This window comes from Dipodomys merriami, unplaced genomic scaffold, assembly GCF_024711535.1.
Source record: "Dipodomys merriami isolate MVZ:Mamm:240054 unplaced genomic scaffold, mDipMer1.0.p SCAF_6, whole genome shotgun sequence".
Classification (NCBI taxonomy): Eukaryota; Metazoa; Chordata; class Mammalia; order Rodentia; family Heteromyidae; genus Dipodomys; species Dipodomys merriami.
Genome location: NW_027206179.1, coordinates 4,948,266 through 5,020,354, shown reverse-complemented (window position 1 = coordinate 5,020,354; position 72,089 = coordinate 4,948,266). Strand labels below are relative to the sequence as shown.

The 72,089-nt window shown below is 37.1% G+C and overlaps 1 protein-coding gene and 1 pseudogene across 1 annotated transcript; both read right to left on the bottom strand.

The window, feature by feature from the left end:
• Nucleotides 1–21,356: 21,356 nt before the first annotated feature.
• Nucleotides 21,357–53,701, bottom strand: LOC138813693 (vomeronasal type-2 receptor 116-like). The gene is made up of 7 exons (XM_070002078.1): nt 53,697–53,701; nt 52,328–52,474; nt 27,882–28,170; nt 25,944–26,741; nt 24,448–24,675; nt 23,369–23,492; nt 21,357–22,279 (listed from the first exon to the last, which is right to left on the bottom strand). Exons 1-7 carry the CDS (start codon nt 53,699–53,701, stop codon nt 21,357–21,359), a joined length of 2,514 nt encoding a protein of 837 aa, XP_069858179.1.
• A 263-nt stretch (nt 53,702–53,964) lies between these two features.
• On the bottom strand, nt 53,965–54,740 carry LOC138813692 (EEF1A lysine methyltransferase 2-like; annotated as a pseudogene).
• Between the last annotated feature and the right edge of the window lie 17,349 nt (nt 54,741–72,089).

Genomic DNA, 72,089 nt, shown 5'->3' with positions numbered 1-72,089 from the left:
GATAAGTTGATGTTAGGCGAAATTAACCCCAACATAAGGACTCAAGTGTCTTTTCTTTCTTGCTATTGTTTGGAACATATTTATAAGATGATTTTTTGTTGCTTTGCATGTCCCTCCGCTACAATATAACCCCTGTTTTCACTGTATTTGATGCTGGTATGATTTGGGGAGAGGAAGGGAAAAAACAAATTGTTTAAATAGGGATACAGGTGGACCCATTGCAACAATGAAATGTTCAAGATGTTACGTCGAAAAACGAACTTTGCAACTTTGGCAGAGCGGGGTTTTACATGTTTACATTACCACCAGCACTGTAGTAGAGTTCCCCTTTGGCCACATCCCCTCCAGAATCAGTTGTTATTAGACTTCTTGATGATAGCCATGCTAAATGGGATGAGGTGAAGTCTCAATGTTGTTTGTATTTGTATTTCTTTTATGACCAGAAAAGTTGAGCATTTCTCCATATGTCTATTGGTCATTCTTATTTCCTATTCATAGAAGTCTTTCTTTAAGTCTTACCCATGTGTTAATGGGGCAATTGTTTCTTTGAGGATTTGTTTTTAGGGATTTAATTTTTTGCATTCTAAGTATATTTTAGATATGGGGCCCTTGTCTGTTCTATGGCAAGTTAAGTTCTTCTCCCAATCTGTGGGATTTCTATTGATCTAGCTAGCTATGTCCTTTTCCATGCAGAAGCTCTGCAGTTTAAGGTAATCCCATATTTCCAAACTTTCTTTCATTTGTTTCAACAGGTCAGCGAGTTTCAGCATCTACATTCACCCTCTCCCCTCCATCTGTACTTCCTAATGAGACTCTCTCAGTTACACACATATTATTCATTTGAAATATCTAATAACTGTTCAAAGGGCTCTTACTGTGATATCATTCATGGATATGTTATACTTATACTGGATTCATATATTACTCTTTCCTCATCTTTTTTACCCTCCAGCTTTCATTAAATTATCAAATATTCATACATATATATGATATAGTTTGATATTATTAACCCTTTACAATTTTATTAATCCTCTTTTCCCCCTCCTCTTCAAATAGTACTATGATTACAAGCAAGTTCTGCGTGTGCAAAGTATGTACTTACATGTATGTTTAGGTTTAACTATACAATATTACAAAAAAACTCTGCCAGTTGTCCTACTGAGTTTGCCCCTCCCTGGAAATGAGGCTTTGCAGATCCAATCATTTCGCTTCATATGACCAATTTTTATTTTTCCTGGAGGCTAAGTGATCAGGGGTGCCCTGATCAGGACATACATGAATAGACATATGTAACTGAACTGCCCTTCGAGAGTTATTTATGCATTTATTTTATTGTAAAGATGTATACAAATGGGTTATAGTTTCATGTGTAGGGTAATGAGTATATTTCTTGTCAAACACTGTTACCCATTTCTGTTTTTTTCTTCCATTATCCTTTATCTCTCTCATTCCTTCGACCTTCCCCACCACAAAAAAAACGTTGTAAAGTTCATTTTCAAATAGTTTCTTGTATCATTGTTGCATTGGTTCACCCTTTATCCTTGTTTCATCATTTGTTATTCCCCATCCCTTCCCCAAAGTAGATAAATGTGTATAGAACAGACAGGTTACCAGAGTCATCAGAGTGATTGAGTACTTGTCTGTTCTTTCTGTATAATATCTAGAATATCTTCACTCCCAGAGATTCGATCTTCTGCATGGTCTAGCCTACTTTCAAGACTTTCTATTTGGTTTTTCCTTTCCCTTCCTTCTAATGGGTCAGTTTTGATGTCTTGAATTATTTATTTATTTAATTTTCTTTTTTTTATTATTAATAAGTTTTTTATTGTGAAAATACCATAGAGAGGGGTTACAATTACATGAGCAAAGTAATCAGTTCAATTCTTATCAAGCATTGTTGCCTCCTTCTTTGTTTCCCCTTACCATCCCTACCATCCCATCATCCCTCTCCACCAAAGTTGTAAAGTTCATTTTTTGACACAGCATCTTGTACATTTCATTGTTTCAATGGGACTACTTGTATCCCTATTTAAACATTTGTTTTTATAGCTTCCCATCCCTAAATTATAGCAACATCAAATACAGTGAAACAGGGGTTATACTGTGGGGAGGGACATACAAAGCAAAAAAATCACCTAATAAATCTATTAGAAACAATAGCAAGAAACAAAAATCACTTGAATACTTACCTTGGGTTCACATTGCCTAACATCAACTTATCTGAAGTTTTCTGCTTGTCTCAGACATATACTAGTTACTGCAAATAAGGGAAAACATGGGACCTATGTTTCTTTGGGCCTGGCTTACTTCACTTAATATAATTTTTCTAAGTATTTCCATTTCCTAACAAATGGGGCAATGTCATTCTTTCTGATGGAGCCAAAGAATTCCATTGTGTATATATACAAAATTTTCTTGGTCCATTCATCTACTGAGGGAAATCTGGGTTGCTTCCATATCTTAGCGATGGTAAGTAGTGCTTCAATAAAAATAGTTGTGTTGGTAGCTTTAGTATTATCTTGTTTGTGATCATTCGGGTAAATACCCAAAAGTGGGATTGCTGGGTCATAGGGGAGCTCTATGTGGAGTCTTTTGAGGAACCTCCATACTACGTTCCAAAGTGGTTGAACAAGTTTACACTCCCACCAACAATGCAGTAGGGTTCTCTTCTGTCCACATGCCCTCTAGCATCTGTTGTTGTTAAGAGTTCTTAATTATAGCCATTCTAACAGGGGTGAGGTGGTATCTCAGTGTTGTTTTGATTTGCATTTCTTTTATGGCTAGACAAGATGAACATTTCTTCATGTATCTCTTGGCCATTCTTCTTTTCTCTTCAGAGAAGTTTCTCTGTAAATCTTTAGCCCACTTAATTATTGGCAGTTATTTCTTTCCGGATTTTTTTGTTGGGGGATTTAATTTTTTTAGTTCCAGGTAATTTTAGATATGAGACCCTTGTCTATTCTATGGCTCATGAAGATCTTCTCCCAATCTGTTAGCTTTCTATTGATCTTGCTAGATATGTACTTTGCCCTGCAGAAGCTCTGCAATTTCATGCAATCCCATTTGTCCAACCTTCCTTTGATTTGTTGTTTCTGGGTCTCTATTAAGAAAATTTCAGCCTGTGCCAAAGAGACCTACGGTTTCTCCTATTCAGTCCTACTATGTTTTCATGGTGTCTGCTTTGACTCTGAGGTCTTTGATCAATTTGGAGTTGTTTCTGGTGCAGGGTGATATATAAGGATGTAGCTTTAGTTTCCTACAAGTGATTAACCAATTTTGCTAGCACCATTTACTGAAGAGGCTGTCTTTCTTCCATTCTATTTTTAAGCTCCTTATTGAAGATTAGATGGCTATAGGTCTGTGGGTTTATTCCTGGCTTTTCACTTCTATTCCACTGATTCTGAGGTCTGTACTTGTGCCAGTATCAAGCTGTTTTTATTACTATGGATTTGTAGTAGAGGTTGAAATTTGTTATTGATATTCCTCCAGCACTGTTCTTTCTGTTAAGGATCGTTTTTGCTATTCTGGATCTTTTATTGTTCCATATGAATTTTTAGATTTCCTCTTCTATTTCCTTGAAAAATAAGGTTGGAATATTGATAGATATCATTTTGAATCTGTAGATAGCCTTGGGAAGTATTGCCATTTTCACGACGTTGATCCTCCCAATCCTGGAGTAGGGGAGGTTTTTCTTCTGTCTAAGTTCTGTTTTGATTTCTTTTTCAGGTTTTTAAAGTGTTCATCATAGAGGTCCTTCACTTCTTATGTTAAGTTAATTCCTACATATTTTATTTTTGTGGGGCTATTATGAATGTATTTGCTTTCCTGAATTCAGACAAGCTCATCTCATTGTTGGCATACAGAAAAACTATAGATATTTTAGGGTTAATTTTATACCCAGCTACTTTGCCAAGGTTTTGCATCAGTTCAAGTAATTTGGGAGTGGAGTCCATTGGATACTTTAAATACAAAATCATATCATCTGCAAACAGGAGAAGTTTTACTTGATCTTTCCCTATTTGGATCCCTTTTATGTTTGCATCTTGTCTTATTGCTGTAGCTAGGCATTCTAATACTACATTGAAGAGAAGTGGAGAGAGTGGACATCCTTGTCTTATTCCTGAGTTAAGAGGAAATGGCTTTAGTTTTTCATCATTAAGTATAATGTTGTCTGTAGATTTGTCATATACAGCCTTTATTGTGTTGAAGAGTGTTCCATGGATTCCTAGTTTTTCCAGAGCCATCATAATAAAGGGGTGTTGCATCTTGTCAAATGCTTTTTCTGCCTCTATTGGGATAACCATGTGGTTCTTATTCTTGCTCTTGTTGATGTGATGATTTATATCATTTGATTTGTGTATATTGAACCAGCTTTGCATCCTGAAGTGAATCCTGTTTGATTGTGGTGTGTGATTTTTTTGGATGAATTGATTAAGTTGATTGGCCAAGATTTTGTTGAGAAGTTTTGCATCGATGTTCATCAAAGAAATGGGTCTATAGTTCTATTTATTTGATGAGTCCCTGCCTGGTTTTGCAATGAGGGTTACGGTGGCTTAATAGAAATGTTTCACTAGTAAAATTTCTATTTCAATTTAATTGAAGTATTGAAGAAGTATTGTTGAGTTTTGCTTTGAAAGGCTTGTACAATTCCACTGTAAATCCAACCGGTCATGCTATTCGTAAATGGGAGGTGTCTTATTTCTGTTTCTACTGCAATGCTTGATATGGGTTTATTAAGTTGGTTTAACTCATCATGGTTTAGTTTGGGCATGTCGGTATTTGCTAGGAAAAGGTCCATTTCAGGTTCTCGAACTTATTAGAATAAAGGTTTGAGAATTATTCCTTTATAATATTCTGAATCTTCGTTGTTTCTGTGGTGATGTTCTGAATCTTCGTTGTTTCTGTGGTGATGTTTCCATTCTCATCTCTGAGTATGTTTATTTGGGTGTGTTCTTTTCTTTTTCGGGAAAGCTTTGCTAAGGGTCTATCAAGTTTTTTAATTTTTGTGAAGAATCAACTCATTGTTGATACTTTCTATTTTTTGTGTTTTTTATTCTAACTCATTTAATTCAGATTCAATTTTAATTATTTCTTTCATTCTACTGTATTCGGGTTTATCTGACTGCTCTTTTTCAAGTAGGTTCATATGTCTCATTAAATTGTTGGTTTCAGATCTCTCCAATTTGTTGATGTAGGAACTCAAGGTTATACATTTGCCTCTGAGGACTGCCTTTGCTGTGTCCCAGAAGAGCTGGTAATTTGTGTGCTCATTTTTGTTAAATACCATGAACCTTTGATTTTCCTTTCTAATTTCTTCCATGTCCCACTGGTGGTTCAACATTGTGTTGTGCAACCTCCATTTGTTACAGGACTTTCTTTGGTGACTTTTGTTGTTGAGTTCTAATTTTATTCCCTTGTGGTGTGAGAGAATGCAAGGTATAACTTTAATATTTCTGAATTAGGACAAATTTGTTTTGTGACCTAAAATATGGTCTATTTTAGAAAATGTTCCATGTGCTGCTGAGAAAAACATTTAGTCAAATTCTGCTGGGTGAAATATATGATAGATGTCTGTTACATCTATTTGATCTCTGCAGTTGTTTAGATCTGTAGTTTTCTTGTTGAACTTTTGCCAAGTTGAACTGTCTAGTGGAGATAGTGGTTTGTTAATGTCCCCAACAATTAATATATTTGGATATATGTGCGATTTGAGGAAAAGTAGTGTTTCTTGCATAAATTTGGGTACTCCATTGTTTGGCAAATAGATATTTAGAATTTTAAAGTCCTCCTGAAGGAGGTATCCGTTAATTAGAATGTAGTGACCTTCTTTATCTCTTCTCACAAATTTTAATTTGAAGTCTATTTTATCTGATATTAGGATTGCAACTCCTGGCTCTTTATTGGAACCATTTGCTTGGTAGATTTTGTTCCAGGCTTTCACTTTCAAAATATATTTGTTTTTATGGGGAAGGTTTGATTCATGAAGGCAGCAGATAGAAGGATCTTGCTTTTTAATCCAACTAGACAGTCTATTTCGCTTAATTGGAGAGTTAAGTCCGTTAAAGTTGAGAGATAGGACTGAGAGGTGTTTGGTAGTTCCTGCCATCTTTTCCACCTTCTTGTGGGGTGTGGCAACTGGGTTCCTTCCTATGGTTCTTGAACTCACAGTTTAGGTGTGGTTTCTTGGCCTTTATTGTAGTCTTGTTGGTTTTCTATGTGTATGACATCTTTAAGAATCTTTTGTAGGGCTGGTTTGTTGGAGAATATATTGTTTCTATTTTCCTTTGCTATGGAAGGCTTTTATTTGACCTTTGGTTATTAAGGAGAGTTTATTTGGGTACAGTATTCTTGGTTGATAGTTGTTTGTCTTTAGGGCATGGCTTACATCATTCCAGGCTACTCTCGCTTTAATTGTGTCTGCTGAGAAATCTGAGATTATTCTAATTAGTTTCCCTTTAAAGGTGATTGATCTTTTCTCCTTGACAGTTTTAAGTATCCTTTCCTTGGTCTGAATTGATCCTGTGCAGATTTTAATGTGACAGTGGGATGTCCTGTTCTGCTGTGGTCTATTTGTGGTTCTGAAAGCTTCTTGTATCTGAATAGACCTATCTTTTTGCATGTTTGTGAAGTTCTTTGCTCGGATCCTGTTAAATTAATTTCCTAGACCATTAACTTCTGTCTCCAGGTGCTCCTCTACATCCATTATCCTCAGATTTGGCCTTCTGATGGTTTCTTCCAAATGTTGAATATACCTATATTGCTTGGATTTGTCTTGGATAGTTTTATGTTCTTTATCTGTGCTATCTAGGCTGTCTTCAATCCCCGAGATTCGATCTTCTGCTTGGCCTAGCTTACTGTCAAGACTTTCTACTTTTTGTCCTTCTTTTCCTTCTAATTGTTCAGATTTAATAGTTTCAAATTCTTTTTGGACCCTTTGTTATAGATCTTGTATGAACTTCTTTACTTCCTTAAATCGGTGTTGTGTTTATTCTCAAATCACTTATTTAATTGGTTATGGTTTCTTTGGACTCCCATTCCTTCTGTCGGGCTCCGTTCAGCATTACCTTTGTGGTCTCCCTGAGTTCTTTCAGCTGTCTGGTTATAGATTCCATGAATGCCTCTACTGATCTTTTTTTTTTTTTTTTGGTCGGTCATGGGGCCTGAACTCTGGGCCTGGGCGCTGTCCCTCAGCTCTTCAGCTCAAGGCTAGTGCTCTACCACTTGAGCCACAGCGCCACTTCTGCTTTTTTCTTTTTACTTATGTGGTGCTGAGGAATCGAACCCAGGGCCTCAGATATGCAAGGCAAGCACTCTACCACTGAGCCACCTTCCCAGCCCATCCTCTACTGATCTTTGTCTATTCTCATCCCACTCTCACAATTGCTGTATTACTCTTTGATTAGTTTCCTCATGTTCACTCAATTCCTATAATTCTCTTTGACTGTTCTCAGCCTGCTCATGCAATTCCTCCTTTTTTCTTTGGGTGTTCTCAGACTGCTAATGCAATTCTGTATTAATCTTTGAGTAGCTACTTCATGCTCACAAGATTCTTGTACTTATCAGGTTTTCATTCTTTTCATTCACCATGTTTACCAGAAGTGTTTACAGAAATTTTTGGGATCTCTCCTCTGAATTAGTCATTAACTGTTCTGTCACCTGATTATCCTGAATGGGAGCTGAGATACTAATCTAAAAGAGGGAAATGGACTGGACAGAATGATAGGAGAGAGATAAAAAAAAATGGAACAACAAAAATGTAAATTTAAATACACTTTAAAATCATGTAAGTTTAAAGAAATTATATTGAGAGAAGAAAAGGAGAGGATGAAAGGAGAGGAAGAACAGAAAGAAAACATGAAAAAATAAAAAATAAAAATTCTCAAAATTGTAATACTTGGAAATTATATAGTTATGAAGAGATAATTTTGCTATTAAAGAAGTTAAGTCTAAGTGGTTGTGAATTGAGTAATAAATTTCTGGATTAAGTATATACATAATGGGGGATAATGTTTAATAATTAACAATGGGTATATATCTGGGCATGAGCAGAACAGCAATTAACTCATGCAAAAGAGAAAGAGAAGGAAAAAGAGAAGACAAAAATATTATCAAAATGTCAAAAGGGTTTTTTTTAAAAAAAAAAAAGCACACACGCACACTCATACACTTAAAATAAAAATTATGAGGAAAAAATAATAGGAAATTTTTTTAAAAAATTGAAATAAAAAATAAGGTAGAAAAAAAGTTCTTTGATTGTTTTGGGGGGGTGGAGAGGGGAAGACAGTGTTTTTCCCCTGTGTCCATAATCAGTCTCTTAGTCGAGTTTCTGGTCTGCTTGTGGTGTTTAGCTTTCCTGTGACTTGATTGGTTTCTTAAGTCAGTTTGTTAGAATAGGCAGAAAAGTGCTCTGTGTTACCAAGGATTTTGTGATACTCCTTCCAGGCTAGTTGAGTGTGAGGGAGATCTTCTTTGAGTATCACAGAAGAGGGAGATGGCTGTTTCCTCTAATTTGGAGGTACTGTGATGAGGCTAGGTTCTGGGTAGGTTTGAGGCCTTTCAGCAAACAATAGCTTTCTGAAGGCCTGGCTTCTGAGACATTCACAGAGCCCAGCCTGCAGCCAATCTCAGGGTTTATGTTTACTGAGTTTTAATTGTTTCTCCAGGCTACTATAGTGAGGGGCAGCCTATGGGTCTGTTTACCAAGTGAAGAAAGGCACTCCTAAGGAGGCAATGCTAACTCTGCCTGGAAAAGGTGACATTCCCCAGAGTGGACTTGAGCCTGGAAGGTCAGGTCAGGTTCCTGTGACCTAATAATTGACTATGTTGTTTTCTTCCAAGGTCTGAGTTGGAGATAGCTGCTCAGCTGGGCCTTTGTCAGTATCAAAGTTGGAGATCTCTGGTTGTGGGGGATGAGAGGCCTTCCCTCCTCTGCCCCCTAAGAAAGAGTGAGGATGTCAGGGTTCTACTCATGCCAGAGTCTTTGTTCTTGGGTCATCTCTGGTTTGTGATCTGTAGAATGAAAATATTTTCCCATTGTCGGTTTTTGCTGGTGATGAGTAGAATCCCTTTGCCCACCACGTCTGGTTCCTTTGTCCTGGACTCTCTCTGTTGGTATGGCAGCTATGGCCTCTGTCACTGCCATTGCTGCCTCTGCAGCCACAGCTACCAGAAAGTACTCATATCTGTATCCTTGCCTGGATTTTCCCATTCTGGCCAAACTGTACTGTGATGGCACACTTGGTGTGATTCTCTAGCCTAGGACTGTTCACTGGAACACTAAAACTGCTTTCTATGCATGAGCTTGTTTAGCCTCCAGCTTCTCCTCTGCCATCTTCCTCCAAATCCAGGGCTGGAGTTTGTTTTGCTACTACAGCCATGATTACCACAGCCCCAAACTGAGATGTTGCTTCCTCAGACCAGGAGAGAGAGGCACAGGCAAGGGGAGGCTAGTGTCTTTTGCCACTGCTGCTATTACTGCCCTGCCTCAGCTGCTGTGCCACTTCACTCTGGGCTGGGCCCCTTATACAGGCCAGTGCAGGGAGGTGCTGTGCCCTGCAGAGAATCTGGGGTTGCCACAGGCTGGGCCCATGGGGGCCAGTGCGGAAAGGTGATGTGTGGCACTGACAACCTGTGCTTGTTTGCTGCCGCTACTGCTGTTGCCTCTGCCCTGGTCTGGTCTGGGCTATTCAGGCATGCCAATGAGGAGAGACTGTGAACTACATGTCTGGGGTGTTTCATCACCACAGTTACCACCACCTCCACCACTGCTGCTGCTATTGCTGGCTGCCACTCAGGGCTAGGCTGGGCTGTTAATGTCTGCCTTGGCCGAGCACTGTGCCATGGGGGTGGGGTCTTCATGCAGAATATGCATTCCAATTTTTTTGTTTGAATTATCCAGTTTGACACTGGCTCTGGGAGTCTTCCCAGAGCCTTGGGATGCTCGCAGCTCTGTGGTTCCTCTTGTGGAACCCTGCCACTCGGCATGGAACCTTTCTGACTGCAAGGGGTGGGGGAAAGTTCTTCCTACTTTACTGTATTTTGTAAGTCTTGGAATTTTTTCTTTTTCTTTTTCTCATTTCCTGTATCTCTCTGAGTAATCGCCTTTTTATTGTTGTTGGTCTTTTGGGAAAATTGAGCATTAAAACCTGAACTCTGTCTTTGGTTGGAGAGAGCTGCGGTGTTTACCTACTGTTGCATCACCATTTTGGACCCCTCTCTATTTATTACACATATTTATTGTTATTGTAAAAGTGATAGACAAATGGATTACAATTATGTATGACAGATACTGAAATACTTATTTTAACTGCAGGTGATATGCCAGGCATTCTTTGTTAGGCATCAACATTTGATCATAAAATTAACCATTTTTTAAAAAAGAGGTTCTGTGAGTTTCGGGAAGATGGCAGAGGAGAAGCTGGAGGCTAAACAAGCTCTCACATAGAAAGCAGGTTTAGTGTTCCAGTGAACATTCCTAAGCCAGAGAATCACACCAAGTGTGTCATCACAGTACACAGTACACAGAGTTAGGCCAGGGAGGGAAAATCTAGGCAAGAAGACAGAACTGAGCACTTGCCAGCAGCCGTGGCTGGGGCTGCAGCAGTGGCTGCCATAGCTGCCATACCTGCAACACAGAGAGTCCAGGACAAAGGAGACAGACCTGGCGGGCGAGCAGATTATACTCAACACCAGCAAGAACTGACAAGGAGCAGACATCTTCATCCTGCCGTTCATAGACCAGAGACAACCCAGGAACCAAGACTCAGTGTGAGTAGAAGCCTGATGACCTCATTCCTTCTCAGGGAGCAGAGGAGGGAAGGCCACCCCTCCCCCCCACTACCAGAGATCTCCATCTTTGATACTGACACCTACCAAATATTTCACTCAGAAGCATCAGAATACAGGTTTTTCTCAGCAGCACATGGAACAGTTTCTAAAATGGACCACATTTTACGCCACAAAGCAAACTTGTCCAAATTCAGAAACATTGAAGTTACACCTTGCATTCTCCCAGACCACAAGGGAATAAAATTAGTACTCAACACCAAAAGCCACCAAAGAAAGACCTGTAACACATGGAGGCTGAACAACACACTGCTGAATCATGATTGGGTCATGGAAGAGACTAGAAATGAAATTCAAATGTTCATGATATTCAAAAAAAATGAGCATACAAATTACCAGCTCCTCTGGGACACAGCAAAGGCAGTACTAAGGAACAAGTTTATAGCTCTGAGTTCTTACATCAACAAATTGGAGATATCTGAAACCAACAATTTAATGAGACATCTCAATCTTCTTGTAAAAGAGTAGCAAGATAATCCCCAATCCTGTAGACAAAAAGAAATAATTAGAATTAAATCAGAATTAAATGAATTAGAGTCCAAAAATCTATAGAAAGAATCCACAAAACAAAGAGTTTGTTCTTTGAAAAAATCTGCTAAATTGACAGACCCTTAGCAAATCTTATCAGAAGAAGAAGACAACACACCCTAATAAATAAACTCAGAGATGAGCATGGAAACATTAGCACAGAAACAACCAAGATTCAGAACATTATAAGGGAATACTTCTCAAAATAGATGGTAATAAGTTTGAGAACTTGGCAGAAATGGACCTTTTCCTAGAAAATAGTGACATGACAAAACTAAACTATGATGAGTTAAAACAGTTTAACAGGCCAATATCAAGCATTGAAATAGAAACAACAATAAGAGCCCTCCCAGCTAAGAAGAGGTCCAGGACCAGATGGTTTTACAGAAGAATTCTAAGGCCTTCAAAGCAGCGCTCACACCAATACCCCACCAAATCTTCAATGAAACTGAAAGAGAAAGTTCACTACCAAACACATTCTAGGAAGCCATCATAATCCTCATCCCAAAACCAGGCTGGGACTCATCAAAGAAAGAGAACTATATACCCATTTATTTGATGAACATATGCAAAACATCTCAAGAAAATTTTGGCCAATCAACTTCCACAATTCATCCAAAAAATCATACACCACAATCAAACAGGATTCATTTCAGGGATACAAAGCTGGTTGGATATACGCAAATCAATTAATATAATTTATCACCTCAACAGAAGCAAGGATAAGGAACATATGGTTACCTCAATAGATGCAGAAAAAGCATTTGACAAGATCCATCACCCCTTTATAATAAAGGTTCTGGAAAAATTAGGAATCCATGAAACATTCCTCAATACAATAAAGGCTGTATATGACAAACCTACAGCCAGCTTTATACTTAATGGTGAAAAACTAAAGCCATTTCTTCTTAACTCAGGAACAAGACAAGGATGTCCACTATCTCCACTTCTCTTCAACCCAGTATTAGAATGCCTAGCTACCTCAATAAGAAGATGCAAACATAAAAGTGATCCAACATAAAAGGGATCCATATAGGGAGAAAAGAAGTTAAACTCTCCCTCTTTGCAGATGACATGATTTTGTATTCAAAGAATCCCATAGAATCCACTCCCAAATTACTCGAACTGATGCAAAACTTTGGCAAAGTAGCAGGGTATAAAATTAACCCTCAAAAATCAATGGTTTTTCTGTATGCCAACAATGAGAAAAGTGTGGCTGAAATTAGGGAAGCATCTCCATTCATAATAGCCCCACAAAAAATAAAATATCTAGGAATTAACTTAACCACAGAAGTGAAGGACCTCTATGATGAAAACTTTAAAACTTGAAAAAGGAAATCAAAACAGAACTTAGAAAGTGGCAAAAACTCCCATGCTCTTGGATTGGAAATATCAACATTGTGAAAATAGCAATACTTCTCAAGGCTATCTACAAATTCAATGCAATACCTATCAAAATTCCAACCTCAGTCTTCCAAGAATAGACGAGGCAATCCAAAAATTCATACGGAACAATAAAAGACCCCGAATAACAAAAATAATCCTCATCAGAAAGAACACTGCTGGAGGAATATCAATGCCAAATTTCAAACTCTACTATAAAGCCAAAGTAATCAAATCAGCTTGGTACTGGCACAAGGACAGACCTCAGGACCAATGGAATAGAATTGAAAACCCAGAAATGAACCTACAGACCAATAGCCATATAATCTTCGACAAGGGAGCTAAAAAATAGAATGGAAGAAAGACAGCCTCTTCAGTAAATGGTGCTGGCAAAATTGTTAACTACTTGTAGAAAACTAAAGCTAGATTCTTTTTTTTTTTTCAAAGAAAGCACGGGTAATACTGTTGGGGAGGGACATACAAAGCAACAAATAAATAATCTTATAAATGTGTTAGAAACAATCGCATGAAAGAAAAAAATGAAAAGAAATGTAAATCAAAACAACATTAAGATACCACTTCACCCCAGTTAGAATGGCAAAAATGAAGAACTCTAATAACAACAGATGGTGGAAGGGATGTGGACAGAAGGGAACTTTACTGCATTGTTGGTGGGAGTGTAAACTTGTTCAACCACTTTGGAAAGCAGTATGGAAGTTCCTCAAAAGACTCCACATAGAGCTCCCCTATGACCCAGCAATCCCACTTTTGGGCATTTACCCAAATGTTTACAACCAAGACCACACTAAAGCTACCAGCACAACTATGTTTATTGCAGCATACTTTACTATAGCTAAGATATGGACCCAACCCAGATGCCCCTCAGTAGATGAATGTATCAAGAAAATGTGTAAATATACACAATGAAAATCTATGCATCCATCAGAAAGAATGACATTGCCCCATTTGTTAGGAAATGGAAAGGCTTGGAAAAATTATATTAAGTGAAGTAAGCCAGGCCCAAAGAAATATAGGTCCCATGGTTTCCCTTATTTTCAATATCTAGTATACATCTGAGTCAAGCAGAAAGGCTCAGATAAGTTGATGTTAGGGAAATGAACCATAAGATATGTATTCAAATGTTTTTTCTTCTTTAATGCAGTTGTTTCTAACACATTTATAAAATTATTTCTTTGTTACTTTGTACGTCCCTCCCCCACAGTATAACCCCTGCTTTCACTGTATTTGATGTTGGTATAATTTGTGGAGGGGGAGGGGAAAAACAAATCATTTAAATAGGGATACACGTTGACCAATTGCAACAATGTGATGTACAAGTCGTTATGTCAAACACGAACTTTACAACTTTGGTGGTGGGGGGTAGGGGGGTGGTTGAGTGTGGGGGGCGGGGGTGAAGATGGGAAGGGACGTGAAGGGGAAATAAAGGAGGAGGCTACAATGCTTGATAAGAAATATACTCATTATCTTGCCCATGTAATTGTAACCCCTATGTACAGTATTTTCACAATATAAATAGAAAAATTAAAAAAAAGAAAAAAGAGGTTCTGCGGATGAAGGGAAAGGTTGGTAAGGGAAAATCAAAGTAGGAGGCATAAATGCTTGATAAGAAATGTACTCATTACCTTGGTCAGGTAACTGTAAACCCTCTCTAAAGTATTTTTACAATAAAAAACTTATTTTAAAAAAAGAATGCAAATACATTTAACAATTTAGAATAACTAAAACCAAGCAAATAATTCCTGTTGCCAAGTGTTTCATTAATTGTTATGCTATTTTCTAAATGGAATTACCAAATTAAAATAACCCATTTATTTCCATCTGGTGAATTTTGCACAAATTGAAGTTCAGTGTATGATGGATGGCTTTTCCAACGTTGGCCGAAATGATTTCTTTGACTCAATGTCATGGAAGCAGTGTGCCCTTATGAAACTGTTTTTACTCCTTAGAAAGACAGTCAGGGTTTCAGACCTTTTTGAATAAATCGTGAATACTGTTCTTTTGTATTATGAGAACAATGTGACATCTGAAAAATCAATGTTAATTACGCATGATAGATTTTGATGCATGGATGGGATATCTTGAAGTTCTTCCTTGAAGCTTTCTTTTAGAACTTGTATGGACTTCTTCACCTCCTAGATTTAGTTTTCAGTGTTCATTCTCAAATGTATATATATAAAAAATATATATATACATATATGTATATGTACATATACATATATGTATAAATATATATGTATATAAATTATAAAAGTGAAGAAAAATACTATTTATTTGGGGGAATCTTGTGTCTCACCTGAGTCCTCTTTTCAGTCTCTTGATGGTGTATTTGGTTTGCTTGCAATAGTCAGTTTTTCTTGTAGCTTGGTTGGTTCCCCAAATCAGATTGAATGGGAAGAAATAAATTCTATTTACAGGCTTAGGATCTTTGTGAACTTCTTTCCAGACTAATTTAGTGGCTACAAAATCTACTTTTCATGTAATACAGAGAGGAGGTGGCTGGTTTCTGTAGTTTGTTGCTGAGAGTGACTTTAAGTGTTTGCTTATTAGGGCTGGTTGGAATCAATGGCTTTATCTCATGGGAGTAGCACATTTTTGGCTTGCCCATTTTGGATAGTCCATTGTTTGGCCCATGGTAGAAACACTAGGGGCTTTTATAGCCTGTTCCACCTTTCTTAAATGATTTTTAGTGAGATTTTACAGATTTTTGGCTTTGTAATTCCTGTAGCTGGTTAAGTTGTACGTTTAGCTGTTCCCTGCAGAGGAGGAGAGCTGCCTCTCTGGGCTCATCAGAGTTGTTCAGCCCTGGCCCTGTGAAAAGGTTTTTCCTCCTGGCCGGGGAAGCCTTCCTCAGAGTGGAGCTGAATCTCATAGGTCCAATTTCTTTGCCCTGATGAAAAATGGTGCCACAGTAGCTATTCCTCAGCCTTGGTTATCTGCTAGCTATTATGGCAGGATCTATGCCAGTATCAAATATGGCATTCTTCTCTGGTGGCAGTAGGGAGAGGGCTACCTTCCCAAGCTCTTTCTGTGGTAAGGAGTGGATGTCATTTGTGGGATGCTCATGGTTTCCCTTGGCTTGTGAGACTGTCCTGATCTGCAATCATCAGTGGCCAGCAGAATGTTGATTTCCACTCCTATTTATCCAGTTCCCACTAAGAGAAGGGGAGAGGTCAGCACTCTCAGCCTTTGTTGCCTTTGTACCAGCTTTGTCTGGCCACTGCTGCATCTGCCACTGGCAACAGCTTGTACTCAAATTTGTCTTCTCATGCAGATTGCTTGAATTTTTCCTCACTGGGAAGAATCTCTGTACTATGACGGCCCAATTGATGTGATTTTCCAGTAATGCATTTTTCCCTGAAGTGTAAAAACTGGTTTCTTGGAGAGAGCTCAATTAGTCCCCACCCACACCACTGCCATCTTCCTGCCGGTTCTTGCAGTTTTTTAATATAACAAAAATCAAGCAAGTGTAGTAAACTCTTTGCTCCGCTTTGAAGTTACATTAATTGAAGCTGAAAGAAAAACTGACCTATTTTTAATCTTCGACATGTACAGATGCAGTTTTTGGACTTTTCTGCAATGATACAACTCTTGAATGTATGTGTGTGTACATGCATACATGTGCATGCACGCGCCCCCAGGCAGCCACGCATCCACGTATGTGTGCACAGTAGGCACCTGTGTCAAACTCATTTTGTGGTCTTCTGATCTGTTCTGTTGGCCTTCTTGTTCTTCTTTGTTTGGGCAAGTACAATGCTGGCTTTGTACTATGGCTCTGTAGTATAATTTGAAGTATGGTGTCATAAAAACTACTGCATTATTCTTTATGCTCAAGATTTCTTTGGTTTAGGGGAGTCTGTTTTTCTGTTCCAGTGTTATGAATGAATTTTCTGTTTTTATGATAAGTGACTTTGGGATGTTTATAAGGAGTTCTTTGAATATATATATTATAATACATAAATATATACATATATAATTTTGAGTGATGCAGATATTTTCACAATAGTCCTTTTCCCAATCAATGTCCAATGGAGATATTTTTCCTTCTATGTCTTCTGATTTTTCATTAAATTATGGTTTTCTTTGTAGATCTCTTTCACTTCCTTGGTTGCATTTATTCCTAGGTATTTAAGATACTTTCTTAGGTACTGTTTGGAATTTGATGGTTTCTCTGACTTCTTTCTCAGTCTGGCGATTGCTGGAGTATTGACTACTTTGCTGAATGGGTATAACTTAAACTTGTGGTTATTTGTCATGGTTCTCATTTCATTTCTTCTGAGTTGACAATTTTAACCTAGTAAGTGGCTTTTGAGAGATGTCACTGTAGAATTGAATCTATTAAGCACCCATTTTCCAGCACAGAAGCTAAATGCAATCTTCAATGAAACTATTAGGGCTCTGAGCCCTTAGTCTGGGAGCCTCACACAATTCTTACCAAGATTATGATTTTACCTTCTCCCAAATCAACCATCAATTCACAATTTAATCTTCTCTTGTCTATTATTTTCCTCCTTGGAAGCTGCTGAGCTGTGGTTCTACCCAAAGCTAAAAGGAAAGCTTAGAGATGTAGCTGGCTCCAATGTCCTGCCCTCCTGAAGCCTCTCACCTTAGATTTTCTTTATTATTTTTTTCTTGTGAAAATACTGTACAGAGGGGTTACAACAATGCTTGATAAGAAATGTACTCACCTTAGTTTTACTAATAAATTTTATGTACGTGTGTTCATTGTTTCTCTCCTAAGGCAAAGTCTTTTCATGAATTTGTGCTGAATTTTGTTCATATCTGGGATTTCAGAGGATGCTATTGATTGAATCCAAGCTACTTTGCTTCCTGCCCTCATTTTCTTAGCCCTTCTGCGTTAAGTCATGTGTGAGACAGGCTATTTTAGTAGAGGATTCCCACAATGAAGACTGGAAGGTAATGTTACTCCATCCCAAGCCCACTATTTCTCTTTCACTCTGTGAATTTGGAGGTTTTGGTTTTTGTTTTCCTTTGTTTTGTCTTTATTCTACTTTGTTGCTGTTCCTGGACAATCAGGTCCTCCACACTGTTCTTGAGGTTTTTGGTCAATGTTACTTATCCGCCACTTTGTGCCAAAGTGCTATATCCAGCTTTTTTTGGTAGGTAATTGTAGATAAGTTGCTCAATATCTTTCCTGTCCAGGCTGGCTTTGAACTGAATTGCTCAGATCTCAGAATGGTGAATACCAAGTATTGCAGACATAAGTCACCAACACCCAGCTTGCTCTGTGTATTTTTGAGATAAGTTTTCACTTCATAGCAATGCAAATAAATGGATACATTTCCATCACAGCTGTGATTATAAGCATGCACCATTGTTGTGACTAATATCCAAGTAGGACTGCCCAGAAACTCTCATTTCCTCAATTTCCACCTCTTACAGAGCTGGCATCACAGATATCTGCCACCTCACCCAGGCAAGACATGCCAGAACCATTTTTTCCCATGCTGTATTCAGAGAAGAATCTTCTTATTCTCAACTAGGGTTATCAGAGTTTCCCATTGGTTTTGGATTAGTATTAATTTTTATACTCATAAAAATGCACTGATATTTTCAGTGGAAAACAATTGAATGTATAGTAGCTCTCAGTAAAATAGCCACTTTTGTAAATTTAATTCTGCCAAACTGTAAGTGAAGGATGTTTTTCCACCTTCTTATCTGGTGGCTTACATGATAGCTTTCTTGTTCATTGTAGATGTCTTTAGAGATCTTTAATTTGGTTTTGAGTCCTAGGTATTAGTTTTTTTGAAGTCACTATTTTAAGGGATATATGAAATCAATTTTGGATTCATGTTTATTTTAATTTATTACAAAATGCAAATTGGTCCAAATACACAAAAGAGATGTTAATTTTCAAACTCTAAGTAGATTGAAATTTAAATTTTATTTTTGTATTTATTTTAAATTTTAACTAGTGTATATATTTAAAACAGGTTTCATTATGATAGGTTTATGGACACATAAAGTCTTTTTTTCTAAACGCCTTTGGATCCATTATGCTTTATTTCCTCTAAAAATTTAACTGATTCTAATGGCTTCCATTATTTTATTTTCATTCATGAATATGATATGCCCAATGTTTGATAGAATATATGCAAACCATTTTAAAGCAAAAAAAGCAGCTAAAAACATATGGCAGTGGATTCCTATAACCACACACACACACACACACACACACACACACACACACTCACAAACACACATAAACACACATGCGTGTACACACGCACACACACAGAAGATAGGTAAACCATGACTTAAATGCCAAATCCAGCCTACTTCTTATGACTAATGTATTATTGTAACAAAAAAAACAAAAATCTTTCATATGGCTGCATTTTCCTTGTTCCTTTCTTATCTCTGTTCTTCTACTTATTTTTCCATGAACTTTTACTTTATATTCCATTTACTTTCTCCTTGGCTTCCATCCATCCAATCTTACTTCAACAAATCAATACATCCTATGTGTACATTCTTTTCATTTCTTCATTTAAGGGAAAAAGTGTTGAGTAAGATCACTGAAACCCTAACTCAGAAAAAATAGCAAATACTACAAAATGCTCTGCAAAATCACTGAACGCACATACTCTCCCAATATTTTCACATGACCCAAAGAGGATTTTGCATTTTACTCAATAACATAAAATAAACTCTATTAATGAAATTCCTGAAAAACGAAAGAATGTAGTTGAAAACACAGTAGAAACTGATGAGTATTTTGGTTATATCTTGATTGCCATGATGAGGAAGCTGAATATTAATTACATTTTCATTTTTTAAACATCATGCTCTCAACAAGAGAACAAGCACACAATATTCTTTTGCCAAAATATTCTTATATTTTCAACTAGAAATTTAATTTATAGAAAGGTATAGTAAGTTACATAGACATGTATTTATTCTAAATGTAAATAAGAGAAGAGATTTGAAGTCAACCAGGGAGCAAAGTGTACAAGAGTCATTTCCAGTAAGAGGACAAACAGAAATGCAACTGCAGTTTAAGTGGTAAAGAAGCACTGAGGGAAGAAATGTAGGACAGTATAGGGCCTGCTACAAGTATGCATAAATGAATTGAATAATTATCAGAAGAAACAAGAACTCTTGAACAGACAAGAAATGAGTGCAATTGTGTCTATATCTCTTAAAAATATAATTATGTAAACAATATAGGGCCCACTAAATCAACCTGTTTGAAACAATAAGTAAAGCTTGCCTTATCAATATTTTGAAATATGGCAAATAAAAATTTTCTTTTTTAACAAATTGTAAGAAGTGATGATATTGCAAAAATAACCTTATATGTTTACTATTCAAAATTCTTTGTGTCAAATTAAGGAAGAGATATTATCACCCATAAAATGAAGAGTATATCCAGCAAAGAAAGGGCTTACCATTATCGATTATGGATTTTAATATTAGGAGAAAATTCCAAAAAATTTTTTACATTGTAAATTTAAAAGAGCATTTTGCAACATATGCAAGTCATTCCCAAGTTATATGAGGGAAGCAGTGTGAGAGGGAAGAGAAAGACAAAGAAGGAGATGGAAAGAGACAAGGAGAAAGAGAGCTCAGGACAGAGAGAAAGGTCCAACAAAAGAGACTCAGGATAATTTCAAAAGGTCAACATGTGAATAGAAATATACAAATATTGAACAAAACAAAATCTAAACACAACATTAAAAATGTAAGTTTGTGAAGAGGAAAATAATAATGAACTGTATTTGAGGCCTCTGCAACATGTTGGTGGAAAGACAGTAAGTTAATAAACATAATGATGTAGAGGAGTTATTGAGAAATACAAAGATAATCTTACCAGACTAGCAGAAAAGCTATGTACATGTGACCATATAAGGAGATGCTAAGTGAAATAATCCCCAGGTAGGGACACAATAGTATTTTTAAAGCTGTCATTTTTAATGTATTCCGTGATTTTTTTGTTTCTTTTGTATGATCTTTCTCCAAGGTATAACCCCTGTTTTCAGTGTAATTGATTGGGGTGCATTACATCTTGCATACACATTTTTCTAATTTGGGGAGGGGAAGGGAAATAATAAAATGCTGAAACAAGGACACAGGTTTACCCATTGTAACAATGAGAGGTACAAGGCACTATGTTGAAAACGAACTTTACAACTTGGAGGGGGGGGCAGGAAAGAGGTAGGGATATGGGGCTGAAGGGATGGTAGGGGAAAACAAAAGAGGGGTTAAAGATGCTCAATAGGAAATGTACTCATTATCTTACTCATGTAACTATAAACACTCTGTACAGTACCTTTACAATTAAAAATACATATATAAAAGACAATAGAGAAAAGACTTTAGGAAGAGGGGATAATATGAAAAAGTGGGGATTAAATAGGAAGACCAAGATATAGAAGCAAAACTTCAGTATAAATTGTGATTACCATCATTTGTGACTGCCATTGCTAGGAAATATACAGTACAACCTTACTCTTGATGTAAAAATTCTATAGTATAAACTGTGAGAAGAAGAGATAATTACTATAACTAGAGATTTAGATCACACCTTCTGTGTATTAATCAAACCTAGGTACTTAATATTAAGTATGCTTATTTCTCCTACTATGTATTTTATCCCTTAAGCCAAACAGAGAATTTCTATTTGGCATTAAAAATAGGGTATAACACTTTGGGGCAAAAATGCAGCCTAGGAGCCCTGCACCAGAGGCCAAGATGGAGAAGACCTCCACAGCCACCATGACCTTCCCCTTGGCACTGTGGTAGACAGGCAGGAAGGTGAGCCACACACTGCAGAACACGAGCATGCTGAAGGTCAGGAACTTGGCCTCATTGAAGGTGTCAGGCAATTTCCTGGCAAGAAAAGCCACTGTGAAACTGCACAGGGCCAGAAAGCCAAGGTATCCCAGGACACAATAGAAGGCAGTTAGGGAGCCCTTGTTGCACAGTATGATGACGTGGCCATGTTCAGAGTGTGCATCTGTGTCCACAAAGGGAGGAGAGGTTCCCAGCCAGAGTCCACAAAGGGTCACCTGGATGAGGGTGCAGATGGGGATGATGAAGTTAGGAGCTCCTGATACCAGAAGCCACCTCATCCTTCTTCCTGGGGAAGTGGCCTTGAAGGCCAGAACCACAGTCACTGTTTTGGCCAACACTGTGGAAACAGCCACAGTGAATACAACCCCAAATGTGATCTGCTGCAGGATGCAGTTGGCTGTTTTGGGTTGACCAAGAAAGAGCAAAGAACAGAGGAAACAGAAGATGAGGGAGATGAGCAAGATGTAACTGAGAGCCCGGTTATTGGCCTTAACAATGGCAGTGTCTTGATGTTTCACAAACATCCCAAGAACAACAGCAGTTAGCATAGAGAAGCAAAGAGCCATGCAGGCCAGAACCAAGCCCAAGGGATCTCCAAAAGCCAGGAAACTTGCAACTCTCATGAGACACTGTGTCCTGTGTGTGTTGGCATACTGATGATCTGGACATTTCACACATTGCTCCATATCTGGTGAGAAATGCACACAACCATTACTTTTCTTAATTAACCATGTTTGCTTCAAATAATTTAGGAAATTTTTCTTTTAGGTGAAATTCTCAGATGTCAGCATTTACTATCATAAAAGTGTATTTGTAATTTTTTGCAAGCTGTAACTGCTTCCCATTTTTTCTTCCTTATTCAGGCATTTTTATTCAATATTTTTATATTGACAAAGTAATAGGTGGGTTATTGCAATATCTTATTAAATTTTTATGCTTTTGTGATGATAATTAAGAGTCATGCAATCATATTAAAATTTTTAATATACAACTTACAGTGCAATAGATGTTGCTGTAAGACATTAATTTTTACCCTGTGTTATATTATCCTTGATTTCCTCTAATTATGCTTGTCTTGACTATTTACCTGTGAAGCTTTAGGAACAAACTCATCACTCTTTGACCATCTATAGTCATTCCTATTTCTTAAACTGATTCTAGCTTATTGAGGCCTTGCCTTCAATAAGAGTTCTGGACACTGAGAAATAAAGAAAAGCAAGATGCAAGTTTTCTGTGTGAGTAAAATGTAAGTTTTCAGAGGAATACTCTCCTTATAGCACTTATGTTAAAAAATTTTTTGGATCCAGTCATGGTCCTGACCTCTGGGCCTGGGCGCTGTCCCTCAGCTCTTCAGCTCGAGACCAGCACTCTACTACTTGAGCCACAGCACCAATTCCGGCTTCTTTTCTCCTTATGTGGTGCTGAGGAATCGAACCCAGGTCCTCATGCATACAAGGCAAGCGTTCTACCACTGTGCCACCTTCCCAGCCCACTTATGTTAAATTTTATGGTAGAGTTTAGACTTGTCATAATGATTAGTGATAAGAAGGATTCCGGGAATATCTTTCCCTGCAATATACTGGAATATCATTCTAAATATGTAATGGAAGGCCATGTTCTATCACATTGCCATTAGCAATATTACCACTTATCAGAATTTAGTAACAGAGAGAATGAGAATGAGCCCTGTGATTCTAGTACCCAGTTTTTGCATTGATTTGTTTCGATTTAGGATAACTAAGGAGAGATAAACAATTTTTTTATAAGCATGACTCACCTGTCCCATTAGCAATCTCATTTTCTGAGCAAGGTGTACAATCAAAGCAGCAGGCAGCCTTTCCCTCCTGAGGAGATTTCTGGAATCCAGGTCTGCAACTCTGACTGCAGACAGAATGAGGAGTCTGAGGAAAAGCAGGGTTTGTCAGCAACTGTTCTGACATGTACCAAACACTACAACAATCCATAGTTTTATAATGAAATGTTTAATTATAATGTTTTAAACAGGTAATAAATGCAGTCGATTTATTGAATTCGGTTATATATTCCATATTCCATGATCCCGAAAGGCTAGGTGCTTCAATCTTGATTTCTAGCCTTTTGAATTACTGTAAGATATGGGATTTTTAAAAGGTGGAAAGTAGTGGTGAGAAAGTAATTTCTAGTGTACAGCCCTATACGATATCCTTGAATTCCTAGCACAATATGCTTTCTCCTACTCATCTGTGACATTAGAAAGAGCACGGAGGATACCTCCACTTTATAGAGTTATGTGAGCCCCAAGGTCATAATAGTTTTTTCTTTGTTTTCTAGTGTTCATGACGTGAAAAATCTCCTCACAGGTGCATTTAATGATTCCTCTAACCAAAAGTGGTTAAGTAGCAAGTCAATTAACCATTGAATGAATCTCCACAGAAGGGAGCATAGAAACTTTCAACCCCATAAATTAACTCCTCAGTTACTTTATCGTAGTGTTAGAAACCCATTGAGAAAAATACATTTTACATCTTATGAAAATATTCCAAATAAACATATAGAAACATTTTTAACTCTTTTAGTTCTGATCCTGAGGCTTGAAATCAAAGCCTAAGCACTGGACTTCAGATATTTTGTCTCAAGGGAAGCACTCTAGTCCCGTAATCACAGATCTACCTCCAAATATTTGGAGGTTTATTGGCAATGGGATTCTCACAAAGTTTCCTGTGTGAGCTGACTGTAAACTATGATATTCCCATCTGAGCTATATTAGACTCTAGGATTATAAGAGAACCTAGGTGGAATTAAACGAGGTACAAATTTAAAGGATCACTTTTGCTGATTTACATGTGTGTAAAATTATTAGGATCAGATCCAACTCACCTCTGTAGTTTCAATGGACCACTGTACCATATCTTCAGATAAAGAGAGTTGATTGCCTTGTGGAGCATATGGAGAAAACTTTCCTACTTTCACCTCAAATTCAAGACCCTCTGGAAAATTCCAAATATTCAGAATGTCATACTCTGGCGCCAATTTCCTTTGCTTGTCCCAAATTGCATGATTTCCAATAGGATTGTAAAACTGGTTGTTCTTCAGAAAAGTGTGCAGCTAAAGTAGACAAATCTTATGGTCAAGTGTGTTCCAGAGTTAAGACAAAAGCAAATATTAAAACTCCTGATTGCCTTTAATTTCTGATTCTGAATTTGAGAATAGTAGAGACAACTAGTGAAGGATTGCAGAAGAAAATCAATGGAGGAATCAAAATAATCTTTGTGAAAAAAAAAATCTATCCTGATCACTCAGAAAAAGAGGAGGATTTTCAGAAAAATCTACAACCACTCTTTTGTGAATTTCTATAGCTTGTGCTTGCTAAGTATTTAATACCCAAAGTTGAATGAAACTCGGTCACTCATGAAAAACATGAGGAATTGGTTTCAGCAAGTCATCCTTTGCTATGACTGAAGAGACTCATAGAGAAAAGCTAAATTTACAGATTTTCAAACACTAGCTATGAGCATGTTGATTCATAACTACTGAGTTCATAAAAAGGATGACTCAAGCATGTAATCCCAGCAGACAAGGAGGCACAGATCAGAGAATCATGCTTTGATGCAGCCTGGGGCAGAAAGTTCAGTGAGAATGTTGTATCCAATAAACATCTCAGAAAATGTAGGAAGGTTGCTGTGCTCAAGTGGTTGTGTTCTAGCCTTGAACACAAACTCAGGGATATATCCAGGAACTTTGTTCAAGTCCCTGCACTAGCCAAAATTAATTTTTAGAAAGATGGAATATATTTTATCCTTGTTAATGGCCTGTTGTTTTCTTCAGAGTATATCTACACATTTCTACAATACCTCAAAGACATTGAAACATAAAGAATTCATAGGGTTTGGAAAAGCAACTGAAATATTTAATGTTGAAAATATGACTATACATTTGTTCAATTTTGTACTTCCAATATTTTCTCATAATAGAAAGGAAAAAGCTTAAGAGTTGAAACAATTACTTCAAATGCTGAAATATATACCCATTAATACCAGCAAGCCAGATATGTATGACATAGAGATATAAATATATATATATGGTGTATGTATATATATAAGTTTATATATATGGCATATGTATATATGTCTATATACATATGCCATATATGTGTACATATATATACATATATATGTATATGTATACATATGCAATATATACAATATGTTTATATATATGGCATATGTATATATGTGTGTATATATACATACACCATATATATATATATAAACCCACATGTATACATACAGAAATATTTAATTTCATACAGGAAGAAACGCCTCTAGCGAGTGCCTTTGCTCATAGTTTGTGTACTCCAAAATAGAAGAACTTACCTGAGTAGAGGAAGGCAATTCTCCTTGTCTATTTCCTGTTGTTTGAACTTCTGTTTGATGAAGAATCATCTCATGGAGAGCCTGAGCCACAGCATACACACCGTTGTATATATTGTAACTGTCTATAGACATAGTCATGTCAAAACTCTGCCCAGGTAACCAATCCAAAGAAGCTTCATGAGCACAGTTGTCCCATGTTACACAGTCAGACACAGAATCAGAGCAATTAAAAGAGAGAAACCACAGCCTCGCAAGAAAAATGTCTTCTGGGTATTTGGAAGGCTTAACTGCCTTGACAAAATCTGTGAATCCAGAAACATCTACATGATGGTGTGTAAAAATAAGAGGTACATGCAATGATCCTATCATGAAATATCTCCTTTTCAGGGTGAAATCCCACTGAGAGTTCATGATACAAACTTTCCCATGTGTAATGATTTGCTCAATAAATACCATGAAAATCATCAGTGAATTATTATCACCATATATGATGAGGACTCTTGCTGAAGATAGATTAATATAACGATTAACTGCTACGTGGTTATATATATCATGGGTGGAGATCACTAGCTCATAGGCTACACAAACTCTGTTCTTGGCCATCTCTGCTTTCAATTCAGCAAAAATCTTTGCCCCATTATCATCTTGTGTGGTCAATAGTCCCACCCAGCTCCAGCTGAAGTGAAGCAGTAAGGAGACCATAGCAGTGGCTATTGATGTGTCTTTTGGGGCCATCTGATAGAGAGCAGGAAACTTGTTATGGTCACTCAGGGCATGATCAAAAGGCCCAAAGGTAAACTAAAGAGAATGAAAATTGGATGTTCTGTGAATGAGAAGATTGTCATGCATCACAATCTCAGTCTTCAAGCCTGTTAAAAACTTGTTGAACTATTTGGAAGGTAGGTTTTTTTTTTTTAGTTTTGAAAAAATAATTTGTTTTTGAATAGCTGTACATTCATAAAATGTTATTTTTATTTTTGTCACTATTTCTCATCCACACTTGACATTTGTAACACCACACACTCCCAACTTTGTAATTCCATTTGTACACATGCCCATTGAGTATTATGTTGTATTCTTCCACTCATCCTTTTCCTATTCTGTAATTTTCCCTTAAAACTTATCCCACTCAGAAAAGATATGCTTCACCTTTTTTGGTGTTCATTTTTTACACTGTCAGTAGATCAGAAAAGTTACACCATTGAGTTCCACCTCTACATATATCCTATGTTATTCAGATTAATAAAGTGTATAAATATATATGTATATGCAGTGGCTATGTGATTTCCATATTATTTCATATAACATATTCATATTTTAGATGTAACTCTGACATTTGTGAGGATATGTCTATGCTTTCTCATTCTGAGACTGATTTATTTCATTCAAAATATTTTCTGTGTGTGTGGGTTCGTGTGTGCATGTGTGTGTGTGTGTGTGTGTGTGTGTGTGTGTGTATGTGTGTGTGTGTGATTACATATGAATGCCAGTACAGGGGCCCACATTCAAACACTCTTGCTTTTCCTTGATCATTTTCCTCAAGACTTTTTCCATAACAGTAGATCACACATTCACCTTGTGCTCCTGGCATGTTAATTGGCAAGTTTCCTGATTAGCTAGGATTACTTTTGTGTGCCATCAGTAACCTGCTCAACATATCTTCTCACTGTAAAGTCATCTTCCATTTCCTGATTTATTAAAGAAAATTATTCATAAGGATTGAAACGATAAATTAAACAATTATTTGCTCAAATCTTTCACCTCTTTTTTTATCAAAATGTTTAAAATTATATTTCTGACTACCATTAAGTAATTACCCTTTGATATCACAAAATTTGATGTACTTGTGACTCAAGTATCTTCCTATCATTCTCTTCTAACACCAGAAATGGCATGAATCTAGACATTTTTATATCCTTGCATACATTCCACCCTCACCTGTGGAAATCTGTAGAGTCCCAGCAATGTCCCAATCTGGTCAGATGTTACTCCTGAGGGTCCTGTAAGTATTGCTATAGAACTGCTTCCTCTCACGCAGGAATAGTTTGGAATCTTATACTTCCCAAAAAGACAAATGAAGGGATTCTTAAGCATTGTCCAAGCATTGAAGTGAACATCATAGACATCAAATCCCAGAGTCAGGTTATGTAAAAGATCAGGGTTTTTGTTGATCTCCTCTATAGCAAAAGCCAAGGCCAAAACACACTGATAGTTCTTGAACATAAACCTGAATAATGAGCAAAGAAATTTTGAAGAAATATTTCATGTCTTCAATCCTCAATATATTAAATGCTTACTTCTTTGTCAAGGAATAAGTTAAAATAATACCCCAATTAGAATAGATTGTAAATGTAGTCTTTTATGCTTACATATAGAATTCAGATACTTTTTTAAGTCGAGGGAGAGCTTGTTTTCATCATTACCACATGTACCACAGCAAAAGGCTGCTATCTGTTGGATTAAGTTTTCATGAGGCAGCAAATGTTATGTTTCTTTACATTAGGTCCACTAGATACATCTGTATGGAAAATAATTCTCGTGTTTTCAGTCACTCAGTTTATGTTTTGTGATTATAGGGCAGGTCAGGCTAACTAAGGAATGTTTAATTTAAGAGCAGTATTCAGAAGCAAAGTGTTATTTATGAATGATAATACAGCAAAGTCTTTTCACAGACATAACATATAGAATAGTTCTTACTGATAACAACCAGGAAAAGAGCAGAACTATAAGGGGAGGGATTTTTATTTTTCTTTATGTAACAAAACAAAAGGGATGCATCCAATTTCAAGGAATTCATTTTGGAGAGAGAAACCCCTTACTTGAGGGTTGAGGAAAGAATTGTAGGTAAGCTTTGCATAGACCTCCATGGTGAAATGCACTGATCACTATTCTCTTCCCAATGTATTTAAATAGAGACTCTCAAAAGGAACCAAAATAGCTAAATAAAGAGTATCAAAGTACTATTCCTTCTTTCTTTCTACAAGTCCTATCTGTATGCACCAAAGTATGTGTCAATGTGTGTTTTTTGTGTTTTTATGCATGCCTGTAAGCGTGATTATTCTAAATATATTAATATAATGAAATAAATTGATATTGTTTAAATGGAAACAATGAAGACATGTTGAAAATACTAATGAAAGGATCAACTTGTTCATTATATGCTATAGGTATATGTGAAGTGATCATGAAAGCCTATCATATTCTGAAATGTTATACACAGAAGAAAATAGTGAGCTTGAGAAAAATCTAATTGCACACACACATATGGAGGAATAAAATGCAAGTATGAAGATGTGTTAAGAAGCTTTTCAAAAGTATTTGAGTATTTTCAATAAAGCAAAAACAAATGTAGAGATACCTAGAAAGTAAAAGGCCTAAAGATGAAAGGATAATCAATAATCAATATTTTTATTCGTCTTGGATCTGATATCTGGGCCTTGAAGCTGTCCCTCAGCTCAACGCTAGCGGGCTATCACTTGAACCACAGCACCATTTCTATCTTTTTCTGCTTAGGTGATGCTGAGGAATTCAACCCAGTGCCTCATGCATAAAAGGCAAGCACGCTACCAATGAGCCACCTTCCCAGCCAAGAATAATCAAATTATTGAACATAACATCTACAACAGCCTGTCTAAGCATGAAGCACTCACAAGTTAACTACATATACAGGATGATTTTCTTTTTTTTTTAATTTAATTTTATTTTATTTGTGAACATACTGTACAGAGGAGTTACAATTACATGGGCAGGATAATGCGTACATTTCTTACCAAGCATTGCAGCCTCCTCCTTTGTTTACCCTTCACATCCCTTCCCAGCCTCCCCCCTCCCCCCCAATCCCAATCCCAATCCTTCTCCTTCCCCCCTCATCCCCCGCCCCCCCCCACCGCACCGACGTTGTAAAGCTCGTTTTGGACATGACAACTTGTACTTCTCATTGTTGCAACAGGTCCATCTGTATCCTTATGAACCCTTAGATATGTATTTTAGTGTTTTTTTCTTTTATGCATGTGTTTCTAACGCATTTATAAGATTATCTCTTTGTTGCTTTGTATGTCCCTCCCCCACAGTATAACCCCTGCTTTCACTATATTTGATGTCAGTATAACTTGTGGAGGAGATGGGGAAAAAAACCAGTTGTTTAAGGATACAGGATGATTTTCTAAACTAGAACAGAAATGTGACCCATATGCTATATGTGTGCACCCATTTCCATAACAGCTAACTCCTCAGCAGAGTCCATATAAGGCAAGAGATCTTTACAATTCTGAAGGTAAAAAATCTAAATTAGCCACCAAGTTTATTTCACCTCCCAAAGCTATCCTGTAGAAATGAAGGAAGGATAAAGATGTTCTCAGAGAAGAACAGTGAAGAGAATTTATCTACACTAAACTCTTCCTACAAGAAATTCTAAAGACCTTTTTCCATTGTATGACTAGTGAAGATCTTATCCCAATCCGGAGGCTTTCTTCTGATCTTCTAGCTATGTCCTTTGCCATGCAGAAGCTCTGAAACTTCATGCAATCCCATTTGTCCAACTTTTTTTTTTGATTTGTTGTGTTTCCGGGTCTTTTTAAGCAAATTTTGGCCTGTGCCAAGGAGACCTAGGGTTTCTCCTATTCCATTCTGTAATATTTTCAGAGTGTCAGCTTTGACTCCCAGGTCCTTGATCCATTTGGAATTGATTCTGGTGCAGGGTGATATATAAGGATCTAGCTTTAGTTTTCTACAAGTAGTTAACCAATTTTGCCAGGACCATTTACTGAAGAGGCTGTCTTTCTTCCATTCTATTTTTTTAAGCTCCTTTATCGAAGATTAGATGACTATAGGTCTGTAGGTTCATTTTTGGGTTTTCAATTCTATTCCATTGCTCCTGAGGTCTGTTCTTGTGCCAGTACCAAGCTGCTTTGATTGCTATGGCTTTATAGTAGAGTTTGAAATTTGGTATTGATATTCCTCCAGCAGTGTTCTTTCTGTTTAGGATCGGTTTTACTATTCGGGGTCTTTTATTGTTCCATATGAATTTTTGGATTGCTTCTTCTATTTCCTTGAAGAATGAGGTTGGAATTCCTCAAAGAAACAACTGCCCAACAAATAAGTAGGCTAAAGACTTAATGAGAAACTTCCCTGAAGAGGAAAGAAGGGTGGCCAATAGACACATGAAGAAATGCTCAACATCCCTAGCCATAAAAGAAATGCATATCAAAACAACATTGAGATACCACCTCACCCCTGTTAGAATGGCTAAAATCAAGAACTCTAATAACAAGAGATGCTGGATGAGATGTGGACAGAAGGGAACCTTACTGCATTGTTGATGGGAGTGTAAACTTGTTCAACCACTTTGGAAAGCAGTATGGAAGTTCCTCAAAAGGCTCCACATGGAGCTGCCCTATGACCCAGCAGTCCCACGTTTGGGCATTTACCCAAATGTTCACAAACAAGACCACACTAGAGCTACCAGCATGACTATGATTATTGCAGCATTATTTACCATAGCTAAGATATGGAACCAACGCAGATGGCCCTCAGTAGATGAATGGATCAAGAAAATGTGGTATATATATACAATGGAATTCTATGCCTCCATCAGAAAGAATGACATTGCCCCATTTGTCAGGAAATGGAAAGGCTTGTAAAAAATTATATTAAGTGAAATAAGCCAGGCCCAAAGAAACATAGGTCCCATGTATTCCCCCATTTGCAATAACTAGTATATGTCTGAGTCAAGCAGAAAAGTTCAGATAAGTTAATGTTAGGGAAATAAAGCTTAAGATATGTATTCAAATGTTTTTTTCTTTCATGCGATTATTTCTAACACATTTATAAGATTATTTCTTTGTTGCTTTGTATTTCATTCCCCCACAGTATAACCCCTGCTTTCACTGTATTTGATGTCGGTATAATTGAGGGGAAGGTAAAAACAAATCATTTAAATAGGGATACAGGTGGACCCATTGCAACAATGAGATATACAAGTCGTTATGTCGAAAATGAACTTTACAAGTTTGGTGCAGGGTGAGGAGGGATGGGGAGCGGGGATGATTGGGTGGGGGACCAGGGGACGGATGGGAAGGAGAAACAAAGGAGGAGGCTACAATGCTTGATAAGAATCATAATTATTATCTTGCCCATGTAATTGTTACCCCTCTGGACAGTATTTTCACAATAAGAAAATAAATAAAATAAAATCAGAACTCAAACCTGTAAAAAAAAGAAATACTAAAGTAAGCCTTTCAAACCACAAAACAGAATCATTAAAGAACAAGAAAAATATACATGAATGTATAACCTCTGTCCTGTCAACACAATCAAAGCTGAGTACAACCAAATGAGTCACAGAAAATAAACTCATGGCTAAGTAATTCATTGATCAGACTTCAGCTGTTGTTTGAAGAGAGAGATAAAAATAGAAATTTAATTGTTTCTGGGATTCAATGTGGAAGATCACCTAAAATATCAATTCCTTTGGTTCAGAAGACAGTTCATGTCTGTAACCACTTTCATTAACTAATTAGAAAAATCTCAAATCAATACCTCAATGATGCACCTCAAAGCAGACATGACACTTCCAAGAAGATGGTGGCATCATCACATGTAAACTCCTTAGAAGTATCTAACAAAACAGCTATTTAGATTCCCTTCATCCACGTTACCTCAAGAGAGCCAAAATAATCAAACATTAAACAGATAGGGATTCATTCAAATTCAGAAATATCAGAAAAGAAACACAGAGCAGAACACAACAAGACAGCATGCAGACCGCTGTTGAGGTGCCGCAACATTTGCCCCTAGCCTGCCCTGGCAGCCCTTGGAGATCCAACCATGAAGTGCCACCCATCAAATCTTAAATAGAGAACCATGTGATACTGACAAAAATCACGCAGCAAAACACTAATCCTAGAAAACAAGGATAGAAAAATGGACGGAATTGCACATCAGCTTGCAGACCCTTATGGAGTGACTGCTGCTACTTCCACACAACAAAAGGAGGAGAGAGACACCACAGAACAAAGGTAGGGGGAAATTGAAAGAGGAGATTGATAATGCCACATCCAGACACAGGGGCCCCTCAAGAAGACTGGACTGCTCTCCAGCTCAAAACTGTTTGAGCTCAGAATCTGTTTGTGCCTCCTCAGCGACTGGTTCCTAGGAGGAAGAATTCCAGGTGGTAACCTAAATTGCTCATAAAAATGAATGCAATTGAAATGCTAACAAAGCCTCCAATTCAGGAAAAGCCCAGGACCAGATGGATTCACAGCAGAAATCTTTAAGCCTTCAAATAGGAACTCACTCCTATGCTCCAAAATCTCTTCAATGAAACAGAAAGGGAAATACAACTACCAAAATCTTTCTATCAAGCCAACATAACACTCATCCCCAAACCAGATAGGAACCCATCAATAAAAAAGAAATATAGACCCATTTCTCCAGTAGATATTTATGTAAAATATCTCAACAAAACTCAGGCCAACAAATTTCAATAAGTAATAAAAAAAATCCCATACCTTATGTTCACATTGAATTCATTCCAGGATTGTTAACCTGGTTCCATATACACAGGTTAATTAATGTAATTCAACACAGCAACAGAAGCAAAGATGAGAAGCACATGATCTTTTCAATATATTCAGAAAAATTATTTGACAACATTCAACACCACATCATATCTAGAGAAGCTATGAATCCATGGATAGTTTCTCAATATAATAGTCTATCTGTGACAAACCTTAAGCCAGCATTATATTTCATAGTAAAATTTAAAGCCATTCCCTCTAAATTCAGAACAACACAAGGATGCCTTCTCTCTCCATTCCAATTGAAAATAATGCTGGTATAACTAGGAAGAGAAATAAGGCAAGAGAAAAACATAAATGGGATCCAGATAGGGAAGATGAAGTAAAGGTATCCCTCTTGGTGAGCAATACGATCCTGTACTTAAAGAATCATATAGAATTCCTCACCCCAAGTTATTGATTTGATTCAAACTGTGGCAAAAGAACAAGTTATGAAATCTAACAACAAAAATCCATAGCATTCATCTGTCCCAAAACTGAAAAAGAGTAATATTGAAATCAAGAAAGAAACACAATTTGTAATAGCCTCACACAATACTTAGGAATTAACCAAAGATGGCAAGGATCTATATTGTGAATTTTTTTTAAAAAGTTCTTATAAAGACATCGAAGTTGACTTAAGGAAATGGAAAAACATTACATGCTCCTGGTTTGGAAGAATTAACATCATAAAAATGGCAATTCTGCCCAGAGCAATATACAAATTCACTGTAATACCAATAAAAATTCCTGTAACTTTCTTCAAAGAATTAGATAAATCAATCAAAACATTCATATGGAATAATAAAGATCGTGTATAGCAAAAAAAAATCCTTAGCAGGAGGAACAACACTGGATGAATATCAATACCAAAGTTGAAGAATTACTACAAAGCCATAGTAATAAAAAACATCTTGGTACTGGCAAAACAATGGGCCTGAAACCCAATCAAACAGACAGAGGACACATAAACAATCCCACAAACATATAGCCACTTAATATTGATAAGAGAGCCAAAAACACAGCTTCCAAGAAAGATAGCCTCTTACACAAACAGTGCTGGCAAAATTGGTGATCTACATGCAGAAAACAGAGGCTTAATACCCATATATCTCATTGTACTAGAATCAACTCTAAAAAGACCACATAGCTTCATGTAATGCCAGACACTGTGGGAATATTACAGGAAGTGCTAGGGAAACACCCAAGCCTTCTAGCCACAGGGTGATACATTCTAAACAAAGATACATAATCAGAAGAATTCAAAGAAATACTGGATAATTGGGACATATCTAGGAAGATAATAAACAGAGCACAGAATGGTAGAAAATCTTGACTAGCTATACATCAGACAAAGGGGTCATATCTAATATATACCTATAGCTAAAATTTAACAAGACAGAAGGAAACTCCCAAACTCAACCACCCAAGAGAGACTTAAAAGAGAATTCTCAGAGGAAGTCAATAGGTACATGAAGGTGTGTCCAACGCCTGGGAAAACATTACATTTGTCTTTCATATGTTTCTGCTGTGGTTTATTCCCTATGGTCACAGTTTCTGATTTCTATACCCTTTTCTTCTGTATAAGTTTATCTGATTTGTGAAGGGAAGGGGAATCAGAGAAATAGAGGGACAGAGTGAACCATTGCAACAGTGATACTCACTAAATATTATGTTGCAAATAGATCTTTCAACTTGAAGAGGAGGGAAGTTGGGGGAGGGAAACTGGGGATACCAGGGAGAGAGGATCACTGTTTAAAAAGAAATGTATTCTTTATATATGTACCTGTAAGCCCTCTTTGCATCAACTTCCCAATGAAATAAATTTTAAAAAGAAATGCGATTCACAATAACATTAGGCTTCTACCTAATCTAGTTACAATGGCCAGGAAAACTCACAATAACAAAGGGTGTCAGGGATATGGCCCAAAGGGAACCCAATTACACTTTTTGTGGGAATGTTATTGGTTTCAACCACTCTGGAAAGCAATATGGGGGTTCCTAAAATAACTAACTATAGAAATTCCCTATTACTCAGCAATTTCAATTGTTGGCATTTATCTGATGGATCACAAACCAGACCACACTACACCATCCTCCCAAAAAAACATGTTAAGCCAGCAATATTTACCAAAGGCATGGTATGGAATCATCCCTGATATCTTTCAGTGGATGAATAAACAAGGATACATGGTATGTTCATGTATACAGACACACACACACACACACACACACACACACACACACACACACACACACACAAACACACACATTGGTAATATACTTATCAGTCAGAAAGAATGATACTTTAACTTTCTTAAGGAAAATAAAAACTTTGGAAAAATTATATTAAGCAAAGTAAGAAATATAGGCTGCAATGTTTCCCTCATTCATGGTAACTAGCATGTCCCTATAAATCTATAAGTAAACAAACTAAAATCATTAAATATTATTATACATATTAACACAAATAAAATGAAAAGAAATAGAAAAACAAAGTAGAAAGTCTTCATAGTAGGTTAGACCATGCAGAAGATCGAAACTCAGGGATTGAAGACAACTTAGATATTATAGAAAAAGAACATACAACCATCCAACACAAATCCAAGAAATATGATAGATCTATTCAGCAATTGGAAGACACCATAAGAAGGCCTAATCTGAGGATAATGGATGTAGAGGAGCACCTAGAGACAGAAGTTAATGGTCTAGAAATTTGCTTAACAGGATCTTAGCAGAGAACTTCCCAAACATACAAAAAGATAGGCCTATTCAGAAACAAAAAGCTTATAGAACTCCAAATAGACCAGACCAGAATAGGAGTCCCATCGTCACATTATAATCCATACAGGACCAATGCAGACCAAGGAAAAGATCTTTAAAGCTGTCAAGGAGAAGAGATCAATCACCTATAAGGGGAAACCAATTAGAATCACCTCAGATTTCTCAGCAGAGACAATCAAAGCAAGAAGAGCCTGGAATGATGTATGCCATGCCCTAGAGACAAACAACTATCAACCAAGAATTCTGTACCCAGTTAAACTCTCTTTCATAACCAAAGGTCAAATAAAAAAAATCCATAGCAAAGAAAAATTGAAGCAATACATCTCCACCATACCAGCCCTACAAAAGATTCTTAAAGATGTCCTACACATAGAAAACCTACAAGACCACACTAAAGGCCAAGAAACTGCACCCAAACTGAGAATCCAAGAACCATAGGAAGAACCCAGTAGGTGCAGCCCCCAAGAAGGTGGATAAACTTGCAGGAACTCCCAAAAACCTCTCAATCCTATCACTCAACATTAATGGACTTAACTCTAATTAAGCGGCATAGATGTTCTAGTTGGATTAAAAAGCATGATCCTTCTATTTGCTGACTTCTGGAGTCACATCTTGTCCGTTAAAACAAACACATTTTCAATATGTAAGGCTGGAACAAAATCTACCAAGCAAAAGGCCCCCATGAACAGACAGATGTTGCAAACCTAATATCAGATATAGTAGACTTCTAATTAAATTAGTGAGAAGACATAAAGCAGGTAGCTACATACTAATTAAGGGATCTCTCCTTCAGGAGGACATTACAATTCTAAATATCTGTTCGCCAAAAAAATGAGCACCTAAATTTATCCAAGAAACACTATTTTCCCTCAAATCCCACATAGATCCAAAGACATTAATTATTGGTGACTTTAACACACCACTTTCCCCACTAGATAGATCAACTCAGCAAAAACTCAACAGAGAAACTGCAGATCTAAACAACTGCATAGATCAAGTAGATTTAAAAGACATCTACCGAATATTTCACACAGCAACATCAGAATACACGTTTTTCTCAGCAGCACATGGAACAATTTCCAAAATAGACCACAATTTAGTTCACAAAGCAAACTTGTCCAAATTTAGAAACATTGGAGTTATTCCTTGCTTTCTCTCAGACAACAAGGGAATAAAATTAGAAGTAAACACCAAAAGACACCAAAGAAAGTCCTGTAACACATGGAGGCTGAACAACACGATGCTGAATCACGAGTGGGTCATGGAAGCAATTAGAAAGGAAATTCAAATGTCCATGATATTTAACAAAAATGAGCACACAAATTACCAGCTCCTCTGGGACACAGCAAAGGTAGTACTTAGAGTCAAAGCAGACACACTGAAACCATTACAGGACGGAATAGGAGAAACCCTACGTCTCCTTGGCACAGGCCAAAATTTTATTATTAGAGACCCGCAAACACAACAAATCAAAGAAAGGTTGGAGAAATGGGATCGCATGAAATTGCAGGGCTTCTGCATGGCAAAGGACATAGCTAGCAAGATATATAGAAAGCCCACAGATTGCGAGAAGATCTTCACTAGCCATACAGGGGACAAGGATCTCATATCTAAAATATACCTGGAACTCAAAATATTAAATCCCCAAACAACAAATCTTCAAAGAAACATATGCCCAATAAATAAGTCGGCTAAAGACTTAAAGAAAAACTTCTCTGATGAGGAAAGGAAGATGGTCCAGGACAAAGGAGCCAGAAGCAGCAGGCGAGCGGATTCTACTCAACACCAGCAAGAACCGACAAGGAGCAGACATCTTCATCCTGCAGTTCGCAGACCAGAGATGACCCAGGAACTAAGACTCGGCGTGAGTAGAAGCCTGACGTCCTCACTCCTTCTCAGGGAGCAGAGGAGGGAAGGCCACCCCTTCCCCCCCCAGCACTGGTGATGTTCATCTTGGATACTGACAAAGCTCGGAGGAGCTGCTAGCTCCAGCTCAGGCCTTGGAATAAAACGAGTCATTTAGCAGGTCACAAGAACTTAACGGCGGCGTGACCTGCCAGACTCAGCTCCACCCAGGGAAAAGTCACCCAGCTCGGGCGCCAGCCCGAGGAGTGGGTTTCTTCACTGGGTAATCAGAGCCAGAGGCTGCCCCTCCCTCTAGCAGCCTCGACAAGCAATTGAAAATCAGTAAACAGAAACCCTGAGAATGGCTCCAGGCTGGGCTCTGTGAGGTTTTCATAAACCAGCCCAGGAAAAGCTACCAGAACCTAGCCTCATCACTGCATCCCTCTCTTTTGTGATACTCAAAGCAGATCTGTCTCCCAAAGAAATAGCCTGGGAGGAGGATCGCCAAATCCTGTGTAAAGCAGAGCATTTTACTGCCTGTTCGAACAAACTGACTTAAGAAACCAACCAAGCCACAGGACCACAAGCAGACCAGAAAATCCAACAAGAGGCTGGTTACAGACACAAGGGAGATTCGTTTTTCTCTTCTTCTTCATCTTCTTTTTTTTTTAGTTTTTATTTTTGGTACCTTATATAAATTTTTTTTTCTTTTCTAAAACTTTTTTCATTCTTTAATCTTTGCCTTTTTTTGATAAAAAAATTGTTTTCCACAAACTTTCTTTTCCTCTTATAATTTTTATTTTGGGTATATGGGAGTGTGCGTTTTTGCTTTCTTTTTTGGTCTTCTTTCTCTTTTTTTCTTTTTAAATTATCTTTTTGTTTTTTATTTAGCTCTACTGAACTTCTCATCTTTTTCTTCTTCCTTTCTTATCCTTTCACCTTCTCCTCTCTTTCATTCTTCTTTATGTGACTTAATTCTTGTACTGCACATCCTCAGGTAAACCTGTAGTTGACTATTAGACCCTATCCCCCATTGTGTACACATTTAATCCACAAATTTATTACTCAAGTCAGAACCTCTAAGACTTAAATTCCTTAATAGCAGTACTACCCCTTTATACCTATATAATATTTTAAGGATTTTTATTTTTAAGCTTTTCAAATCTCCTTTATATTCGTCCCCTTCTCTCAATAAATTCACGTTCTTATCTAAATAGGTTGTTATCAAATCTACATAATTTAATTAATTTCTACCTTTCTATTTTTTCTGGTCTCTTTTCTTTTCCCTTTCCCTTTCTTTTTTTCTCTCTCTCTCTACTTTCATCCTACCCAACCTATTTCCTATTTTGAGATTAAGACTTAGTTAACTCTCCCTGAGCCTCCCCACATCAATCTATTCCTACTTTTTACCCACATCTCTCCCTAACCCTAATAATTTCTGGTCTTACAAATTCTTCTTTGCAGTTTGTAGCCCATTAACATATAGTTGTTTGATGTTGAATAGATGTATCGGTCGAAATAGATTGTATCTGTAGACTATTGACTGTGCAAATTCAGACTTGGGTTGATGCTTACCTTAAGATAGTGTTCTAGCACAAAACTGGTGCTATTTTCATCTCAAATGGGCAGAGAAAGCCGGAAAAACACAAGAAAAATGGCAAATCCTGGTATCTCAATTCCCAATCCCAATAATCAGGGGACAGACCAGATAATGAATAAATCCAAAGGAGAATTCCCAAATAGCTCTACAAACACTGCTGGCAAACATGATAAATCAAAAGATTGAAAGCATACAAAATTCTTTGTATGAGCGTGATAGGCAGAGAGAGGAGGCATTCCAAAAGTTTATACAGGAATATCATAAGCTTGAGGAAGTTACTCAAAAGTTGATACGGGATTTGCATGAGCAGCTTGAGAATACTAAAAGAGAAAGGCAGGAATGGCGTGAACAGGCTGAGAACACTCAAAGAGAACTACAGGAATCCCATGAATGGGAGGAAGCTAATCAAAGAGTAATACAGGAATTGAGAGAGCAGGAAGAGAATACACAAAGATCACTAAAGGCATTCATGGAATCCATTAACAAAGAGCTGAAGGAAGTCAGGGAGACCACAAAGGGAATGCTGAATGGAACCCAACAGAAGGAATGGGAGTCCAAGGAAACCATAACCAATCAACTAAGTGATCTGAGAATAAACACTGAACATCAAATTAAGGAAGTAAAGAAGTTCATACAAGATCTAAAACAAAGGTTCAACAAAGAACTTGAAGCCATCAAAGCTGACCAATTAGAAGGAAAAGAGATTAAAAACAAAGTAGAAAGTCATGACAGCAGGTTAGACAATGCAGAAGATCAAAACTCAGGGATTGAAGACAACCTAGATATTATAGAGAAAGAATATACAACCATCCAAAACAAGTCCAAGAAATATGGTAGATCTATCCAACACTTGGAAGACACCATCAGAAGGCCTAATCTAAGTATAATGGGTGTAGAGGAGCACCTAGAAAAAGAAGTTAATGGCCTAGGAAATTTGTTTAACAGGATCCTAGCAGAGAACTTCCCAAACATGCAAAAAGATAGGCCTATTCAGAAACAAAAAGCTTATAGAACTCCAAAAAGACAAGAACAGAATACGACATCCCACTGTCACATTATAATCCACACAGGATCAACTCAGACCAAGGAAAAGAACCATAAAGCTGTCAAGGAGAAAAGATTAATCACCTATAAAGGGAAACCAATTAGAATCACCTCAGATTTCTCAGCAGAGACAATCAAAGCAAGAAGAGCCTGGAATGATGTATGCCATGCCCTAAAAACAAACAACTATCAACCAAGAATACTGTACCCAGCTAAACTCTCCTTCAGAACTGAAGGCCAAATAAAAAACTTCCATAGCAAAGAAAAATTGAAGCAATACATCTCCACCAAACCAGCCCTACAAAAGATTCTTAAAGATGTCCTACACATAGAAAACCAACAAGACCACAATAAGGATCAAAAAACTGCACCCAAACTGAGAATCCAAGAACCATAGGAAGAACCCAGTTTTCGCAACCCCCAAGAAGGTGGATAACATGTCAGGAACTCCCAAATACTTCTCAGTCCTTTCTCTTAAAGTTAACAGACTGAACTCTCCAATTAAACGACGTAGACTGTCTAGTTGGATTAAAAAAGAAGACCCTTCTATCTGTTGCCTTCAGGAGTCACATGTTGCCCATAAAAACAAACACATTTTCAATGTTAAAGGTTGGAACAAAATCTACCAAGCAAACAGCCCCCATAAACAGGCGGGAGTTGCAATCGTAATATCAGATAAAATAGACTTCAAATTAAAATTTATGAGAAGAGATAAAGAAGGTCACTACATACTAATTATGGGCTCTCTCTCTCTCAGGAGGATATTACAATTCTAAATATCTACTCGCCAAACAATGGAGCACCCAAATTTATCCAAGAAACACTACTTTCCCTCAAATCCCATATAACTCCAAAGACATTAATTGTTGGGATTTTAACCCACCACTCCCCCCACTAGATAGATCAACTCGGCAAAACCTCAACAGAGAAACTACAGATCTAAACAGCTGCATAGATAAACAAGATTTAACAGATATCTAAGGAACATTTCACCCAGCAGCATCAGAATACACGTTTTTCTCAGCAGCACATGGAACATTTTCTAAAATAGACCACATTTTAGGCCAAAAAGCAAACTTGTCCAAATTCAGAAACATTGAAGTTATTCCTTGCATTCTCTGACCACAAGGGAATAAAATTAGAACTCAACACCAAAAGCCACCAAAGAAAGTCTGGTATCACATGGAGGCTGAACAACACACTGCTGAATCACGAGTGGGTCATGGAAGAGATTATAAAGGAAATTCAAATGCCCATGCTATTCAACAAAAATGAATACACAAATTACCAGCTCCTCTGGGACACAGCAAAAGCAGTATTCAGAAGCAAGTTTATAGCTCTGAGCTTCTACATCAAGAAATTGGAGAGATCTGAAACCAACAATTTAATGACACATCTAAACCTCCTTGAAAAAGAGCAGCAAGATAAACCCCAATCCAGTAGATGGAAAGAAAAAATTAAAATTAAATCAGAATTAAATGAATTAGAATCCAAAAAAAAAACTATAGGAAGAATCAACTAAACAAAGAGTTGGTTCTTCAAAAAAAATTAACAAAATTAACTTGCCGGGCGCTGGTGGCTCACGCCTGTAATCCTAGCTACTCAGGAGGCTGAGATCTGAGGATCGCGGTTCAAAGCCAGCCCGGGCAGGAGAGACCGTGAGACTCCTATCTCCAATAAACCACCAGAAAACCGGAAGTGGCGCTGTAGCTCAAGTGGTAGAGCGCTCGCCTTGAGCTGAAGAGCTGAGGGACAGCGCCCAGGCCCAGAGTTCAAGCCCCACGGCCGACAAAAAAAAAAAAAAAAAAAAAAAAAAAAAAATTAACAAAATTGACAGACCCTTAGCAAATCTTATCAAAAAAAGAAGAGAACACACCCAAATAAATAAACTCAGAGACAAGAATGGAAACATCACCATGGAAACAACCAAGATTCAAAACATTATAAGGGAATACTTCTCAAAACTTTATGCTAATAAGTTTGAGAACCGGACTGAAATGGATCTTTTCCTAGCAAATATTGACATGCCAAAACTAAACCAAGATGAGTTAAACCAGCTTAACAGGCCCATATCAAGCGTTGAAATAGAAACAGCAATAAGAGACCTTCCAGCTAAGAATAGTCCAGGACCAGATGGTTTTACAGCAGAATTCTGCAAGGTTTTCAAAGCAGAGCTCACACCAATACTCCTCCAACTCTTCAATGAAACTCAAAGAGAAAGTTCACTACCAAAAACATTCTATGAAGCCATCATAAGCCTCATCACAAAACCAGGCAGGGAATCATCAAGAAAGAGAACTGTAGACCCATTTCTTTGATGAACATTGATGCAAAACTTCTCAACAAAATATTGGCCAACCGACTTCAACAATTCATCCAAAAAATCATACACCATGATCAAACAGGATTCATTTCAGGGATGCAAAGCTGGTTCAATATAAGCAAATCAATTAATATTATTCATCACATCAACAGGAGCAAGAATAAGAACCACATGGTTATCTCAATAGATGCAGAAAAAGCATTCGATAAGATCCAACACCCCTTTATGATGAAGGTTTTGGAAAAATTAGGAATCCATGGAACATTCCTCAATACAATAAAGGCTGTATATGACAAACCTACAGCCAGCATTATACTTAATGGATAAAAACTAAAGCCATTTCCTCTTAACTCAGGATCAAGACAACGATGTCCACTCTCTCCACTTCTCTTTAGTCTAGTATTAGAATGCCTAGCTACAGCAATAAGACAAAATGCAGACATAAAGGGGATCCAAATAGGGAAAGAAGAAATAAAACTCTCCCTCTTTGCAGACGACATGATCTTGTATTTAACGAATCCATAGACTCCACTCCCAAATTACTCAAGCTGATTAAAAACTTTGGCAAAGTAGCAGGGTATAAAATTAACCCCCAAAAATCAATGGCTTTTTTGTATGCCAACAATGTGAAAAGTGTGGCTGAATTTAGGAAAGCAACTCCATTTGTAATAGCCCCACAAAAAATAAAATACTTAGGAATTAACATAACCAAAGAAGTGAAGGACCTCTATGATGAAAACTTTAAAATTTTGAAAAAGGAAATCAACACAGAACTTAAAAAATGGCAAAACCTCCCATGTTCCCGCATTGGAAAGATTAACATGGTGAAAATGGCAATACTTCCCAAGGCTATCTACAAATTCAACAGGAAACCTATCAAAATTACTATTTTATTCTTCAAGGAAATAGAAGAAGCAATCCAAAAATTCAAATGGAACAATAAAAGACCCCAAATAGCAAAAACGCTCCTCAACGGAAAGAACAGTGCTGGAGGAATATCAATACCAAATTTCAAGCTCTACAATAAAGCCATAGTAGTCAAAACAGCCTGTTATTGGCATAAGAAAAGACCTCCGGGCCAATAGAATAGAATTGAAAACCCAGAAATGAACCTACAGACCTATAGCCATCTAATCTTCGACAAGGGAGCTAAAACAATAGAATGGAACAAATACAGCCTCTTCAGTAAATGGTGCTGGCAAAATTGGTTAACTACTTGTAGAATACTAAAGCTAGAACTTTATATATTACCCTGCACCAGAATCAACTCCAAATGGATCAAAGACCTTGAAGTCAAAGCAGACACTCTCAAAACATTACAGGATGGAATAAGAGAAACCCTAGGTCTCCTTGGCTCAGGCAGAAATATTCTGAACAGAGACCCGGAAACACAACAAATCAAAGAAAGGTTGGGCAAATGGGATTGCATAAAGTTGCAGAGCTTCTGCATGGCAAAGGACAAAGCTAGCAAGATCAATAGAAAGCCCACGGATTGGGAGAAGATCTTTACTACCCATACAACGGACAAGGGTCTCATGTCTAAAATATACTTGGAACTCAAAAAATTAAATCCCCCAACAACAAATCCTCAAAGAAACAACTGCCCAATAAACAAGTGGGCAAAAGGCTTAAAGAGAAATTTCTCTAAAGAAGAAAGAAGGATGGCCAATAGACACATGAAGAAATGCTCAACAACCCTAGGCGAAAAAGAAATGCAAATCAAAACAACATTGAGATACCACCTCACCCAAGTTAGAATGGCAAAAATCAAGAACTCTAACAACAACAGATGCTGGAGGGGATGTGGACAGGAGGGAACCTTACTTCATTGTTGATGGGAGTGTAAACTTGTTCAACCACTTTAGAAAGCTGTATGGAGGTTCCTCAAAAGACTCCACATAGAACTCCCCTATGACCCAGCCATCCCACTTTTGGGCATTTACCCAAATGTTTACAAACAAGACCACACTAAAGCTACCAGCACAACTATGTTTATTGCAGCATTATTTACCATAGCTGAGATCTGGAACCAAACCAGATGCCCCTCAGTAGATAAATGGATCAAGAAAATGTGGTATATATACACAATGGAGTTCTATGCCTCCATCAGAAAGAATGACATTGCCCCATTTGTTAGGAAATGGAAAGACTTGGAAAAAATTATATTAAGCAAAGTAAGCCAAGCCCAAAGAAACATAGACCCCATTGTTTCCCTTATTTGCAATAGCTAGTATATATATATGCGCCAAGCAAAAAGGTCAGATAATGTGATGTTAGGAAAATGAACCCTTAGATATGTACTTTAATGTTTTTTTTTTCATGCATGTGTTTCTAACGCATTTATAAGATTATTTCTTTGTTGCTTTGTATGTCCCTTCCCCACAGTATAACCCCTGTTTTCACTATATTTGATATCAGTATAACTTGTGTAGGAGATGGGGAAAAACAAGTCGTTTAAGGATACAGGTGGACCTGTTGCAACAATGAGAAGTACAAGTTTTCATGTCCCAAACCAGCTTTACAATGTCGGTGGGGTGGGTGGGGGAGGAGAAGGATTGGGACTGGGGGGTGGAGGGGGGAGCCTGGGAAGGGATGTGAAGGGTAAACTAAGGAGGAGGCTGCAATGCTTAGTAAGAAATGTACGCATTATACTGCCCATGTAATTGTAACCCCTCTGTACAGTATGTTCACAAATAAAATAAATAAATAAATTTAAAAAATGAACCCTCAGATATGTATTCAAGTTTTTTTCTTTCATGTGATTATTTCTAACACATTTATAAGATTATTGCTTTGTTACTTTGTATGTTTCTCTCCCACAGTATAACCCCTGCTTTCATTGTATTTGATATCGGTATAATTTGTGGAGGGGAAGGGAAAGAACAAATCATTTTAATAGGGATACAGGTGGACCCATTGCAACAATGAGACGTAGAAGTCGTTATGTCTAAAATAAACTTTACAACTTTGGTGAGGGGGCAGGAGGATTGGGTTTGGGGCTGGGGAAAGGATGGGAAGGGAAGGGGAAACAAAGGAGGAGGCTACAATCCTTAATAAGAAATGTAGTCATTTTCTTGCCCATGTAATTGTAACCCCTCTGTACAGTATTTTCATAATTAAAAAAAGAGAAAAAAAAAGTGTGGGATGGGGTTTGGTTGGAAGTGGTGGATGAGAATATTCAAAGCAGGGATATTCATGAAGAAGTACTGTAACGTCAACTGTTTTGTAAGATGGCAACAACTTTGTAAAACTATACAAAGAAACTCATATTTAAAAATGCATTAAGTTTACTGGTAAGAGTGACTATACCAGTGAGATAAGCATTGTGATTATACAATGAGGATACACTAATGTTACCACCACAATCACATGTATTGAAGCTTTATTTACTATAGCCAAGATAAAGAAGGAGCGCAGATGTCCCTCAATGCACAACTGGAACGAGAAAATGTAGTTTATATATACAATGTAATTCTGCTTAACCATTACAAAGAATTGCATCAAACCATTCACAAAGAAATGGAAAGACTTGGAGAGGACCACATTAAGTCAAATAAACTGGACACATAGAACCATAAATTGTATGATGTCATATATTAGTAGGAACTAGAAAAGGTCTGGGTGGCACCCAAGCATTTATAATTGAATTAACTGAGGCTATAATTGAATCTATGGAAAACACAAATAGTAAAATTTTTAGAAAGATAGAGACAAAGTCCAAGACAAGAATACTTGGAATAACTGTTCAGGGTATATGTATATATAAAGTGTATATTCATTATTAATGTCAAAACTAATATATAATCCAAAATTAAGAAAAGGAGGTTCTCAAACACCATGGCCAATAAAAAAAAATAAAAGGAAGGAGTAGGGTTGGAGTTATGGGTGCAAATTTTAAACAGGGTGACATGGTTCAAGGGACACAAATTTATAAACTGATCTGTTGAATGGCAACACTTTGTACTCCTAACTAATGAAAATAAAATTATGGAAATGTATAAAACTTACTGCTGAGAGTGATTATACAAGTGAGTTGAGTAGGTTCTAATAACATAAATGTGGTAAACAAATATTACACATAATTCTTATGAAGAGAAAAAATTTGTAACATATCTAGTAATTTCCATAGAACAATTTAAAATTAAATATTTAAGTTACAAATGATGAGAGGAATTCAATGTATTTGGCATTTTCATTTGTATGACTTTAATATATTATCTTAAAATATGTTTTATATTTTTGTATTGTTATGATACTGTAAAGAAGTGTTAAAGTTACATGAGTAAGGTAAAGATAACATTTCTTACTGAGCATTAAAATATTTTTTATTTTCATTTTATTGCAAGGTGAAGAACAGAGTGGGTACATTTCATAAGTAAGGTAGTGAGTATATTTCTTTCCTAACTTTTTACCCCTTCGCATCTTCATATATTAAATGAAAAGGTTTCATTAAAAGTTAAATGAAAATATTTCATTATAACAGGTCTTTACATTCACTTATGAATTTGATCATAGTCCTGTACTAGCTATGTGTGCATATTTTCTTTTCTTTTCTGCTTATCATCACAGGTAGTTGTCATCATTACAAAATAAATCGTTTTAATCTATTTTAAGTTCCACAAGTACCACAAAATCTGTAGCAGACAAATAAATCTCATAATCCAAAAGTCCAAAAGAAACTATTATTGAACTCAATAAACAATGAAATCTCTTTTAAAAAAATGGAGCATAGAAGAAGATTCAGTATCCCTGGAGAAGAAGTTACAGAATGGAAACAGTGTGACATGATCTGTCAATGACTGGGAATGGAAATGCAATAAATTCTACCAGTAAGAGTTAGAATGGCTAAATGAATAAAACCTCCAGTCCAAAGGAAAGGTTGATTCCAAGAAATTCAATTCACTTTCAATGAATGGACTTCAGTGAGAGTAAGAAAATAATGTAAGCCAGACCCAGAGAAACAGAAGTTTCATGGTTTCTCTGAGTGCAGTAGCTAGAATGTACCTATATATCTACAAGTAAATGAAAAAAGGGTAAAAAAAAAACCGACAAGAACAATAAAAACCTTGCACGTCATAAATTATACAGGTCTCTAGGAATTCCCCACATTGAAAACAAGGAGAACGTACTCGGGAGAGAAACAAAAAGATGTAATACCTACGTGCATCTGATCATAAAAAATAATATTTGTCAAAAAGACTCCAGGAAATGGGAACAAGAGAGATTTTTTCTTTATTAATGTTTTTGTGGCCATGGAGTCACAGAAATGGTGGAACAAAGAATGAACAAAAACAGCAGTGCTACTCACTAGACACTATGTTGAAAATAAGTTATAGAACTTGAGGGTGAGGATGAGAGAGAAAAATAGCGAGAGAAAGAGTGATACTGATCAAAAAGAAATGTTCTCTTCACCTTAGTTATGTAACTGTAGCCTTTCTGTACATCATCTTTATAATAGAAATAAATAGTACATCAAAGAGAAAATGGAGTGGAAGAAGATAGTCCATGCAAATAAAAAGGAAAAGTAGGCAGAATTATCCCTATCATATCACATAAAAAAGATTTTAATCAAAACAACCAAATGTGCCAAGTTTATAATGGAATGATGAAGCAATCAGATCAACCAGATAACATAACAATTGTAAAAGAATATTAACTCATGATCAAAGCACTTAACTCTATATAAGCAGACTTTGAGCTAATCCTCCATACAATAATAGCTGAAGGTTTCCTAGAGAGAAATTTAGACCAAGTAAACAGGGAGGTATCAAAATTAAATTTCAACCTTGATTTGATGAGCCTCTCATCCACCTACAAAATGTTTCACTCAATGTCTGAATAATCCATCTCTCATCAAAATATTCAGCATTCTCCAGGAGAGATGGGATACAACACAAAGCAGGCAGATTTTAAAAGTATGGGATATAAATTGAACACACCTACTAACCACACTGTGGTAAGGCTAGAAATTAACAAGAAAAACACTGAAAGAAAATATGCCCTTAACATCTAAATGAAATGCCTTGTTTCGCAATAAAAAACAAAGCATTTAATTTAAGAGCAGTTAATGTAATTAAATGATTAATATATATTAAATGATTAGTTTTTCAAAGCATATGTCAAGAAGTTTGCTGATCTTTGGAACAATATCAGAATCTATACATATTAAAAGAGCAATGAAATGAAATAGTAACCACCTTTACTGAAATTAGGAATAGAGTTGTTATATTAGAGAACCTATGCTGCATCTCAAGGAGCTAGAAAAATAAAACCAAAATTAGTAGAAGGAATGAAATAATGAAAATAAAAAAGAACTAGAGACTAAGAACAATAGAGACTAGAAACAATCAATAAAGACAAAAGGTGCTGCTACAAGAACAGGGTGATAAAATTGAAGTAAAGCAATAAAATTCCACATATCAACCTACACTTCCAATTGTTCTGGATGCCAGAATCAGTATAGTAAAAATACCTGTACTAGTGCAAATTCTTGTACAGAAGATTCAGTTCAGTGTATATCAAAATTTCAGAGGAAGAACAAATGCAACAGCGATGTACCCACACAATGTTGGAATTGATCTCTATAGCTTGGTGGGGGTTTTGGGGAAAGGGAAAAATGGGAAAAAATTGAGGAAAGGGGTAACAAAGTTGACAATAAATGTACTCATTGCATTACTGATGTAAGTAAAACCTCCATGTAAATCACCTTGAGAATAATATATAAATAAAAATATATAAATATTCTGAGACTAGTAATATTAAATGAAAATTTCTATTATTTCTTTCACAGAAATAAAAAGGATAAAACCAAATGTTATGAAAAGGAACCCTCCATTAGCCTAGGCTATCTTAATACAAAAAATAACAACCTGAAAAAAAATCCAATTAAGGAACAGAAACTTGTGATGAAATGTACTCATTACATTACTCATGTAATTGTAAGCCCTCTGTAAAATATTTTTACAATAAAAAATATATTAAAAATGTAAAAAAGTGCCGGGCGCTGGTGGCTCACGCCTGTAATCCTAGCTACTCAGGAGGCTGAGATCTGAAGATCGCGGTTCAAAGCCAGCCCGGGCAGGAAAGACCGCGAGACTCCTATCTCCAATAAACCACCAGAAAACCGGAAGTGGCGCGGTAGCTCAAGTGGTAGAGCGCTTGCCTTGAGCTGAAGAGCGGAGGGACAGCGCCCAGGCCCAGAGTTCAAGCCCCACGACCGACAAAAAAAAAAAAAAAAAAAAAAAATGTAAAAAAGTTAAAAATAGAAATCACAACAGAAAAACTATATTCAATTCAATCAATTGGGCAAACAGGACACCCATTAACTATTCATTAACCCAGAGAAAACTTGCACTTTTGGTAATGGCATATAAAAATTAAAGTTTGGAGATCTTCAGGAAATTAAAGCTATCTCTACTCGTGGCTTATACTTGAAATCCTAGCTAAAGGAGAAGCTGACAGCTAAACATCCTCAGTCAAAGCAAACTGACAGATAAAAAAAAGTCCATGCCATATTTTATCTCTAATCAAGCAACAAAAAACTACAAGTGAAGGTGTAGCAAAAGTGGTATAGTGTTAGTTTTGAGATAAAAATGCATGCAAGAGTCAAAAGTAAGTCAATCACTAGTGGCTTATTCCTAGCTATCTCAGAAAAGTGAAACTGAGTACAAGAAATTAGAGGTATGGGAGGGAAAAATGATGTGTGATACTATATGTAAATGTTTATAAACAAGAGAGTGACTATAATCAAAGTATGTGATATGAGGTGTGGAACTACCACCTGGACCAGATACTTGGCCCAAGCACCCTATTCTATCAAAATTGGCAAACATCATCTAACCTCAGTGGGCATAGACATGAGTCAAATCTCTCACCTCCTGATGTCTAACTGCAGTGAGCTATTTGTCTACAAGAAAACCTTAGTCAATAAATTCTATCTGGAGTCAATAGCATACATAAAATGCTACTAACCTAGACTAGATCTTATTTGTATGTAGGCTTAGCAAAGAAAAATCCATCAGCTAAAACTTTATTACTCTACTTGTCTATATTAGCACTTTAACAGAAGTACTAAACATATTCTGGAAAATTAAAAGAGTGATACTCAGCAAAACATGAGGAAGTAGTGAGGAATATAAAGAATAAGTGAAGCCAGACAGTAGTGCTTCACTCCTTTATTCTCAACTACTCATAAGGCTGAGACCTGAGGATCATATTTTCAAGTCAGCTTGGGCAGGGATATCTGTGAGTCTCTTATCTCCATTTAACTAAGAAAAGATGCCAGAAGTGGAGTTGTGCCTCAAATGCTGGAGCACTAGCCTTCAAAAAAAATGTTCAGGAACAGCCCACAGGCCCTGAGTTCCCAGTACCAGCATGAAAGTAAGAAAGATAAACATATCAGTGACATATAAAATGAATCCATGTATTTTCTATAGCACAGAAGAGAGTAATTCCTATCCTGAGATCTCTGCTCTCAATTGTGGGCAGCTGCCTCTGGCGATAGTTTTCACACCAGCGCTTAAAACCAATGCCAATGATAAAGATAATTATATATTTTTTGCAACAAGAATCAGATAGATTGAGAGAATTCCTTGAAGTTCTGTCCAATCATTTTATTTTCTCTTTTATTATACCACTTATTAGTGAGACTCTAAGATATAGGCAAAAACTTAAAGCATATGCATGTGCACAAGTGGAAAGAACTAATATTGGGAATATAAAATTCTCCCACAAGAAATCTTTCATAATGCTGAGCTGTCTGATAACCATTGGTGGTAGAGGATATCTCACATGAAACAAGACCAAAATACATAGTTTGGAACAGTAACTGGTTGTGTACACTAAGAATGTGTGACTGTATAAGTGTGTGTGCACAAGAGTATGTGTGTTTGTGCCTGTTCTAGGGCATGAAATCAGTGCCTGGCCACTTCATTTTCCACAGTGACAGCTGAAATGGAGGAGATATCAGTATGCTGGAGAAAAGTAAAGAACTTACAGATATGGAAAGGAAAAATACATGGAAGGAAATGGAGCCCTCTCTTGCCAGCAGGCAGAAAATCTGTCAATAAGAGATGTAAGGCAAAACAATGAAACTGAGCTGCTCCTGGAGCAATAAGGATAGAAGTCAGTACAGAGGAGACAGAAATCATTGATGTGCACACCCAGAGTTCCTTCATCCATGGAACGTGCTCAGAATAAAATAGTAATAGAGATAAAATCTGAAATTACTTACAACTTGTTCTCTTCTAGCCTGGCAGCATGGCTGTTACTGTGATCTATTCCCAAAGTGCACAGGGGCATAATCCCAGTTATCATCACATCTCCATCCATGTGTGCTCGCTGCTTCATTGTAGAAAGGCAGGTAGTTTCAGCCAAGGACCTGACAGGGAGGGGAAGATGGAGAAGGAGAATTATTAAAGTGAAAGTGTACATCCCTGAAGCATCTGCCAAACAGCAATTCTGGCTGAAAGTGAAGATCACAATTTCACAGATATTTTTATATCTTTTTATATGTGCATATGTGCATTTATTGACAGAAATCTACACTATAGCTGACCTCTTATTAAAGTTTCTTTGAGTCCTCAGAAGTAATGTGCAAGACTATTCCCAGGGGCTATGCATTAGTAGCCCTGCATCAAGGATAAAAACACGTTATAAACATGTGTTCATCTTTGCCTTCTTCACTGCAGGTGCTGTGATTTCATCCATCCCTGAGATAGTGAGACCCCAGAGATGGAGTTATCTTAGTTGTAATTTGTCCAAAGTTTGTGTCAAGAAAATATTTGCATGTAAGTCATTTGGGATGATGCAACTGGATTGCATGAGATGATGCCATATCATGTGTATGGTGAAATGGCCAGAAAAAGTGTATGTCTCTGAGTTGTCAACTGAATTATGAGGGCATTATAGTTAAGAGTGTGAATTTACATGTACCATATCCAGGCAAATATCCTCTCTTTTGATATCTCATAGTTTCAACACCATAAAGATTCCAGCTGTGTCCAGAGGAAGAGGGCCCAAGAGAAACTGGGGGCTAATCAAGCTCTTGCATAGAAAGCAGTTTTAATTAATATAATTCATCACATCAATAAGACCAAGGATTAGAACCACATAATTATCTTAATAGATGTAGAAAAAGCTTCTGAAAAAATCCAACATCCTTTTTATGATGAAAGCTCTGGGAAAACTAGGAATCCATGGAACACTCATCAATATAAAAAAAGTTATATATGACAAACCTAGAGCCAACATTATACTTAATGGTGAAAAAAAATAAGTCATTTCCTCTAAACTCAGGAACAAGGTAATGATGTCTACTCTCTCCACTTCTCTTCAGTTTAGTACTAGAATGCCCAGCTATAGCAATAAGACAAGATATAAACCTAAAGAGGATTGAAATAGGGAAAGATGAAATAAAACTCTCCTCTTTACATATGACATGATTTTTATTTAAAGAATCCTAAAGACTTCACTCCCAAATTACTTGAGCTGATTCGAAACTTTGGCAAAGTAGCAGGGTATAAAATTAACCCTTGCTTGCTTTTCTTTCTAACATATTTATATTTTACCATGTGATTTTTTGTTTCTTTGTATGTTTCTACCCCATGGTGTAAATCCTGTTTTCACTGCATCTTTTTTTTGAACATTTCTTTACAACTTTAAGGCTTTTAACTGGTCAGACATTACAGGACATTATACTAAGCTAAAAATAAAAAATATTTACATCTCAAATACAAATGAATATTCATAATTAAACTTGGTCAGTCTTTAAATGCCAGTCACTCATAAGCTCATGAATTTTTAGGTCATTTCTTTTTCCATTAAAGGTATTCCAACATGTGTATCCTCCATACTTACTAAGTATTTATTTCAACTTATATTTTCTGTGACAGGATATTTTACTGTGTCGCTTCGTTTAAAAAGATATCTGAATTTGTCCAAGAATGTCTTAACTTTTTGTAAAACTAATGATGCACACTGTTTCCATGTCTACCTCCAAAGATGAAAGTGGTTGTTGGCAGCTCTTCAAAAATTTCAAATCCTTTGCAGAATTAATCCAGCAATTCTTCCTTGATCCAATTACAAGAGGTTATTAGAAAAAAGCCGTTTACTCCAAACACCCCAGAGAGAGCTTTCACAAACTGCTTCCTCTTCTCAGCTTCACTGTCAGCATTAACGCTTATGGCATCAGAAGTCCCTTTGTCAACACAAATATGAAATCCAGAAAGCTTTGTGGAAAGATTAAAAAACTATCCTACCTTCAACTTTATGTTAGATAACTCTTCTTTCTCTTTTACTTCTAGAAAGCTGAATTGCAGGAGAGTAATCAATTCCAGTAATATTACAGAAACCAAGTTTTGCAATTTTAACTAGGAAAACACCATTTCCATTTCCGACATCAAATACTGAAGCATCCAATGGGATCTTCTTTTTTTTTTTTTTTTTGATCTTCTGATACAGAAGATCAAAATAAGGTGGATACCACCTTATTAGTCGATTATACTCTCTTCCCTAAACCAGATTTCTCCTGTATCACCATATTCTTGGAACATTTGAAGTTCTTTCTCATAGACAGCATCCCAATGCTCCTGGGTCATCAGCGCCAATGGGACGAATCCTTGATGGGATTGCTCTGTCAGGATCATGCGGCGGCCAAAATATTGTTGCTGTCCCCACTGTGCTCATCTTGCTTGCTGCTCTGATCTTCACTGCATCTTGTACATACAATTCTCTAATTCAGAGAGGGGAAGGGAAAAAAACAAAATGCTAAAACAGGGAAACAGGCTGACCCACGGCAACAATGAAATATACAAGACATAATATTAAAAATGAACTTTACAACTTTGGCGGGGAGGGATGGGAATAATTGTGGAGGTGGGACAGAAGGATTGGTAGGGGAGAAATAAAGGAGGAGGCAACAATGCTCCATATTAATTGTACTCATTACCTTACTCATGTAACTAAAACCTTTCTGTACAATATTATTATAATGAAAAACGTCCAAAACAAAAAACCCAGTCAAGTCACAGGAAAACCAAACACCAGAAGCAAACCAGAAAGTCCACCAAGAGACTGGATGTGGACACAGGAGACACAAGAAAAAAATCAAAGAATTATTTTTACTTCCTAAGTTTTCAAATTTTTTTAAAGAGTTATTTTCTCATCATTTTTGTTTTAGGTGTGTGTGCTTTTTTAATTTCTTTACTCTTTTTCCTTTTTGCTTTTTTGGGTAATTTTTGTGTGACTTAATTGCTGTTCTGCTCATCCCCAGATATATACCCATCTTCAAATATTAGACTTTATCATTCATTATGTGCACACCTAAATTAGAAATTGATTACTCAATTCACAAACACTCAGCCTAAACTCCTTTAATAATAAGATTTTTTCTTTATACTTATATAATTTTTAAATGTTTCATGTTTTAATTTTTAATTTTTTCATTTGTCCTTTTCACTTTCTCTCTTCCTTTCTCTCAATCCTTCTCCTCTGTCAATATTATTTCTTTGTACTTATATCATTTTTAATTTTTTAATTTGTTATTTTTTTCACTTTTCTTGTTTCTTTATTTCTCTCCTCCTTTCCTCCTACCTGCTTCTTCTTCTTTTTTGGGGGGGTGGGGGGTCCTGTTGTGGGTCCTGAACTCTAGGCTTGGACGGTGTCCCCCAGCTTTTCAGCTCAAGGCTAGCGCTCTACCACTTGAGCCACAGCACCACTTCTGTTTTATTCTTTTTGCTTATGTGGTGCTGAGGAATCGAACCCAGGGCCTCACTCTTGCAAGGCCAGCACTCTACCGCTGAGCTACCTTCCCAGCCCCTACACAAAGAAAATGAACAAGAGCACAATATAGGCCAAGAACTATCCCCCAAACAGAGAATCCAAGAATCGTAGAAAGAACCCAATTGGCACAGCCACCAAGAAGGTGGACAACATGTCAGTAACTACCAAACACCTCTCAGTCCTAGCTCTCAATATTAAAGGACTTAACTCCCCAATTAAATGTTATAGACTGTCTACTTGGATCAAAAAGCAAGATCCTTGTATCTGCTGCCTTCAAGACACACCTAGCCCACAAAAAACAAAAATATTCTGAAACTGAAAAGCTGGAATAAAATATATGAAGCAAACAGCACACATAAACAGGGCGGAGTTGAAATCCTAATATCACATAAAATGGACTTCAAATTAAAATTAACGAGAAGACATAAATTATTTCATTACATACTATTTAAGGGATCTCTTTTACAGGAGGATATTACAATTCTAAATATCTAGTTACCAAAATGGAGCACTCAAATTTATCCAAGAAACACGGCTTTCCTTCAAATCTCACACAGATCCAAAGACATTAATTGTTGGAGACTTTTAACACACCCCTCACCTCCATGGATAGATCAACCTGGCAACAACTCAATAGAGAAACCTGAGATCTAAACAATTGCAAAAATCAACCAGACTTATCCAACATATACAAAATATTTCACACAGCATTATCAGAGAATATTTCTCAGCAGCACATGAAATATTTTCCAGCATAGACCACATTCTAGGTCACAAACCAAATTTGTCCAATTTCAGAAACATTGAAATTATGCATTGCATTCTCTCAGACCACAAGGTAATAAAATTAGAACTCAAAACCAAAAACCACCAAAGAAATTCCTGTAAAATGTGGAGGCTGAACAACACACCGTTGAACCACCAGTGGGTAATCGAAAAGATTAGGAAGGAAATTCAAATATTCATGATATTCAACAAAAATTACCAGCTCCTCTGGGACACACCAAAGGCAATATTCACATGCAAGTTTATAGCTCTGAGTTCCTTTATCAACAAATTGGAGTCATCTGAAACAAATAATTTAATGACTCACCTGAAGCTCCTTGCAAAAGAGCAACAAGCTAAATCCCAATCCAGTAGATGGAAACAAATAATTAAAATTAAATCAGAACTAAATTAATTAAAATCCAAAAAAATAGAAAGTATCAACAAAATAAGGAGTTGGTTTTAAAAATATTAGCCAAATTGACAGACCATTAGCAAATCTTACCATGAAAAAAGAGAACACACCCATATAAACGAACTCAGAGATGAGAATGGAAAAATTACCACAGGGGAAAAAACAAGATTTAGAACATTATAAGGCAATACTTCTCAAATATTTATGCTAATAAATTTGATAATTTGGAAGAAATGGACTATTTTGTAGCAAATGTTGTCATATCAAAACTAAACCAAGATGATTTAAATCAACTTAACAGACCTATATTAAGCATCAAAATAGAAACAGCAGTACTAGACCTACCATCCATGAAATGCCCATGAACAAATGGATTTACAGCTGAGTTCGACAAGGCCCACAAAGCAGAACTCACACCAATACTCCTCCAAATCTTCAATAAAATTGAAAGTGAACGTTTACTACCAAACTCTTTCTATGAAGCCATCATAACCCTCGTGCCCAAACCAGGCAGGGACTCATCAAAGAAAGAGAACTATAGACCTATTTCTTTGATGGACATCAATGCAAAACTTCTCAACAAAATTTAGGCCACAGCCTCCAATGATGTCTAAGGGAAATTCAACCTAAGGTATCAAAGTCCACTATCAATCTTGAAAACCAGAGCATGTAGAAGAAAGACCCTTTACAACTTTGGTGTGTAGGAGGAGAAAGAGGAGTCTGGAGGTGGGGAGGAAATGGATGATAGGAGGGGATAACAATGCTCGATAAGAAATTGACTCATTACCTTGCTTATCTAACTGTAACCATCTGTACAGTATCTTTACTAGATAGACAGACAGACAGATAGGTAGATAGATAGATAGATTGATAGATAGATAGACAGACAGATAGATAGATGATAGATAGATAGATAGATAGATAGATAGATAGATAGATAGATAGATAGATAGATAATCAGAGAAGGGCATAGAACAGAAAGCTTCTCCAATTTCCACTCATGTGAAGGAATATTGTTGAAATGCCCAATTTAAAAAGAAACACCTAGGCTCATTTCCCTTTAAATTCCAATGCTGAGGGGGCACCAAGATGATGACTGACAGAGCAGTAAGGAAACGCCACCGCTCTCTTCAACCAAAAAGAGAGTTTGAGTTTCTATGCTTAATCTCCCCAAGAGACCCACAACAACAAAAAGACGAATACCCAAAGAAAAACAGGAGGTGGGAGAAAAACAAAAAAGAAAGAAAGAAAAAAGTATATCAGAACATGGAAGCAAGAAGCCCCTTCCCCAACCCTTACTGGCTGTGCGGTAGTGTGCCAAGACCCTGCCAGACCGGCCCGGTGGGGGCTGCCGGAGTCCCAGAGACACAGGAGGTCATCTGCAGATCACTTGCACATAAGACGCCTGAGGTACCAGGGTAGGACCCTCTGATCTGATAGCGATGAACACAGAAACCTCAAAGTTGGGAGCCTGCACATAAATCCCACTTCTACCCCTCACTCTCTTAGCAGAAAGTCTCCATCCCGCCAAAGCCACTGGACCCCATGGCGGGAACCACAGAACTGAATGGAATGCCCACAGAACACCAGAGCAGAAGACCTGCAAGGTACTGGTGCTGATTTGGAGAGCACAAACAGACAAACCCCAGCACATGGAACCTTCATGGAGACACCTCCCCCACCCCTCGGCCAGAGGCTGGAGACCCATCCCACAGCAAGGTCTCGAAAAGCATCAACGGAGGCAGAGACAGAGGAGAAACCCCAGGGCTCAGAACTTGCACGGAGTCCTCTCAAACAACCCTCAGCTAGATGCTGGAAGCTCATGTCAAGGCACCCAGAACAGCATCAACTGAGGCAGAGGCAGAGGAGAAACATAGCCACTACCCCCCTGTCCAGCTGCAAATCATCTCAACTGAAATCTGATTGCAATGACAACCAACATCCTACATCACACAGAAACAACAACTAGCTCCACGGTGAGTACCCTGCAGAAGACAGTGTATCTCTCAAGCGAGAGAGCTGGTGGGAACCCCCAGACCCTGACCCAGACCCCTCCCACAGCCCTGGACCACAGGACCCACTAAAACTGGGAACTGTTCAAGAGCTCCACCAGCCCATGGAGCAAGAGCACCCTGGAAGGGAGTTTAAACGCCCAAGCCAGGAATAGTACCCCTGGGTCAAAACAGCCAACAGTGGAAGAAACTTGAACTGTATACTCGAGGCTGCATAACCTAGGCAGGGTACACAGCAGCACAGGTCCAATAGGTGAGCCTCAGGCTGGGGGCTGGGACCACGCCTAGGGTTCTGGTGTCTGAGCAACACAACTAACTCCTTCCAACTGAAGTCAGAAGCTGAACATATGCCTCAACAGAAGGGGGAAAAACAGGGAACTGCAACTCCTGTGATTCACCCCTTTGACAGCAAAAGACTTGGGGGTCCAGGAAAAGAGAACCAGAAGCCCAAACCCCACCAGAATCTGACCCATATATCCTAGGCGGGGAATTGGACAGCCCAGGCTGCCAGGCTGGTAAAGTGGCTCATCTGTAGAGTGCTTGTCTTGTGTGCATGAGTTCCTGGATCTGTTTCCTCAGCAGAAAGGCCAGAAGTGGTGCTCTGGCTTATATGGTAAGGTGCCAGCCTTGACCAGAAGAGCTGAAGGACAGTGCCCAGGCCCAGAGGTCAAGCCCAAAACTGGCCAAAAAAAAAAAAAAAAAAAAAAACTTGAAAACACCAGGAGCTCATAGCAGACTCCAGCAACTGGGAGAGTACATGCAGCACATCTGATCTTGCCAAGAGCACCTGGAGGAGTAAACAGGAGCAGTCTAAGCTGCTCAAACCTTCTGTAGGTGGGAACTGCTAGTGATCGACAGCAGAGAGCTGAGAACTCTTCGTGGGCCAGTCCAGCAGCTCGAGGTCGGCCCCCAACAGAACCGAGACCAGATACAGACTCTCTCTACCAGCACAGAAACAGCAATCAAGCAAAGACATACACCTATTGACCAAGACAAAATTTCAGATTAGTCTCCAATAATCCCTGAATCCCCTTGTGAAAATCACAGAGAAAAATTACAAAGTTTATCAATACCCAGGATAGCAAGCTACACACAAAAGCCATACAGGGAGAGCCCCAGTGGAAGCAAAGCAGGAATGGAAGACAAAAGCTACATCCAAGAGATGCTAGAGGCAAAGACTCAAGAATTAAGGCAAGGAATAGACCAGAAATTTAAAGAACACAGGGAAGAACTATCAAAAGAGATGCAGGGTATCAAACAGGAGGTGCATGCAAAAATAGAGGCAGTACAGACCTAACTATTAGGTGAGATTAGTACAAAAATAGACACAGTACACACCTTATTAAGAGCTAAGATTACTACTTTGAGAACCAATATTGAGTCCATAAATGAGTTCATTTTCTACATGCAAACCACATGGAAGCCATAGTTAACAGAGTGAACGAAATGAAATGTAGAGTGTCAGATACAGAAGACAGAACATACAAACTGGACCAAAAAAACCACACATATGAAAAAATCACTTAAATTTTGCCAAAAGAAGATCCAAGAGCAAACAGATAATGCCAAGAAATTTAACTTTCTTATAATTGAAGTGGATGAAGATGAGGAATATCAAAGCATGGGATTGCAACAACTATTCAACAAGATAATCTGTGAAAATTTCCTCCATCTGAAAAAAGATCATCTTACCTACATAACAGAAGCATATAGAACACCTAACAAGCAAGATCCCAGGAGAAACACTTCTAGACAGATTATAGTAAAAAATGATAGATCTGAATAATAAGGAAACAATCTTGCATGCAGCAAAAATGAAGAAGGAGCTATATTAACAATGGGAAAAAAATAGAATCACTGCAGATCTTTCTACACAGACACTGAGTGCAAGAAAGGCCTGGGAAAGTTCCATATGAGCCCTGAGAGCAAATAACTGCCAACCAAGACTGATATACCCGCAAAGCTACCATTCACATTCGATGGAGAAATGAAAAATTTTAATAGTAAAGAAAAACTAAATTAATACATAAACATTAATCCAGAATTACAAAAAATACTAAGAGGGGGAACACACCCTGAAGAAAGTAACCAGGAACGGGGACCCACACCAGACAGCCATTAATAAAAGTCTAAATGAACAAGCACAGGAGGAAAGGAAAGAAGAAAAATTTAGGAAAACGGGGAATGACAGGGACTACAAGGCATCTCCCTATAGTATCTCTTAATATTAACGCTCTTAATTCACCAATCAAAAGAAAAAGAACTGCAGATTGGATCAGAAAACATGACCATGCATCTGTTGCCTTCAGGAGACCCACCTCCCAGCCAAACATACAAACAAACTCAGAGTGAAGGGTTGGAAAAGGATCTACCAATCAAATGCCCCCAGTAAGAAAGCAAGTGTAGCAATCCTGATATCTGCCAAACTAAACTTTTCATTAAAATCAATACAAAAAGACAAGGAAGGACACTACATATTAATAAAGGGAACAATCCAAGAGGAGGATATTACCATCATCAACTTATATTCCCCAAACATTGTAGCACGAAAATATGTTAAGCAAATACTCTCAACCTTACATAATAAAATAAGTCCCAATACGATAATATTAGGAGACTTTAATACCCCACTCTCACCAATAGACAGGTCTACCAACCAGAAGTTTGGCAAAGAAGCTACTGCATTAATGAGGCTATACTTCAAGTGGAACTAACTGACATCTACCAAGTATTTCACCCTAAAACAACACAGTGCACATTCTTCTCAGCACCTCATGGAACTTTCTCCAAAATAGACCATATCATAGTTCATGCAAGGAACTTAAACAAATACAAGGGGATTGACATAATCCCCTGTATCCTATCTGACCACAGTGGAATCAAGCTAGTTCTCAAAAACAAAGCATACTGCAGAAATTACTCAAATACAATGAGCCTAGCATGAAATATCTCATTTTCAGGGTAAAATCCCATTGTGAGTTCATGATACAAACTTTCCCATGTATAATAATTTGCTTAATCAATATCATTAAACCTAGCAGTGAATCATTATCACCATATATGATGAAGACACTTGCTGAAGCTAGGTTTATCTCATCATGAACTTCTGTGAGTTTGAATACATGTGACAAATCTTAGCTCATAGGCTACACAATCTCTGTTCTTGGCCATCTCTTCTTTCAATTCAGCAAGAACCCATGCACCATTCTCATCTTGTGTAGACAACAGCCCTACACAGCTCCAGCTGAAGTGAAGCAGTAAGGAGACCATGGCAGTGGTTATTGATGTGTCCTTTGGAGCCATCTGATAGAGAGGAGGAAACTTGTTATGGTCACTCAAGACATGACCATAAGGCACAAAAGTAAACTAAAGGGAAAGAAAATTGGACACTCCATAAATGAGAAGATTGCCATCCATCACAATCTCAGTCTTGATGTCTGTTAAGAACCACTTGAAGTAGGTGGAAGGCAGGTTTTGAGTTTTTGAAAAAAATAATTTAATTGCTTTTGAATAGTTGTACAACATATCAATAGACTTTCAAATTGTCTCTTGATATTTATTACTATTTCCATCAACTCTTCTCATCTATATTAACCTCAGTCACTCCCAAACTTGTCTAATTCCATTTTCACACATGCCCATTGAATATTATGTTGATTTTTCCTACTCATCCATTCCTTATTCTTTTGAATTTATCCCTTAACCCCTACTCAGCTCCTTGAAGATATGCATGGTGTTCATTTTTTACACTGTCGGTAGATCAGAAAAATTAACCATGGAGTTCCATCGCTCTATATATCATACTTTAGTCAGATTGATCATGTATATATGTAAGTGGCTATGTGTGTGCTCCATATTTACTTCATAATACATGTTCATATTTTAGATCTAACTTTCACATATGAGAGAACACTTTTACATTTTCTCGTTCTGAGCCTGTTTACTTCATTCAACATAATATCTTTGGTGTATGTGTGTGTGTGTTCATATCAATGCCAATACAGGGGCACAAATTCATGGCCTCTTGCACTTCTTTGGTAATTTCCCTGAGGACTTGTGCTGTACAAATAGAGTAACACATTCACCTTGTGCTCTTTGTAGGTTAGAGATACAAGTTTCCTGATTAGGTAGGGTAACCTGTGTAAGCATAGTTCCTTGCTCAACATATCTTCATCGTGCAATGTCATTTTCCATTTCCTGATTTATTAAAGTAAATTGTTGATAAGGTTTCAAAAATAAATTATCCAATTGTCTGCTAAAATCTTCCATCAGTTTTTCCAACTGTTTAGAGATATATTTCTGACTACCTTAGAGTAATTACGATATGCCACAAAATTTGCTGCGTTCATGAATAGAGTCTTTTCCCATCCTTCTCTACTAACAACCTGAAATACCACCAAATTAGATGTTTTTATAACCTTCCACACCTCCCATCCTCACCTGTGGAAATCTGTAGAGTCCTAACAATGTCTCAATCTGGTCAGATGTTATTCCTGATGGTCCTTTAAGTACTGCTATCGACCTGATGTCTCTCAAACAGGAGTAGTTTGGAATCTTGTATTTCCCAAAGAGCCAAATGAGGGGATTCTTAAACATTGTCCAAGCTATGAAGTGAACATCATAGATATCAAATCCCAGAGTTAAATTATGTAAAAGATCAGGGTTATTGTTGATCTCCTCAATAGCAAAAGACAAAGCCAAAACATGCTGATAGTTCTTGAAGATAAACCTGCATAATGAGTAAAGAAATTGAAGAGGAGTATTTTAAAACTTAAGGCTTTGATACATTAAATGCTTACATTTTTGCCAATGAATATGTTCAAATATTACTCCAATTAGAAGCGCTTACGCTTCCATATAGAATGAGGTAAGGACACAAAGGAGGTTTGTCATGAATGAGATTCAGGTACTTATTAAAATCAAGGGAGAGTTTGTTTTTCCCTATTACCAAATGCATCACAGTAAAAGGCTTTTGTCTGTTGGATTTGGTTATCATGAGACAGCAAGTGTTGTATTGCCTTTACATTAGAGCAAAAAGCTTCACCTCTATTGAAAATAATTTTTGTGTTTCAGTCACCCAGTTTATGTTATGTGTTTATATGGCAGGTCAGGCTAACTAATGAATGTTTAAATTAAGAGCAATATTCAGACGCAAAGTGTTATTAATGAATGATTCTATAGTAAGCTCTGCTCAAAGACACACTGAATAGCTCTTACTTATAACAACCAGAAAAAGAGCTGAAATATCAGAGGAAGAAATTTTACTTTCATTTATGCAAAACAAAAGGCATTCACCCAATTTCAAGAACTAATTTTAGAAAGAGGAACCCATGACATGAGTGTTGAGGAGAGAATGATAGGTAAGCTTTGCATGGAAATCCCAGTTCTAGGGCTCCGTGTAAAATGCACAGATCACTGCACTCTTCCCAATATATTTAGACTGACATACATAAAACTAAATAATTGAAAGAAATAAACATGATAGTGTATGTTTCTTTCTTTCTTTGTGTCCTGTTTTTGTGCACAAGGTTATGTGAGTGTGTTTGTGTGTGAGTGTGTGAGGACGTTCTAAAGAAATCAACATAATGAAATAAACCAGCATAGTTTAAAAGGAAACAATGAAGTCACATTGGAAATACAAATGAAAGTATGAAAATTTTTAATGTATATTGCAGGTATATGTGAAGTGATCACAAAGAACACTTATCATATTTTGAAATATTCTTTTTTTATTGTGAAAATACTGTACAGAGGGGTTACAATTACATGGGCAAGCGAGTGAGCACATTTCTTATCAATCATTGTAGCCTCCTCATTTGTTTCCCCTTTCCTTCCCTTCCCATCCTCCCCTCATCTCCCAACCCCATCCTACCCAGCCCCCCCACCAAAGTTGTAAAGAAAATAGTGACCTTGATGAAAATCTAATTGAACATACATATTTGGAGGAATAAAGATTCGTGAAAAACGTTTGTCAAAAGTTGTCAAGTGTATTTTCCAAAACATCAAATGTAGAGATGCACAAAAACTAAAAGACCAAAAGATGAAGGGTTAGTAAAAAAATTTTATTGTGAAAATACTGTACAGAGGGGTTACAATTACATGGGCAAGATAATGATTACATTTCTTATCAAGCATTGTAGCATCCCCCTTTGTTTCCCCTTCCCATCCTTTCCCAATCCTTCCACCCCCCACATGGATTAGTGAAATTTTTGAACATGATATCTATAGCAAGCTGTGTTCACATGAAGCACTCACAAGTGAAATACATATACAGCGATGATTCCCTAAAGTATAACAGAAATGGGAACCATGTCCCATAGGTGGGCACCAATTTGCACTATAGTTGACATCTCAGTAGAATCCATGTAAGTCAAGAGAACATGGCAAAAAGATGTTTAAAATTCTGAAGATAAAAACAATCTAAATTATCCACCAAGAGTATTGCACAGTCAAGCTATCCTGTAGAAATGAAGGAAGGATAAAGATGTTCCCAGAGAAGCACAATTAATAAAATGCATTTCCACTAGACCCTTCTTACATGAAATTCTAAAGTTAAGTTATTCAGACCTCAAAAAAGAGCCATTAATAAAAAAATAACAACACACAAGAATGTATATTTTTGTCCTATGCACACAATGAATCACAGAAAATACTCAAACCCAAGGAAACTGGGCAATTCATTGATGAGTCTTCATGAGTTCTTTGAAGAGAGAAACAAGAAAGGAAATTTAATCATTTCTGGGACTCAATGTGAAAGCATACGTAAAATATCAACTCCGTTGGCTCACAACAAAAGCATGTCTCATAGGACAGTCCATTATCAACATATTAGAAAAATCTCATCAATATCTTAACGATGAATTTCATAGGCACAACTGACACTTCTTGGAAGATTGTGGCATCATCACAGGTAAACTACTTAGATGTGTCTGACAAAAGAGCTATTTAGATTCCCTGCATCCACAATGATCAAACTTTAAACAGAGACTCATTTAAATACAGAAGAAATTTCACAGCAGAAACACAGCAGCAGAAGACAGCAAGACAGCATGCAGAACTCTGCAGAGTAGCTGCAGCCTTGGCCCATTTCCTCTCCCGGCAGCCCAGGCAGACCCAGAAGGACATGCCTGAAGTGCCCCTAGTCCAAACTTAAACAGAGAACAGTGTGATGCTGATAAAATCACACCACAAACACTAACCCTAGGAACACAAGGAGGTAAAGTAGGGCAGACATCTGAATCAGCTTGGGGACCCCTATGGAGAGGTTTCTGCTGCAGGCAAACAACACAAAGGAGGAGAGACACCACAGGACCAGTGTAGGGTGAAACAGTCAGAGGAGATTGAGACTGCCACATTCAGACAAACAGGCCCCTCAAGAAGACTCCTGCAGCCCAGCTCAATAATTTCTCTGGAATCTGTGAGTACCTCATATGGGACTCCATCCTTGGAGGACCAGTTCCAGGTGATGATCTTATTAGCCAATAACAATTAAGGCAAATGAAATGGCAATAAAAATCTCCCATTCATGAAAAGCTCAGGATGAGATAGAATCACAGAAGGAATATATAAGGTCTTCAAATAGGAATTCACTTTCTTACTCTTCAAACTCTTCAATGAATTAGAAAGGGAAAGAGCACTACCAAAGTCATTTTGTGAAGCCAACCTAACACTCATCCCAAAACCACACAGGATCTCATCAATAAGGGATGGCGCTAGGGGAGGGGGCTTGGATGGAGATAGGAAGAGGTGGGAAGGGGAAAGAAAAGAGGAGGCAACAATGCTTGAAAAGAAATATACCCATTACCTTGCCTATGTAATTGTAACCCCTCTGTATGGTATTTTTACAATAAAAAAAGAACTATAGAATCATTTTTTGATGGATGGTGATGCAAAACTTCTGAACAAAATTCTAGCCAGCTGAATTTAAAAATTAACCAATACATATGTTCAAATGGGATTCATTCCAGGATTGTAAACCTGGTTCAATATACACAAGTCAATTAATGTAATTCAACATATCAACAGAGATAAGAGGCACATGTTCAGTTCAATATATGCAGAAAAATTATTTGACAAGATTTAACATCCCTTTATGATAAAACCTCTAGAGAAGCTATGAATCCATGGAAGGTTCTTCAATATGATAATGGCTATCTATGCCAAACCTAGAGTCAGATATATACTTAATGGGGAAAATTTAAAACCATTCCTTCTAAAATCAGAACAAGACAGGGATGTCTACAAACTCCATTCCTCTTAAACACGCTGCTGGAATTCCTAGGAAGAGAAATAAGGCAAGAGAAACGCATAAATGAGTCTAAATAGGGAAAGAGGAAGTAAAGGTATTCATCTCCAAATAAGACAAGGCCGCACTGAGAAAAGACAACTCTTATCTTTCTCCTTGATGAACATTGATGCAATACCCCTCAACAAAATACTGGCCAATAGAATACAACAACTAATCCAGAAAATCATACACTATGATCAAAGGGGATTCAGACCAAGGATACAAATCTGGTTTAGCAAATTCAAGTCAATTAACATATTATAGCACATCAGCAGAAGCAAGTGCAAAACCCACATAATTAACTCAGTTGAAGCACAAAAATATCGTGATGATATCCACACCCCTTTATGATTAAAAAGTCTGGAGAAGCTAGGATTCTTTGGAACACTCCTCAATGTAAGCAAGACTGGATATGGATAGTATATAGCCACTTTTATGCTTTATGGTGAACAACTAAAGGTATTTCCCCTAAATTCAGGAACAAAACAAAGATGTCCATTCTTTCCATTTATCTTCATCATTGTATTGGAATTCCTAGCAAGAGCTGTATGCAGGGGAAAAGCATTGAGGTGAACCAAATAGAGAAGGAAGAGTAAAACCATCACTTTTTTACAGATGACGTGATCATGCATTTAAGGGAGCCCCAAATCTCCTCTTCCATAACTACTAAAATTTATCCTGAACTTTGAGAAAATAGCCAGGTACAAAATGAAGTTACAAAAATTAATTGCCTTTCTTCATTCCATTGACAGATGATTAAGGCAGAAATTACAATAGCACCTTATTTGCAATTGCCTCAAAAATATAAAATACCTGGGAATGAACCAATTGGGAAATGACCAGTATAATAAAAATTTTAACAATTTGAAAAAGGAAAGCGAGGAGGACTTAAGAAAACGGAAAAATATACAGTGCTCTTGGGCTGGTAGAATTAGCATTGTGAAAATGAAAAAAAACTGCCCAATGTAATTTACAAATTCATTACAATATGCAAATGTCTCAACAAAATTATTCAGAACCAGAATAAGTGCTCCAAAGACTCATAGAGAATTAGCAAAGACTGTGAAAAGCAAAGCAATTCTTAGTGGTCAGAACAGTTGTGGACAAATAACAATACTGAACTTCAAGCTGTATTAGAGAGGCCTAGTAATGAAAAGAGTAGGGTATTGGCAAAAAGATAAACCAGGGAACTAAAGAACAGAAGACCATGAAACGAACACAAAGACCTACAGCCAGCTAATATTTGATTAAAGGGCCAAAAACTGGCAAGGAACTGGCCACAAGGGAACTCTATTGCATTGGTTGTGGCACTGAAAATTTGTTGTCAGACAAATTTGTTGTCCTTAAAACAGCAAGCATAAAACTACCTTATGACAAAACAACTCCACTTCTGAGCATATAGCCAAGGAAATCTTAAAGCTACCACCACAATTATGTTTTCATTTGTATGACATTAATATTTCATAAATTTTAATAAGATCTGTATTATTTTAATTTTATTGCAAGGGTGATATACAGAGGGGTATTGTTACATAAGTAAAGTAATAATTATATTTCTTGGAAAACTTGTTACCTCCTCTTATCTTAAAACAAAAAGTTTCATTAAATATTAAAGAAAAGGTTTCATTATAACATGTCTCTACCTTCACTTAGGGATTTGATCAGAGCCTTTACTATTTGTGTGTGTGTCTATGTGTGTTCTTTTCTATTATCCTCATCATCGCAGACAGTTGTCATCAGTCCTCACTAGCTCCTTGTTATCCATTTTAAGCCCCATAAGTACCATAAATTCTATAGCAGACAAATGAAAACTCATAATCCTAAAGTCAAAACTCACTACTGTTGAACTCAATAAACACTGAAGTTTCTAAATAAGACGAAGGGAAGAAGATGTTTCAACAAACCAGGATAATAAGCTACATAATGGTAATGTTAAGAAGTGATCTGTCAGTATGACTGGGAAGGCAAACTCTACACATAACAGTTAGAATGCCTGAATGAATAAAAACCTCAGTCCAAAAGATAGTTTGATTCCAAAAAAAGTCAGTTCACCATAATGACTTTCAATGAAATGAATGTAAGCCAGATCCACAGAAACATGTGATGTATGCTTTCTCTGAATATAGAATGCACCTGTAAATCTACAAGAAAACAAACCAAATGGTAAAACAAAACAAAACAAAAAAACAACATTTGCACATGATAAAACATACAGGTCTCTAAGCATTCCCCACAGAGAGAATAAAGGAGATTATACTCAGGAAATGAATACAGAGGTGTAATAGGTCCATCTGATCATATAAACTACTTCTCAAAAAGAACTCAGGAAATGGGAACAGGAGAGTTTTATTCTTTGTTGTTTTTGTAAGCATAGAGTCACAGAAAAGTTGGAATAAAAGGTGAACCAATTCAGCAGTGCTACTCACTGAACACTCTGTTGAACTTAAACTATAGACCTGGTGGGTGCAGATGGGAAGGAAAAATAGAGAAGGAAGGGGTGAAGTTATGCAAATTAAATGTTCTCTTCATCTTACTTATGTAACTGTAACCTCTCTGAACATAATCTTTATAATAACGATAAACAATACATCAAAGGAGGAAAAAGGAATGGAATAAGGCAGTGCAAGCAAGTGAAAGAGAAAAGAAAGCAGAAATATTCAGAAATTATCACATCAAATACACCTTAATCAAAGCAATTAAATGTGCTGTTTGTAATCCAATGATGAAGCAATCCTAAGAACTAGATGACTTAACCATTGTAAATGAGTATGAACACACAATCAAAGTTATGTCCTTTGCCATGCAGAAGCTCTGCAATTTCATGCAATCCCATTTGTCCAACCTTTCTTTGATTTGTTGTGTTTCTGGGCCTCTATTAAAAAATTTCGGCCTGTACCAAGGAGACCTAGGGTTTCTCCTATTCCATTCTGTAATGTTTTCAGCGTGTCTGAAGAGAAACTTCTCTGAAGAGGAAAGAAGGATGGCCAATAGACACATGAAGAAATGCTCAACATTTCTAGCCATTAAAGAAATTCAAATCAAAACAACATTGTGATACCACCTCACCCCAGTTAGAATGGCTATAATCAAGAACTCTAATGACAACAGATGCTGGCAGGAATGTGGACAGAAGGGTACTTTACTGCATTGTTGGTGGGATTGTAAACTTGTACAACCACTTTGGAAAGCAGTATGGAGGTTCCTCAAAAGACTCCACATAGAGCTCCCCTATGACCCAGCAATCCCACTTTTGGGTATTTACCCAAATGTTCAAAAACAAGACTGTACTAAAGCTACCAACACAACCATGTTCATTGCAGCATTATTTACCATAGCTAAGATATGGAACCAACCCAGATTCCCCTCAATAGATGAATGACTTAAGAAAATGTGTTATATATACACAATGGAATTCTATGCCTCCATCAGAAAGAATGACATTGCCCCATTTGTCAGGAAATGGAAAGCCTTGGAACAAATAATATTAAGTAAAATAAGCCAGGCCCAAAGAAAAATAGATCCCATGGTTTCCCTTATTTGCAATAACTGGTATGTATCTGAGACAAGCAGAATAGGTAAGATAATTGATGTTAGTTGAAATGAACCCTAAGATAAGTATTCAAATATTTTTTTTCTCTCTTGTGATTGCTTCTAACATATTTATAAGATGACTTGTTTGTTGCTTTGTATGTCCCTCCCCCATGGTTATATACTAACATTGTATTTGATGGCAGTATCATTTGTGGAGGGGACCCATTGCAGCAATGAGATGTAGAAGTCATTATGTCAAAAAAAGAACTTTACCACTTTGGCTCGGGGGTGTGGGATAGGCGGGTGGGTGGGAGATGGGAAGGGATGGGAAGTGGAAACAAAGGAGGAAGCAACAATGCTTGATAAGAAATGTACTCATTACCTTACCCATGTAATATTCACCATAGCTAAGATATTGTCCAACCCTTTCTTTCATTGTGCTGAAGTTTTTCAATTGGATACAAGCACAGTTACTTTACATTTCTAGTGCTTGGGATGGAAGTTATGGCCCTGTAAGTGAGACAAAGAATTCTGTCATTTAATCAAACCCAGAAAATAATTATTCCTATTTTTATGGGCTATTGACTTCTGTTTGTTACCTGTGTATTTCTATTTACCCACATTTTCACTATTACTTGCAAAGTTCAAGTCTCTGTTAAAAACTAATCGATTTTGTGATAAAAAAAAATAATTTGGCCTGCCCAGTTTCACAATGCCACCCCTTGCTATGGGTGACAATATTGGGCCATGTATTATTTGACACCTTCTCCATGAATGAGATATCTATTGTTTGCAATCATTTTTTGTCTTATAGTTCTTGAATCATGTGTCTTCAGAATGTTTTTTGCTCTTATAACTCTGCAGGATAAGTAAAGAATTGGTATAGGATGCTTTCATGTTGTTCTTGTGTCTTAAAATATTTCTGGAGAATAGAGGATTTTCTTATTCATAAAATTCAATTTTACCTTTTCTATTTTTGTGAAGGAAGTCATAGGAATGTTGATATAGACTGTACTGTATCTTCTATAGATGGTTTTTCAGTAATACAGCTATTTATGCCCTATTGATTCTGGCATGCAGAATAATGGGAAGTGTGTGTTCAAATATGGAATTTTATGGCATACCCATTTTATGGTTAACAATTTTTACTTCAGTTTTATCACCCTGTTTTTCTTGTAGAATCTCTATTTTCTTTATTGATTAT

What these genes read in the sequence shown, in the direction of transcription:
- LOC138813693 (XM_070002078.1), bottom strand. An exon ending in AGGCTAGAAGAGAACAAGTT is followed by an intron (nt 28,171 to 52,327) that starts GTAAGTAATTTC and finishes CTCATTATTCAG; the next exon opens with GTTTATGTTCAAGAACTATC. An exon ending in TGAGATTGCTAATGGGACAG is followed by an intron (nt 22,280 to 23,368) that starts GTGAGTCATGCT and finishes ATTTCTCACCAG; the next exon opens with ATATGGAGCAATGTGTGAAA.